The 60948-nt window shown below is 44.7% G+C and overlaps 1 protein-coding gene and 1 long non-coding RNA gene across 6 annotated transcripts; one reads left to right on the top strand and one right to left on the bottom strand.

Annotated features, from left to right (window-relative positions):
- Positions 1-2682: 2682 nt before the first annotated feature.
- Positions 2683-27855, bottom strand: 1700016C15Rik (RIKEN cDNA 1700016C15 gene). Of its 5 annotated transcripts, none has more exons than XM_006496976.4 (6): positions 27768-27855; positions 22440-22517; positions 14902-14997; positions 12566-12738; positions 2957-3076; positions 2683-2820 (listed from the first exon to the last, which is right to left on the bottom strand). In XM_006496976.4, the coding sequence occupies exons 2-5, from the start codon at positions 22493-22495 to the stop codon at positions 2964-2966; spliced, it is 438 nt and encodes a 145-aa protein (XP_006497039.1). In that variant the 5' UTR covers positions 22496-22517; positions 27768-27855; the 3' UTR covers positions 2683-2820; positions 2957-2963. The 5 variants fall into 5 exon arrangements, 4 of the variants coding, with proteins under 4 accessions (XP_006497039.1, NP_081353.1, XP_017177918.1 ...); NM_027077.2 differs by lacking the exon at positions 27768-27855 and adding an exon at positions 26031-26178 and having other exon boundaries at positions 2687-2820; XR_373615.4 differs by lacking the exons at positions 12566-12738; positions 27768-27855 and adding an exon at positions 26031-26173.
- Positions 25917-49282, top strand: Gm30115. Its single transcript, XR_373742.2, has 5 exons — positions 25917-26329; positions 38405-38532; positions 39535-39573; positions 47735-47784; positions 49112-49282. It is a non-coding gene; the product is annotated as a predicted gene, 30115 (long non-coding RNA).
- Positions 49283-60948: the final 11666 nt, after the last annotated feature.

Here is a 60948-nt window from a genome sequence, read left to right as displayed (position 1 = left end):
TGAAAATTGTGTGTGTGTGTGTGTGTGTTCTAAGAAGTGTGTGTGATTTAAGGAAAGCTGGGAGGGGGCTGGTAGTGCGGTCATGCCCAGGAGCTAAAGGCAGAGCATATAAAACTACACGCTAGACAAGAGCTCTTGTACAAGCCTGATGACTTGAGTTCAATCCTTGGAACCATGTAAAGGTGGAAGGTGAGAACTGACTCCACAAAGTTGTCCTCTGACCTTGATATATGTGCCATGCACACAACATGCATGCCCCCCGTGTGTATGTACACACAATAATAAATAGTAAAATGCAATAAAAGTAAATTAAAACTTCAAAAAGATAGCCCTCCTAAAGGAAAGGTTATGTTGTTGCATCAGGCTCCTCCCAGTAAGCCATTCCTAATGGGCCTCTTTGTATTTTATATGTAACTTATTCCTCATTTGGTCTTGTTATTCCAAGCTGCTAATTTTGCCAAACAAATTATTGAAATAAAGGAATTCTCGTCTTATAGACCAGCATACTACCAAAAACTAAGGGTTCTAAGTTGGGCTCATGACAAGAAAATGCTCTATAGGCCCAGGCTATTCTGCAAGCTGTTCCACCACTAAGGCCACGTGATTCAGTGGACTTGTTTGTGGCAAACAGGGATGCTGTTTAGAGATGTTGGCAGGCCCAGAATCACAGAACAGGTCTTTAGAACACAGAGCCAGACCCTTCTGTCTTGCAGAAAACTACTTTCCTTTTCAGATAGTTTTTGGCCTGCTGTTGGGCCTCAATAGAGACAGTGTTTGACCTTAAGCTACCAAGTTACCATGCTACTTCAGTTATCCATTATGAGCTGTTACTGACACAAAGGGATGAATCCTGATGGGAAAGCATGGCAAGCAAGCATGGTGGCTGAAGCAGCAAGCTGAGAGCTTCCATCTTGAACTATAACTACAAGTGAGAACACTGGGAGTGATATGTGGCTTTTGAAATCTCAGATCCTGTCCTTAATGACATTTCCTCTAGCAAGGCCACATCTTTTAAACCTACCCAAACAGGGCCACCAATTAGTGACTAAGTATCTAAATGCAGGAAACTCATTTGGACTGAACCAGGCCTTCAGACTTGGACCAGGACTTAACACACTAGTACTCTCCATGCAAGTTCTCAGAACTTTGGGCTAGGACTGGAACCTCACAGCCTTCAGGGGAGCTTGCAGAGGGTTGGCCTATCACAGTGCTTCTCAACCTCTGTAAGTACATGAGTCCGTCATAAATCTGCATATATAATGCCCATAATATTGATTCATATATAATATTCTATTTAATACAAGAAGTTACACTAGATTTCTTATCTTTGTATCCCCTGAATTCTATTCTAGATGGACTGGCGTTTTATTTTGGCCTTATTCTTTCCTGTGTAGATTTTCAAATCTTGGTGATGCCTAGTTGACCATGTTAAGAGACTAAGAAAGGCAGTTGAAATTATATGGAATTCCATATTCTTGGAGGAAATTTATTCACAGAAAGGCTACAATCTGGGGGGTTGAGTAAGAAGCCAACTGATTGTCAGGTGTTAGATAATGTCTCCCAGCACCCAGAATGCAGGATTCCTTAATGCAGGATTCCTTTCCTTGGGATTATTTCTTTTCTTTGGGACACTTTATCTCTTTTCCTGAAGAGAGATGCCTAGTTATCAAGGCTTCTTGAGAAAGATGATGTGCTGGGCTGGAGAGATGGCCCAGTGGTTAAGAGCACTGACTGCTCTTACTGAGGTCCTGAGTTCAATTCCCAGCAACCACATGGTGGCTCACAACCATCTATAATGGGATCAGATGCACTCTTCTGCTGTGTCTGAAGACAGCTACAGTGTACTTATATATAATAACTAAATCTTTAAAGAGAGAGAGACAAGGATGTTGTTTAGTATAATTATTAATTAATAAGTCCTGGTTGCAGGTTCTGCTACCCACTCCAAAGGTCTATAAAACCTTTATATTTGATAAGACTTAATCAGCACAATAGCTGGGCCACTGCCTAAACTCCATGCAGTTAATCCTGAGTTATTACTGATTCTGTTGTTCTATCTTGGCTTCTCTGGATCTAGTTGGGCAACCCTCTAGGCCATGCTCTCCCAGCTCCTTCTCATGATGGTGATGCCTCTCTGTCCTCCACTCTTCAGGCATGACATCTCTCCTCTCTTCCACACTCTACCAGCATGGCAGATCTCCCTCCTCCTGTCCCAAGCCCAGGAATCCTAAAATCCTGCCTCTGTCCTCTCCAGCTATTGGCTGTGGGCATCTTTATTTACCAATCAGAACCAACTGGGGGCAGGTTTCAGGAAGCTACAAGCAGGCATTCTTGTGCAAATAGTTTTCTAGGGAACGTAATTAGCATTAGAGCTACAGTTAATTCTGTAAACAGATGTCCATTAACCCCCTCTCTTTACTGGTCCTAAATCCCACTACAGATCATCTCTTAGTCTTCTTCCTTGACCAGTTCCCTCTGGCTCTCTTCCTCTCATTTCCTCCCTCTCCCTCTCTTCTGCTTTCTCTCCCTCTACCCCCTCTCTCTGTAGATATAATAATGGCATAATCATAAGTATAGGAAGTTACTGTATAATCTCTGTCCCCATGAATGTACTGAGAAGGTTAGGTGACTAGAAGCTGGGTCAGCATCATCAACAACAAGATGCTAACAGCTTATGAAAAATTATGACATTGACATTGTTTTTATTTTCCCGTTTATGTGGTGGTATTGCAGGCAAGCACTGTACTGCACAGCACAGCAATTCCCTTCAACAGATGACATGTTCTCAAGGTTGGATCTTGATTTCCCAAGCAATTTGCCCTGAAAAAAAGAATTTGCAACACAAAATTTGTTTAGGATTAGATCCATCTGTATACACACTTAAAGGTAGTGCTGTTACTATTAATTTAGTCACTAAAAAATGCCCAAAGTTGTTTTCTTGGAATGCCATGCTTACTTTAGTTTTAAAAAGTGCTTCTTGCATAGCTGCTTCTCTCACCACCACAGCAGTAGACTTCTGGTACTGAATTAACTGGTCTAGGATGCAATGAAATCGTGCCTAATTTCCGATCCCAACCTGGAATTTAAAAATTAGTGATTTGTTATAGGGCTACTCACTCTGAAATTTTAACACACAATCTTTTAAGAAACTGTGTACAATGAAAGTATTTTAAGACACTTAAAGGGATATAATTGAAATATGGGTGCCAGGGAGATGGTCAGCAGGAAAAGGCACTTCTAGCCAAGTCTAACAAATTGGGTTCAATCCTCTGGACCCAGATAGTGGAAGGAGAGAACAAACCCCATCAGTTCACTGGTGACCTCTTCATGAGCACGTGTATGAGCACACATATAACAAATAAGAATGCAATTAAAAACCTTTTTAAATGTAGAAAAGGGGGATTGAATGAAAGTTCCTTTCTTTAGTTTACAATTAATAGATATTATTAGATCATATTAAAATGTAATAAAAATCATTTGATGTTTAGTTTGATGTCCTAACCCTAGACAACTGTTCTTCTTTCCTATATCATCTGGAGGAAAGTCTGTGCCAACTTTGTGTCTGTAGTTGTTGACATCTTGAAATTCATGCCTGCTGGCACCCCCATCCCAGTCATAACTCGAGCAGGTCCTTGTACGTAAGAGGAAGGGTTCAAGGAAGGTATGGGTTGAATGCAATGGCCTTTCATAATGAGGCAAAGCATTTTAATAATGGCATTATAACAAAACTTTAATATTTGGTGTTTTAAACACACTATAGAAACAAGCATGTCATAATACGAAGAATGAAAAATATTTCATTAATCTAGGGAATATGACTAGAAATGTTGTAAGTAAGATACTAAGGAAGGAGATAAAGAGATTTAGGGAGTGGTAATTACAGAGCAAGATTTCCCCGTCGCCAGCTAAGTTTTTGTTGTTGTTGTTGTTTATGCTTACTAATGCAGGCAGATTCCTAAGTTCCAGGCCATCCTGAGACAGAGCTAATTTAGATCCAGGTGTAGTCAGAATAGTAATCTCAGGACGTGGGCTTACCCGGTTAAGTTTACAAAGGCAGGAAGATCTCTGAATTCTTTTGCAATGTTGAAAAAAGGAAAAAAAAAAAAAAAACAACAACAACAACAAAAAAAAACCAAAAAAACAGTACTTGCTACCCTTTTCCTAAGTTAAAGAATGCTAATTCATGGGATGGTCAAGAGGGAACCTGGAATAAATAACTGAATTAATATGTAACTAAAAAACCACTTTTGATCTGTGCGAGATGAGCCAGCAGAGAGCAATACAGTTCTTTTTAGAATTTTTCTCTAGCAAGAGCTGAGCTGTCTGGAGATCTCTAGAGAGAAAACACAGCTTTTCAAGAATGTTTTTCTAACAGGATTTCTGATTTCAGTTGGGAAATTCATAGAGAGTGAACACAGCTCTTTTAGAATTTTTTATATCTCTTTTAGATTTTTTTTTCTATCAGGATTTCTGACCTTAAATCCCAAGAATTACTTAGAGAGCTGACACAGTTCTTTTAGAATGTTTTTGAGGGACCCTAAGGGCTTTTTCCAGTCCCACACCCTCCTTACAGCTTCCCCCTCCCACCTAGTGTTAAGGTTAGGCCAAGTTCTATTCTCCACCCACAGGAACATTCTTGAGTAAAAAATCCTCAGAATGACCCTCTGGAAAGTCCCAGGTAGAGTTCAAGCTAGAGTTGCTTGCTAGCCAATAGATTTAAAGGTCAATATGCTTAGTCATTACATTTGACTGTAACCTTGCTGATGTCACTTGTGCCCCCCAAAAGTATAAAAACTGTAGTACCCATTCGGGTTCACCTTCTTGTCACTTGCCTCGAGGAACTGATTTGAGGGCTGACCTTGACATGCCATAAAATAAACATCTTGCTTTTGCATTGATCTGTGTCTTGGAGTCTCACGGGGGGGGGGGGGGGGGGGGGGGCGGTGTCTTACATTTGGGGGCTTGTCTGGGATTTGAAGAGATGCCCAAGAGACCCAACTAGGCTGATCGGAAGGAAAAAGACCGAGCTAAGCAATGGCCTAAGTAAGTCTTTGTCTTTCTTTCTTCTACATTTACTTTTGACACTCGAGCATGATGTTGGCTGGAAAGCCTCTGGTCTGATGCGGTCAATTGCAGTGGGCAGATGTGCCTTAACATGGTGACCATGGAAAGTCTGGAGGACGCTTCAGTCTCCCTGCCCCACTGAGTGAGTTGGGAGGAGAACTCTGCTCCTTTTGGAAATGGCAGGACACAGTATCAGCAGGAGCCGACCAAGTCTTGCTATAACCTAGGTTCTGTACCCATGACAGGGGTGAACTGTCTGTATAACCTGGTTTCTGTGCCCATGGCAGGGGAAAACTGTGTGTTGATTGTTTTTCTCTGTGTTTGTTGGTGTTGGTTATCTCATTCTGTGTTCTGGGACTTGGACTGATGACCTTTTTGGACATGGGACAGACTGAATCTACCCCATTAAACATCCTAGTTAACCACTGGAGGGAAGTGGGAAAGAGAAAACTTGTCAGTAGTAGTAAAGAAGAGCAAGTTAGTGTCTCTGCTGCTCTGAATGGCCCACCTTCAAAGTAGGGTGGCCACCTGTAGGGACCTTTCACTTGCAGGTCATCAAAGCAGTAAAGGAAAGAGTCTTTAGGCCAGGATCCCTTGGGCACTCAGACCAAGTTCACTATATAGTTATCTGGAAGGATCTAGTCGAGGACCCCCTGCCACACCCACTTCAGTGCAATCTGTGTGACAAACCCAAAAGCTTGGCTGCAGTCCTGAGGCAAAAAGTTTCGTGAAAACTGGTCTCCTGGAAGTGCTTTGGCATCCTGTAACACAGATGTGTTTCAGATTTGTCCCTGAGAGTTTTATATGCTTTCCTTCAGTATTGTTTTACAATAAGTGCCTCAAGGAATGATTTGACAAATAGCTAAGTTAGATTGACCTCCAGCAATGTTCCAATATCCTAGGAAATTGTTGAGCCGACCTTGGGCTTTGAATTTAGTAAGAATGCTACTCATTCAGAAGAAATGCCTCCAATGTAGATAGTGAAAGAAATCAGGCATTGCAATTTGCTGGATAAGAGCTAGAAATTTCAGGGCTAGTTCTACAAAGTAACTTAGAATAACAGCTGAGTCACTCCCATATGCAGAAATTTACAATGGCCTAGGAAGAAGGAAGGTTGTGGTCTAAGAAGGAACTAGAGTAAATACTTAGAATAACAGCTGAGTCACTCCCATATACAGGAATTTACTACGGCCTAGGGAGAAGGTGGATTATATAATAGACTAGAATTGGAACTATGCTTTATGCCCTTGCCCCTGGCTTCTAAGAATAAGCTGACTTTAGGTAGGGCTGATTTTTATCCCAGTTGTAAATACTGTCTGGTTCCTGTTAGCTTTTATGTATGCATTTCTATGTTTTGTGTAAAGAGTCATTTTGCATCAGGTAACCTCACTGTACCTTGCATGACCTTAATGTATCACCTAACTTCCTTGTTTTCTTCTGTAATATAAGTCGGATGCTCGCTTTGAGACATTACATTCAGATCCAACACTCTATCTGGTGTTCGTGTCTGTTTGTCATTTTTTTTGCTGACTACTTGCCCACCTGAGTACCAGAACCCTGATTCTCTCGTGGGTTGAGGGACTGACCTAGTCCAGTCCACTGCAACCCCCCACCCCCCTTGGATAAAAGCATTTTTGTCTCCAAGACTCTTGAAGGTCGTGGCCATAAAGGAGAAGAATCCCGTAGAGACCAAGGAGTCTGTGAAGAACATCCTCCAGAACCCTCCCACAGTGGATCTGCTTCTGATGGATCCCCCACTCCCTTAACCCCCCTACCATGGCCCCCTTCAGGAATCTTCCTTGAGCCCTTGTCCAGCATCCCTTTACCCTCCCCCCTTCCTCTGGCATCAGCAAGGGGGAGGGATTCTTGGAACCAGGACCAGCCATGGGGACCTACAGCAAAAGGGCCTCTTCAACCAATACAACAGTACTTACCCTCTCTGAGCCTATGGGCCTATAGATGAAGATGGCAATCAGGCCATGCAATATTGGCCCTTCTCTCTCTTTTTTTTTTTTTTGTTTTTTGTTTGTTTGTTTGTTTGTTGTTTTTGTTTTTTGTTTTTCGAGACAGAGTTTCTCTGTGTAGTCCTGGCTGTCCTAGAACTCACTTTGTACACCAGGCTGGCCTTGAACTCAGAAATTCGCCTGCCTCTGCCTTCCAAGTGCTGGGATTAAACGTGTGCGCCACCACCACCTGGCTATTGGCCCTTCTCTTTGGCCAACTTGTACACCTAGAAGGCCCAACCCCCACCCCCTGATTTTCAGATAACCCTAAAGGGCTGATTAATCTCTTTGAGATTGTTTTATTTACTCATCAGCCCACCTGGGATGATACCCAACAACTCATGAGAATAATCTTCATGACCGAAGAGTGAGAGAGGATAATGCAGGAAGCCAAAAAGAATGTCCCTTCAGACACGAGGGCATCATCGATTGACCAGGCTGTTATCTACAGCGGGTGTCTCCTGATTAGACCTGGCTGGGACTTTAACACAGCAGAAGGTAAGTGGCACCTGAAGGTCTACCGCCAGGCTCCATTGGCAGGTCTCAAGGAGGGCTGTACTACAACCCACAAATTTGACCAAGGTACGTGAAGTTAGACAAGGATCAGATGAGTCACCTGCTGCCTTTCTAGAATGACTCATGGAGGCATTCCGTCAGTATACACCCTATGATCCCAGCAGCAAGGAGCACAAAGCTACTGTGACTATGGCATTTATAGACCAGGCTAGTAGAGATATCAGGAAAATGCTTCAGAGGCTAGAGGGATGACAGGGTAAGTCACTGAGGGGTTTAGTGCAGGTTGCTGAGGAAGTCTACCATAACAGGGAGACAGGGGGAGAAGAAGCAAAAAAAAAAAAAAAAAAAGAGGAAGAGGATGAAAGGGAGATGAAAAAAAAAGAAAAGTGACAGGAAATGAATTTACAGAGAATCTTGGCTACAGAAGTTAGGGAAATCAAAGATGAGAGACTCCAACCAGAGAGAGACAGAAAACCCCTTGAAAAGGACCAGTGCACATATTGCAAGGAGAGGGGCCACTGGGCCCAAGAGTACCCTAACAAATAGAAGCCTGGGGTGGGAAATCCCAGGTCTTGGGAAAATTGCTCCTAAATATCAAAGGTGTTAGCCCTGGGTGAAGACAGTGATTAGGGGCGACAGGGTTTGGACCCCCTCCCTGAACCCAGGGTAATTCTGAGAGTGGAGGGGAAACCCACTCAATTCTTGGTAGACACAGTGGCTCAATACTCAGTCCTTCTCCAAGCCGATGGCCCTGTTTCCAAAAAAATAATCTTGGGTCCAAGAAACCACTGGCAACAAAATGTATTTATGGACTACCTGAAGAACAGTGGACCTAGCAATGGGCCAGTATCTCATTCATTTATGGTCCTCCCAGACTGTCTTTACCTTCTGTTGGGGTAAGACTTACTCTCCAAGATGGGGGCTCAGATACACTTCCTGCCCGGCAGACCACAACTAACTGGCCTAAAATTAGGAGAACCCATGGGTGGGGGAAAACCTCTCTGACTGCCCCCTGCTGGGGGCCGAGGCTACCTGGTTTACAGACAGGAGCAGTTTTCTCCATGAAGGTCAGAGACAAGTGAGTGCTGCTGTGGTGAATGGCACAAATGTCATCTGGGCTGAACCTCTACCCCACCCCCACCCCCACCCCGGACACATCTTCACAGAAATTGGAACTGATTGCCTTCACCAAAGCCTTGGAACTTAGGACTGGCAAGAAAAATAACATCTACATGGATACCAAGTGTGCCTTTGCCACAGCCCATGTCCATGGGGCTATGTACCAAGAGAGGGGACTGCTCATATCAGAGGGAAAAGAAATAAAAAACAAGCAGGAAATCTTGGATCTCTTGGATGCCCTGATGAAGCTGACAAGTGTGAGTATTATTCATTGCCCAGGACATCAGAAGGGAAGAGAGTGGCTCAGGGCAATAACCAGGCAGATCAAGTGGCTCGAGAAGTGGCTATGCAGGAGCCTATTGTGGTTATGGGCCTGCAAGAGATACCTGCTAGGGAATGGGACTGCACTAAGGGATGGCCTCACTTAAAATATATGGAAGAAGAAAGAATTCAGATTGCTAGCCACCCTACCAACTATTACCTAGAGAAGGAAGGACAATGGTGCACACAAGAAGGGAGAACTATGCTCCCCAGAAAGCAAGCAAAAGACTTACTTGGCCAAATGCACAGATGGACTCATTTAGGGGATAAAAAGCTTGTCCAAGCAGTCAAGGGATCTAAGGACCTCAGGGTTTTAGCCTGAGATACAATACAACAGTGTAAGGTATGCCAGCAAGAATAAACAGGGCAAAAGACCTAGGGGAGAACAGCCTAGAGTATATTGGTAGGTCGATTTTACAGAAGTTAAGCCAGGAAAATATGGTTACAAATACCTTCTAGTGTTTGTGGATACTTTCTCTGGATGAGTTGGGGCTTTCCCCACCAAGCAGGAAACCATGATAGCCAAGAAGATATTAGAGGAAATTTTTCTGAGGTTCGGAGTACCCAAGGTAATTGGATAAGACAATGGTCCTTCTTTTATCTCTAGGGTAAGTCAGGGATTGGCAGAGAGATCGGGGACTAATTGGAAGCTCCATTGTGCTCCAATGGTCAGGACAGGAAGAGAGAATGAACAGAACCCTAAAAGAGACCTTTAACTAAATTGTCCTTGGAGACTGGTGCTGACTGGGTGGTGCTCCTTCCCGGAACACCTCCTACCATTTTAACCTGACCCCTTTTGAGATCCTATATGGGATCCCCATTCCCTTAACCCTGGCTCTTGACCTCCCTACCCCCTAGAGTGACTTTTCAGGCCGACTAGGATCTCATGGCTTGATTGCAAGCTTTCCAGATCAGCCACCAGGAAATTGTGGCCTAGACTTAATGCCCTGTATAATGCAGGTACCCCAGAGGTTCCACTCGAGTACCAAGTTGGAGATTGGGTATATGTTAAGAGACATTGTGCTGAAAACTTGGAAGCAAAGTGGAAAGTGCCGTTCCTGGTGGTGTTGACCACCCTGACCTCCATTAAAGTGGATGGAGTAACTGCCTGGGTTCACGTAACTCCTGTCAGACCAGCACCTGCACCAACTGGATAGCAGCCAGACACTCGAGTAACCCCCTCAAGCTCAAGATCACCCCACCCTTCTGCAAGGCCTGAGAAACCATGAGATGGCTATGGTGTATCTTCCGGTGCTGAGCCTCAGCAACCCCAGCCCCCGAAACCCTACCAAAGTGACTTGGCAAGTACTCTCAGCCACGGGGGTAGAGCTTGGTCCACTACAGAGGAACACCCACCTTATATTTGGTGGCCCGACATTTCATCTCTGTAAGTTAGTGGTGGGCCTTGACTCCTGGGATATCCCCACCCTATAGACACAGGAGGAGGGACAACCTGAATATGGGGGATGAGGGACTTGTGAATCTAAACCATGTCCCAGAAGCAGCCCTAGAGGGTGGGGCTTAGGGTTCAGACACCTGAACTTGAGGAGTATCCTGCGAGAACCCCCCCCCATATATGTTTGCCCCCGAAATGGGAGAAGCCAGCAGCAGGCCCATCAGTGTTGGGGAACCAACCACTGTTTCTGTGCTACCTGGGGGTGTGAAACATCTGGAAGCACATACTGGAGACCATTCCAGGGTTAAAGAATCAATGGCCAAGGTGAGAGAAGGGCTAGCCAAGCAGAAGAAAGAAAGAGAACAGAGTCAAGGCTGGTTTGAGTCTCAGTTTAACTCCTCCCCTTGGTTAACCACCCTCCTATCCACCTTTGTTAGGACCCTAATTGTTCTCCTGCTATAGTTGACCTTTGGACCCTGCATATTGAACAAGCTTAGAGCCTTCATACAAGAGAGAATAGGAGCAGTGCAGCTGATGGTCCTGGGCCAACAATATGAGTTAGTTACCCAAGAACCTCGAGCGTAACTCCAGGGTTGGAGCTTGCACAAGAAAAAGGGGGGAAATGAGGGACCCTAAGGGCTTTTTCTAGTCCTATACCCTCCTTACAGCTTCCCCCTCCCACCTGGAATCAAGGCTAGGCCAAGTTCCATTCTCCACCCACAGGAACATTCCTGAGTAGAAAATTCTCAGAATGTACTGAGAGTCACCTGACCTTCTGGAAAGTCCCAGGTAGAGTTTAAATGCATGTCATGCTTGCTAGACAATAGTTTTAAAGGAAAATATGCTTAGCTAATCAGTTTGAACTGTAACCTTGCTGATGTCACCTGTGCCCCTAAAACGTATAAAAACTGCTTGTAATAACTATTCAGGGTCACCCTCTCGTTACTCGCCTAAAGGGACAGATTGAGGGTTGACCCCGACAAGCCAGAAAATAAACCTCTTGCTTTTGCATGGATCTGTGTCTCGGTGTCTCACTTGGGGGCATCTTGAAGTAAGTACCACTGACAGAGGGTCGGGGGTCTTACATTTTCTAGCAGTTATCAGAGAAGGCTGTCTGAAGAGGGAACAGGGCTCTTTTATAATTTTTTTTTTTCTGATTTTCAGCCTGGACATCTCTTCCCTCCTGACTCTAGCATCCCTCCAGACTGCAGCTGCCTTCTCTGGGGATAAGAGACAGGCGGGAACTCTTTCTCAACTCTACCACTCTTAAACTCATTTTGTAGCCCAGGTCAGCTTTGAACTTGCAGTCTGCAAGCTTCAGCCTCTAGAGTAGCTGGTTACACTTGTATCATCGGTTTTCTGTTTTTCAGTAAAAAGACAGGAATTTTTTAAAAGGAAAAATTAGCAGTGCAGGCTATGGCAGGTAGTAGAGCTTTGAGGTGAGCCATGCTGAAAAGCAATATGGGTGTGAATTCTGCCTCTTTCCTCCTGGTGTGTGATTTAGTTAGTTCATGAGACATCTTGGAAACTTGGCTCTCCCTGTTTAAAACAATGGCACTCAGTCCAGAGAGCTGTATAGGGACTAAATCTGTGCCTGCCAAAGTGTGAGATCACCCTATCCCTCAAATGTTGGGGACCATTCATTTAGAAGCAATTCACTCAATGAGCCAAAGTTAAGCATCAATGGCTATGGTGACATGGGAACATACTGTCTAAGTGTGTGTGTGTCACATGAACACCCAGAATCCCCTCTGCCCACCTTGGGGACCCTCACACAGGCCACAACATACAGATGTGCTACCAGGGGAGTGTAGAACTTCTAAACCATGGTGTTAATTATTGTTATGGGCGTTTAAAAGGATTCTTTCAGCAGAGCACAGGTGCACTCAAGAATCCGTTTCCAGTGCTCAGCAGGTTAGCATCTGAGGACAGTGAAGGGCCTTCACCCTTTTGGTCTCAGATGCAGGGAGCTAGAAAGAAAGGAAGAAGGCTTAGGTATTGACTTCTTTCAACTCCTAGATCTGCACATGTATTTCTGCTCCTAAACTGACTGGTCCCAGCCATGCCCTTTGAGGCTATAAGCCCCCATGACATGCTGATCTTGGCCCACTGGCAAGGTTAATCTCAGCTAGGTGATAGCACTTACCACTCTCATAAAATGGCAGGGAGTAGTCTCTTTGGTAAGATGTTTCATTATGCCACAAGTCTGTAGGCCTTGACAATCTTCTTGAACAAATGCTTCGAATGAGCGTTTGCTGGTCTAATTGAGGCTGATACGGAGTTGTGCTCTTGAGTGGAATTGTCAAGTCTATAAGGGGTCTATATTGAAACAAAAATAGCTTGCTGAGCACCTTTGGAGAACTGGCCCATGAGCTGCAATCTAGGAGTCAAAGCATTTTTCTTTTAAAGCTCATCTTGGTGTTGTGTAGAACAGTTGTAACCTTCCCATACTCCTCCCGAACTATCCTCCAAAAATGTAAGTAGACAAGAAATCTAAATGTAATGGCCAATAACTTCATCCACTCCTGGGCGTATTCATTTACAGACCTGGCATGCTTGAGGCTTGGATGTAAGTACACTGGGACACTAGGCAGCCTGCACTGAGACCTTGAAAATATACATGTATTTTGTTTTGTAATGAAGGATGTCAACAAAGACTAAGAAAGCTTTTCAAGGGACTTTTGCACTAATAGAAAGAATGGGAACACCTTCATGTTGAAAACAGTAAGGAGACATCAGAAGTGTATCCATAATGCATCTCATTGCTTCAGGATTCTTTTTCCCATCTTGGAATAAGATTGGATATAGTCAATATTGTTTTTTAAAAAATGTTCTCCAACAAGGCACTAGATAAACTGTGTAAGTATACAGGTACACCTGTCATTTCTTCTCTTGTTTGTTCTCTATTAGAGGACTCAGTTTTAAATAGCTTATTAAGTCATGTATGATGGCACACACCTATAGTTCCCAGTGACTCCAAAGGCTATGGTGGAAGGTCATCTGAGCTCAGCTTGAATTTTGAGACCAGCCAGGGTAATGTAATAGGACCTTATCCCGAAAATTTAAAAACAGAAGTTACTCTAAGCAAATAGTTGATCTAGTACCAAGAGCCCTGTACTGGGACTTGGAAGCTATGGATTGCATTTTAAGCCTCACATTTACAGAAATTGTGTGACCTTAGTTGAGACATGTCACTTGGCCCATGGAGATGACTCACTGGGCAAAGGCTAGTGACCTGAATTTGATCCCTGGGTTTTCTGAGTTCCACATGTGCTCTGTGGCATGAGCAGGCAGACACACAATAGCTAGAATTGAGAACTAATGACATACCATTCCTTTGTGCTGTGTTTCTAACAGGATCAGGATGAGTTCAAAGTTGCTTCCAGCTTCATAATCTAAATGTAGACTCTACACTGCTATAAATACAGGTGGTGTGCCAACCCCACCCCTGATGGGGGTAACTGGAGGTCGGTTAGACAGCAATCAACTAAGAGAAGGGAAATTGTAATATATAGGAGATGATGAATTCAAATGATGAGAATCATGCCAAATGCATTATCTGCCTTAGAATGTTACATTAATTCTTTTATTTGGGAGTGTGATACTCAGAGAATGTGAAAATTGCCCCAAATCAAACATTTTATAAGTTCCTCAAGTTGACACTTTTTTTTTCCTCTTATAGTTTCTAGCTTTTCTGAACCAGAAAATAAGGTCAACATGTCTTTGCTTATCATTTTTTGCTTTTCTTTTCGTGAAAACCACACATGGGTTGGGAGGAACCACATATACCAGACTTATAACTCTACTTAGAATGAAATCAAATGCTAGCAAGTTTCAAGTTGATTTGCCAATCTGGAATTCTAAACTACATGCTTCTTGAATTTCATAGATGATTTAATAAAAATCTTATATTTATTGCTGATTGTAGAAGAACTATGTTCTCCTTTGAGAAAATCTGTGAGTTAGATGAAAGAGTAAACAAACAAAAAAGGACAAAGTACTAATAATATCACTACTTGTGAAAAATACAAAGCAAGCCTGCTATTGTCAATGCTAGAGACACAGCTCCTTGGTGGAGCCCATGCTTCACCCACTTGGGCTTTGGGTTCAATCTCAACACTTGAAGTTCCACAAAACCAGAATCAAGAAATCCCAACATTTTAAATAGTTTGGTATATTGTCCCCCCTTCTATCTGTCAGAGAACACTTGTGATTCACAGTATTATTATTGTTATCATTACAACTGTGCAGCTAGGGACTGGAGAAACGGCTCAGCTCCTACTGAGAACCCGAGTTTAATTCCCAGCAGCTCACTTCTGGCCTCCATGGGTACTTGCACTCAGGTATACAGACCCACATACATACACATACATAATTTTTAAAAATGAATCTTTGAAAAAGATAATGCAGCCCACTTTCCTTTACTTATCATTTTAGCTATGATGATATTCTTAGAAATTAAGACTTAGGGCTATGTCTTACCTTGGAGCCTTCCTCCCACTGTAATCAAAATGGAGTCTTGCCAGTTGTCCAGGGTAATAGCCTTTGATGTCCCTTCCTTGGTGAGTGATATATAGCCTAGAGGAAGTAGGTGAGAAAGAAGTGATCACTACATTCTATTCTTCCCAGCTGGTGTGTGATAGATAATTTATCTGGACTTTGTGCCCTGTTCCAAGCGACTGAAGCCAGTGGAATTTTCCAGCCATGTTGGTTGTTATTCATAATAAGTGTCTTTCCACCAGCCCTGAGTTTGTGGTATTGGCTGATTTCCCTTCCCCAGTAACCTGTAAAACCTGTAACAGAATATCATTTTCTTCCAGGATTCACAAGGAAATACTTAGCATGTCATGTATTAGGTCAAAAGATTAGGGAAAAGAAAAAAGGAGGAGAGGGAAAGCAGGTGGAGCAGAGTGGGAAGAGAGAAAGAAGGGATAGAAGGAGATGGGGAGACAATCTGTAAAACCAGCACCAAGGAGAGACACCTCAGAGCAGGTTAGAGCACTGGCTGCTCTTGCAGAGAACACAAATGAGTGCCCAGAACCCACATCTGACAGCTCACAATCTCCTATAAATAACTCCAGTTCCTGGGATCTGATGCCTTTTAATGGACCCTGAGGCTACCTACACACATGCAGTACATACACACACACACACACATATATGTATGTATATATATATATACATATGTGTGTGTGTATATATATGTACACACACACACATATATATACATATACATACACACACACACACTCATGAACATACACATAAAATGAAATAAATAAATCCTTAAAGTCAGTGAAACAGATGTTGATAATTGCTGAAACATAGGAATTAAAAACATTTAAAAGATTCCATGGGGCTGGTGAGATGGCTCAGTGGTTAAGAGCACCGACTGCTCTTCTGAAGGTCCTGAGTTCAAATCCCAGCAACCACATGGTGGCTCACAACCATCTGTAATGAGATCTGATGCCCTCTTCTGGTGTGTCTGAAGACAGCTACAGTGTGACTTACATATAACAATAAATAAATCTAAAAAAAAAAAAAGGATTCCATAGTAAGTTTTTTACTTAACTGTAATAATTGGTTGTATAGGACCGCAGTGTCGAGGCATGTGGTAGTAGGTCAGGGGTGGGGGAGGGTTCTAGCCTCATCTAGGAGAGCTGTGTAGTGAGGACAGACAGGTCTGTCTCTCCATATATCCTTGGCTGGCCCTGAACTTTATTACCATCTTCCTGCCTCAGTGCTGGGATTGCCAGTAGACGCCACCACCTTGGTTCTTGTTTTGAAGCATAGCATGAACCACCTGCATGGGAAGAAGTACGTCTGGGGTGTGCGCTTGAGGTGTGTTTCTGCAACTGAAATGCAGAGGTATGTGGAGACCTCGGCCCCCACATGATGGCGTTGTAGGGAAGTGGTAGAGGCTATGGAGATGGTGCTTAGTGGAGGTAGGTCATTGGTAATACTGAGAGTGGAGAATAGGATGGACCCTTACACAAAAGCTGTAAGACTAACATACAAAAGGAACCTACTGACAGAGGTTAGAGGACAAGCTGATGGGACACTAAGGAGGGCTGGGGCTGGAGCTTGAGAGATGGCTCAGCGGTTAAGAGCACTGGCTGCTCTTCCAGAAGTCCTGAGTTCAATTCCCAGCAACCACATGGTAGCTCACAACTATCTATAATGGGATCCGATGCCCTCTTCTAGTGTGTCTGAAGTCAGCTAAAATGTACTCATATAAATAAAAGAAACTATATATATATACATATATATATATATACATATGCATATACACATACATACATACTAAGGAGGGCTGGGTGTCTAGGGCTTCCTAGGCTAAGAGTGTGGGGAAGAGCCTCGAGAGGAGGGAAGTCACACATAAACCAAGACTAAATCACAGCTGAGTTCAAGCAGAGTATGTGAGGATGTGTTAGCTTTTTGTTACTGTAACACATATCAGATAAATCTTCTTAAAAACAATAAAGGACCATGTGCATCCCCTCCCACTGATGCCAGATAAGGCAGTCCTCTCTTACATATGTAGCAGGAGACAGGAACAGGCCCATGTATGCTCTTTGGTTGGTGACTGAGTTCCTGAGAGCTCTAAGTGGTCCAGTTAGTTGATACTGTTGTTCTTCCTATGGGGTTGCAATCCCCCTTCAGCTGATGCCCCAGAGAAGGGGGATGCTGGAGGGATGAGGTGGAAGTGGGTGGATGGGTGGGTGGGTCGGTGGGGGAGCAACCTCTTAGAGGCAAAGGGGAAGGGTGATGGTGTGGAGTTTCATGGATGGGGAACTGAGAAGGGGGACAACATTTGAAATGTAAATAAATAAAACAATTAATAATAACTTGCAACTGGCAAAAAAGGAAAGGGAAGGAAAGAAGGGAAAGGGAAAAAAGGGAAAAAGGGAAAAGGGAAGGGGAAAGGGAAGGGAAAAGGAGAGGAGAGGAGAGGAGAGGAGAGGAAAGGAAAGGAAAGGAAAGGAAAGGAAAGGGGAAAGGAAAGGAAAGGGAAAAGGAAAGGAAAGGAAAGGAAAGGAAAGGAAAGGAAAGGAAAGGAAAGGAAAGGAAAGGAAAGGAAAGGAGAGGAGAAAGGAGAGGAGAAAGGAAAAGGAAAAAGGAAAAGGAAAAGGAAAAGGAAAAGGAAAGGAAAGGAAAGGAAAGGAAAGGAGAAAGATATCATTATAAATGATGCCAGCTGGAGTGAAGAGCTCTGACTGCTCTTCCAGAGGCCCTGAGTTAAGTTCCCAGCAACCACATGGTGTCTCACAACCATCTGTAATGGGATCTGATGCCTTCTTCTGGTGTGTCTGAAGACAGCTACAGTGTACTCATATATATATATATATATATATGTATATGTATATGTATGTATATATGTATATATGTATATATGTATATATGTATGTATGTATGTATGTATGTATGTATGTAAAATCTGAAAGAAAGAAAGAAAGAAAGAAAGAAAGAAAGAAAGAAAGAAAGAAAGAAAGAAAGAAAGAAAGAAAGAAAGGAAGGAAGGAAGGAAGGAAGGAAGGAAGGTTATTTTGCCTTATGGTTTCAGTCTGTGACTAATTAATTGTCCCATTGCTTCAGCCACACAGCGTCACGGCAGGAGTGCGTTCTGAAAGTTCCACCATCCCTCCCCTCCATTGCACCCCTGGCAGAGACCAGGCCTTCAACATCCCGGCCTTGGAGGACCATTCAAGATCTGAGTGATTGCAGGAGTCCGAGGGGGCATGGCTATCTAGTGTGACTCAAAGCAAGTGCTGGGCAAGACAGGTTCTGTCTGTGCAAACAGACCTCTGAGAGCTTTAATTTTCTGAATAACCACAGACTGTCTGAGCCTGCCTAATAGCTAAGATAATAGGAGAGGGAAGTTGACCCAAAATAGAGAAGAAATGACATTGCTGAGTGTGTAGGAAGTGTGTGTGTGTGTGTGTGTGTGTGTGTGTGTGTGTGTGTGTGTGGTGCCACTTAGGCAAACCTCTAGTTCTGAGCACTGGGGTAGAAGGTGTCCCCTAGAGTCAAGAGTTTTGAGGAATCACAGCCATCTGGGACACGGTCCTCAGGGCTGCAGTGCTGTCTGCAGCAGGCTGTTTGATCTTTTCTGACATCATCTGTACAACAAAGTCTGCTGAGGCTCTCAAGAAGTTCATCCGCTCTAGCCATTTCTTCGAGAATAGAGCCATCCTCTACTGGCTTCCAGTAGTATGACCCGCCGCAGTCCCTAGGAAGAGACCCCCTGGCCAGGCAGGCAGAAGTGACAAAGAGGTGGGGAGAGTGAGCAGCTTACATGGGGGTGGGCGGGGAGCAGGCTGAGTGGAGAAATGAGGAGAGATGTAGGGGAGAAAGAGATGGCTCATTTTATTTCTAACTTTCCTCTCTTCCTTTTGCATGTCCCGTTTACTTAGCCACCCCTTTCCCACCTCGTCAGAGCTGCCTGTTGAACCAGGAACTTAACGCATGCTAGGTAAGAGTTCTATCACTGAGTCTCAGCCACCCCCCTTTATTTTATTTAGGGTCTCTCTGAATTGTCCATACTGACCCCAAAACCCACAATCCTCCTGCCTCAGCCTCTTAGGTGTTCTCCACCTTGCCTGCCCATCTCCCTCTGATTCTTTAGTGTGAGTTTCTGGAACATGAGAAAGCTTCTTATTCAGCCATTAAAGTAGTGACAGAGACAAAATCAATCAATCAATCAATCAATCAATCACTTCAGGGAGAAATGTGTCTGGCTTGGCTAGGGGGCGGTTACAAAAGTACTCAGCTTCTCCCCTGGAGGCTTGGTGTGTGGGAAAGGATGAATGGATGGAAATGCCCCTTGTGTCAGGCCATGCTCACTGGCTACTGATTGCTGAATCAGTCATAGAAAGCCCTCCTAAGGTGAGCAGGTAAGCCCACTGCATCTGCTTACACTGTACGTTATTTACATGTCCCTGACAGCTTGGAAAGGTTCAACCTACATGAGACTAGCTCTGTCCCCTGGAAGGATGGTGGCAACCAGAACGGGACTTTGAGAATATTCAGTATACATGGGTGAGTTCAGGAGTGAGTTGGTCTGTCTATACAGTACCGCCGCCAGAGGGATACCATCATGTGCCCTTCTGAGCCATCTGTGCTGGTCCTCCAGCCTCAACGATAGGATCCCATTTAATTATCAGGCACCTAGCAAAGTAAACACAAGCTCCCTGCTTTTATAACAGTAAAAGGAAGCTCAGAGAGGCTAAGCAAGCATTCTGGATACTACGCAGCTAATAAATACCAGAGCCATAAAATGAACCCAGTCCCTAAATTTTGTGCCTTATTCAGAGCCATCTATGGCGTATGTAGGGTTAATATTTTCCAGAGAAGTTCAGCACTATTTCTGTTTGGACTATGTAATTTTCCTGCTTCTAGGCAGACAGCAAGCAGACATAATGTACCAAAGGGACAGAGAAAGCTGGTTTGGGTTCAATCAGAAGAACTGATAAGAAGCTCGGATGTATCTGCAGTGTTCTGGCATGGGGGTGCTCTCGAAGTTCATCTCATGGTAAGGACAGCCATATCTAGACAATGTCATAACGACAGCAGTGAATGCTGCAACATGTTCAAGGAGCTTGGGGCTAAATATCTCAGCTAAGGATATGAACAAGTATAGAAAATGAGATTAAAGGCAGGACTGGAGATAGCCAATGTGCCCTCTTACCACCCAGGATGAACTGTCCCTATGGTATTTCCTCAAGGAATGGCAGGGGAGGTTCCGTTTGCTCATCAGTAAATCGGAACAATAGCTACTATTTTCATCAGCGATGGGACAAGAGTAATGAGACATCTGTAGCTGGAGACTGAAAGGTGCCTTCTTTGTTAGCTGTCTTTCTAGGTAGAATGAGCTGACCCTGCAGTGGTGTCTGAATGTTTCAGACTGTCAAGGTTGATATTTGTCTTAGTCACCGTTCTGCTGCTGTGGAGAGACACCATGACCAAGGCAACTCTTATAAAAGAGAGTGTTTAATTGTAGACTTGCTTGCTTTTTTAGAGGGCTAATCCAGGCCATCATGGTGGGAAGCAGATAGGCACAGTGTTGGAGCGGTAACTGAGAGCTTTACATCCTAATCCATAGGCAGCAGACAGAGAGAGACTGGAACCAAGCCCAAACATCAAACATCTGAGCCTACAGAAGCATTCTTATTCAAACCATCACATTTCACTCCCTGGCACCCACAGGCTTATAGCCTCGTCATAATGTAAAATGCATTTAGTTTAGCTTCAAAAGCCCCCCATAGTCTATCACAGTCTCAACAATGTTTAAAAACCCAAAGTTCAAAGTCTCTTCTGAGACTCATACAATCTCTTATAATCCCCTATAAAATCAGCCAACGTAGACCAACCAGATCACATACTTCCAAGTACAGTGGCATGGAATATACATTACCATCCCAAATGGGAGGAAATAGCCATATTAAGGAACTGCTGGACCAAAGCAATACTACAGACCCCAGATTCTGTTATCTCTGTCTGACGTTCAAGGGCTTAGATGACTTTTCATATATCCCACTCCCTCCAGGTTTTTGTTTGTTTGTTTTTTTGATTTTGTATTTTGGTTTTGTTTTGTTTTGTTTTGTTTTTTTGTTTTTTGTTTTGTTTTGTTTTGTTTTGTTTTGTTTTGTTTTTTGAGACAGGGTTTCTCTGTATAGCCCTGACTGTCCTGGAACTCACTCTGTAGACCAGGCTGGCCTCAAACTCAGAAATCCGCCTGCCTCTGCCTCCCGAATGCTGGGATTAAAGGCGTGCGCCACCACGTGTGTGGCTCCCTCCAATTTTGTTGACTGCAATACCTCTCTCTCTCTCTCTCTCTCTCTCTCTCTCTCTCTCTCTCTCTCTCTGTCTGTCTTGCACTGGTTCTACTTCTGGCGTGGCGTTCAACTCTCCTTGACAGGAATTCCACCACACTGGCATGGCCAACAGCTTTGGATCTCCGATATAATTTAGGCTTACAGAGCTTCAAGCAATGGCCTCTCCAGGCCTCTGTGCCAGGACTCCCCTGCTACAAGCCTGTCCTAGGGTGGCCTTCCTTAACCATGGAGGAAGAGTCCACATCCCCTTTCCTGTATCCTTCTTGACTCTAAATCTAGAACTCATTTATTTTTATAATAACTTAAAAACAATAAACAATTCTAAAATTTTTAAAAAGAAGCTAGCCCCCAGGGTATGAAGCTTGCTGCCCCAAACTTCTTAGTTTCTTAGTCTCTGCAGGTTCCATAGCAGAGACAGATGGGAGAGAGGGCTTAGGCCTTATGGATGGCACCTGCTGACTCCCAGAAAGATAAACCCAGCACAGTAAAGTGTACCTATAGGGCTTATTACCCCATGTGATAAATGGCCTTGGAGAATGAATGAAAGCCCACCCTCAGTCTCACTCTATGCAGTCAGCTCTCATATTGCAGAGAAACATGGTGGTTTTATTTACCCCAAGGACAAATGGTTCTTGTTCAAAGTTTGAGCTTTGAGTTCCCCATTCTTCCTGGTGAAGCCCATTCCAGGAGAAAACCAACATCTGTCTCATACTTTGGGTATTTGGAGTTCCCTGGTTGCTTGGATTCTGCAAAGAAGGTATTCTTATCTCACAACTTTCAAAAAATTTGGAGTTGGAGATTGGTTCAGTGGTTAAGACTCCTGAATGCTCTTCCAAAGGATCCTGGTTCAGTTCTCAGCATCCATATAAGATGTCTTACAACCACCTATATCTCTAGCTCCAAGACCTAATGTCCTCTTGTGGCCTGCAGGGGCACTTGCACACACACACACACACACACACACACACACACACACACACACCACATGCATGAATATTGTTTATGTCTTTTTAAAAAACCCTACAAACCCCACAACTTTCTCTAAACTCAAGGACTCACTTGACACAACCTCCCGCCCCCAGCAGCAGTTGCTCCTCATTGCCTGCGAAGCAGGGTAGGTGAATCTCGTCCCCTGGGCACCTGCCTTCCTCAGCCTGGTGGTTTCTGTATCCAAGAGAACCTTACCTAGGTGGAATCGATGGGCGACGCTCTACAAATTCTCGTAGTCGGATGGTCGACATGACTGAGGGGCACCTGAGAAAGCTGTGGAGAGAAATTTCACATTGCCAGTTTACATACATTCTCAGGTATTAGCTATTGCTCCAGCTCAGATCTGGACTGTCTCCAAAGGCAAGCCCTTGATAGGCAGGTAAACCTGGACTGTATAAGACAGGTAGCTGAACCTCAGCCTTTTGAAGCAAGCCAATAATAATCAAACAATACATTTAAACATTCATGTGAACAAGTTCATAATGGGGAGGGAAAGTGAGTGGGTGGGAAAGAGGCCTACTGTTTCTAGAGCACCTCATAGACTGCCCATGCTCTGTGTGCATAGGTTGTTTACTCTCTTCATAAAGAGAGCTGAGTTGCTAATTTGCATGAGCATGGCAACCTCTAGGTAGCCAGAGAACCCTAGATGGAGACTCTTTCGGCCTGTGTAAGTTACTTCTCGGCTCTGTGAATTGACTACAATAATTCTTTGTAGGGTCCAGTGAGGCAGTACTGTGTGTGGGCATGGTCTGTGACTTAAAGGCACTCTTGAGAAAGGAAAAACATGAGTTTGTGAGCCTGTGACATACAACTGGCAGCACACTCTAACTAATAGCATTCTTGGGGTAAGTCTGCAAATCATTGTGACTATTTGACTCACAAGAAGTTAAGTAACTTGTGCAAGTTACAAGGGAGCCAGGGATGGAGTCCTGAGACTCAAAGACCATTCATTCTTATTACTGAGTTATACCCAAACAACCCAGGGCACCAAGAGACCTCAGCTAAAACAAAACTGGGACTATTCAATAGGAGCCAGAAGGGAAAAGAAGTAATGGGGAGGGAGAAAGGGTTGGGGGAAAAAAGGGATGTGAGGCCGAGGCTGCCCCTCCTCCTTTTATAGTCAAGTTTAACTCACCCTCAGGGTCCCTGGCTCCTCTGCTTTCCCTCTCAAAATTTGTTTCAAAATCCCATCTTTTCAAAAATCAGTTTGAAATTTCCCAATAGCAACACACTGTAATAACTAGAGTGGTTAGTGATAGATCCCAAGGAGCCTGTTTATCACATAGCATATCCTCCCCTTTATGGCTGCATGGTGTTCCTATGCCATATTTCTTCATTCACTCCCTGCTGCTGGGAACCTGGGCTGAAGGGGTGGTGTCTCAGCTACTGTGAACATGGCTGTGTCTCTTCCACATGTACTTTTGCCTTTAGTACTGCTGTGCTTTGTTTTGCCTTGGTTCTGTTTTTGGTGGAAGAATGAATAAAAGAAAATGTGGTTAAACACGATTGAGCTCTTGAGAAGTCAAACCCTGAATGTTGAGGTTTTTGCACGTGATGTGGAAGAGGAAGCCAGCATTTAGGACATTTGCTCTAGCACATTGCCCTCTTCTCTTGATGAGCCAATGCTCAGTGCCTAGAAGCTGTGGATGAGTGACATAGGAAGCAAACCTGTCATGGGTTGCCTCTCTTTGACCGGGCCACTCAATCATTTTTGAAGGGACACATTAAAATCTTTGAGTCACAGGAGGCCTGGAAAGGGAATCTTGAGATTGTGGCTACATTTCCATTTCTCTCCTTTATCTCTTTTTAAAATTTATTTTTATTTATGTGTATGTGTGTGTATGTGTATGTGTCTCATATATTTGTGTGCCTGTGGAGTCCAGAATTCGGTGGCAGATTTCGTAAAGCTGGAATTACAGGTAGGTGCCAGGGACTGAACTTAGGTCTTCTGCAGGAGCAGTAAGCCCTCTTACCCACTGAACCATTTTCCCAGGCCCAAAAGCACACAGCTCTGTGCTGTCATTCCAACACCATTTACCACCAGAGGCCCCAAGCAATGAGGCCCCAAGCAATGAGGCAACCTGTTCCAGAGTAAGGCCTTTGCAATTGTGTTTCATTTACTGTTCTATGCAGTGAGGAGATACCATGACCAAAGCAACTCTTATTTTTAAAACAAATATCATTTAATTGGGGACTTGCTTACAGTTTCAGCAGGTTAGCCCATGACCAATTATGGCAAGAAGCATGGCAGCAGGCAGGCTGGCATGGGCCTGGAGCAGTAGCTGGAAGCTCACATGTTTTTCAAGTTGCAGGCAGAGAGAGAGAGACTAGACCTGATGTGGGCTTTTGACACCTCAAAGCCTATCCCTTCTAACACACCTCCTCCAAAGAGGCCACATCTACTCCAGTAAGACTATGCCTCCTAATCCTTCCTAAATCGTTCTACCAACTGGGGACCAAGCATTCAAACACTGAGAGCCTATGGAAGCCATTCTCATTCAGACCACCACAGTGAGCCAAAATACAATTCTTATAAGTTGATTATCTCAGACTTTGTTATAGTAATGGATAGCTGACTTGGACATCATAAAACATTTTTTTTTAAACTGAAAACATAATATGCTCAGAAAAATAATGCTATAATAGAAAAGGCATCCATAATTTATATATCTAAAGCGGCATTATTTATTTTCTAGAAAATAATCTTTGGTTTTGTTTTTTTTTAATGTTGTGAGATAATTTCTACATTGCCACAGTTATTGTAATTCTTAATCTTAATATTTAATAGTTATTAATATTATAGAATATTAATATATTAATAGTTACCATATATTAATAGTTAATCTTAATGTTTAGTGTTCCCAACACCTTCTAACACCTGAAACCCTTTGGTGACTGATTACATCCAAACCATAGCAATCAGCTGTGTAGGGTTATCAGCTGTGTGTAGATAGTACCTGTTGACTTTCTAGATACATTTTGTAAAGCCCTTTCTCCTTGGAAGAGCTGTGTCTGTATTCAGGACATTCAGGGTAACATAGTCACATGACAACATAGAGACAGCATAGGGGTGTTAGACCTGCTTAGCCCCGTGGCTGCAGGGTTGCTCTGCAGCTGGGTATACCAAACTTTTATAAAATACTGAGAAAAAAAATATTCAAAACATCCCAAGTAGACCACTGTTCACATTCTAAAATAATTTTTAGGGGCAGAGACATAGCTTAACGGTTTCAAGAGCTTGCTGTTTTTTCAGAGGACGAAGTTCAGTTCCCAGTACTCAGGCAGCTAAAACTTCCTGAACCTCCAACTCCAGGGGATTTGCTAGCTTTCATGGCAGGAAGCATGGCAGCAGGTCTCATGTACACATACCCGCACGCAGATATATACACATACCTAACACCTGAGTCGAGTTGGGGGGAAGAATTCCTAGCTTTGCAAAGAATTCCAACCATAAAGTTGTAAGTTGTAAGCACCTATTCAAAATGTGCCAGGTAGTGATGGCTTGTGCCTTTAATCTCAGCACTTAGGAAGCAGATATCTGAATCCGAGGCCAGCCTTGTCTATGGAGTGAGTTCTAGGACACCCAGGATAACACAGAGGAAATCCTGTTTTGAAAATCCAAACCAAACCAAACCAATTAACCAACCTACCAATCAACCATCCAACCCACCAACCAACTAACCAACCAAGCAAACAAACAAAAAGCAAAAGCAATCCTCTCATTTAGCCATGTAGCCACGGAGTGAGAGGAGAGAGGCCCAGGCAGTAAGAGCCTTGCTGCATTACCGGCTTGGCTTGGGCAGCAGTGGGCAGGGGCCTCCTTCTTCAAAGAAGTTTTCCTCTGAGGGCAGCAAGAAATTGAGCCACCTCTGTGTGGGGCATGCTGTGAAAAGTACAAGGCAGAGCTGTGAGACCTGATCCCTTTACATCACTCAAAGGGGATTATGATGCACGGTGGAGTGGAAAGTTGTGCTAAGCAGTGCTGTTCAGGCTTAGAGAAAGCCTGTTTTGAACGTCTCTAACAGAAAGCATAGCTGCGCATAGAACGTAAGGGCAGAAATTGGTGTCAGGGAGAAACCATACAGGTAAGTGACCCAGACTATCAACCACTAAACTTGTTTTTCTACAAACATTGCTTCAAGGGGAACGTAAGGTCAGGGATCTGGTGTTGCATGTGTCCTTTGCAAGTTGGAACTGAGAAGGGCTGTCACAGGGACAAAGGAATCCAGCACTGCCTGGTCTAAAATGACACTAGTCTATGGAAGGCCGCTGCTACTAAAGCCATTGAAAGAGGTTTTTAATTGTTCAGGAATATGATTCAAACCAAGCCACCAACCATCACTGTTGCACAACTACACAGAGAAGCGAGTCTCAGCCAGGAAAGAGAATGGCTGTAGAATGGTTGTTCAGATACCATAGCAAAACTAAGCCCAAAACAAACACTGGCATTGTCTACAAGAGGCTGGCCTGGAAACAGGGCAGGGCTCGATCAAACAAAGTTTGCAAGTAGGAAGAGAAATATTCATCTGCAGCTCCTGATGGCATGGACAGGAAGCCTGGGCCAAGGCTGTTTTTTTTTTTTTTTTTTTTTTTTTTTTCCTTTCAGTCTGGGTCCCACCCTGTAGAATGATGTCACTCACAACCAGGGTGGTTTTCACACTTCCGTTAAGCCCCTCTAGAAACACCCCCTCAACATGCCCAGGGATGTGTCTCCTAGGAGATTGAAGTTGACAGTGAAGATTAGCCATCAGGACAGTTATGACTTTTCTTCTTCAGATTTTCAAGTTTGGAAGTATAATCCTTAAATAACTCTCTCCAGTGTCTGCTGGGGAGTCATGAGCTGGGGACAGCATCTCTTCATTATCTTTCCTTCCTTCTGTGATGATTAAAGAGACTTCTCTCATTTGCATAGACTCTCTAAACATTCCCTTAAGCTGACAGGATGGCTCAGTGGACAAAGACACTTGCCACCAAGCCGGAAGACCAGAGTTCAATTCCTGGGACCCACGTTAATTTTAAAAAGTGAGAACTGACTCCTGTAAGTTGTCCTCTGACTTCCACATGTGTGCTGCATGCTGCTTCCCCCCCCCCAAGTAAACAGGGGTGGGTTGTTTTAAAAATAACACCTGTTTCCAGAATTCAGGTAATATAGAAAAACAAAGAATATTTAAAGTAATATAATCTTCAACCCAGAGAGACTAGTATGCATATCTAATTAATCACTAATTAAATTATGGCTACTACTGGGGCAGTGTGTAGTGTCTTGGTGCCTAGCTGATCAGAATTCCTTCCAGTATGGAGCAATTGTGCTCAGGATCCCTCCCCTGCCATCTACAAACATCCCTTGTAGTCACCAACTTGGAAAATGCAATCCGCCAGCCGGCCATGACACTTAACACTCCTCAGGCCTCCTCACTGACATCTCTCCCTGCCTCATGGAAAGGTGACTTTAAAGATGGAGGAGTTTCTAGTCACTGGTGCAGGGGCCCTGTACAGGAGAACATAGTACATCTCAGATCCTACCATCAACACTGGACTGTCTCCACATCTACAGAGAGTGTGAGTGATCTTGATCTTGCTAACCCATAACTTCCCTGGGCCAAAGAACACTAGAGTCAAAGGTTTATGGCCCCACGTGCAGGTGGCCTACAGTCAGGACTCATCATTGTGAGGAAACCTCTGTCCTTGACTACTCTCTCCCTCCCTCCCCTCCCTCTCCCTTCTCTTGCTTACAGACAGTCCTAGGTAAAGCTATGACCACATTTACTCTCCTATGTCTCCCTCTCCTATGAACCTCCCTTCCCCACTACAAATCTCTCTCCCTGTCTGTTTTGCTTAGGAGCCACTGGGTTTTTAAAAACAATCTGCACTTAGAGATTGTTCTATAGTCAAATGCTATGTCTTCTCTCTCCTAAGCCAGTGTTGGTTTGTTTCCTATCGCTGTGATAAACACCCAAAGGCAACTTGGGGGATGAGGGTAGCGGTGAGGAAAGAGTGCCACACTGGGAGAAAGTCTTTGGGGAGACTGAAGAGATGAGGAGAAGTTCCTTCCTGGTGATTCAGCTTGCTTCTCTAATTTCTACAGTTTTGAAATCCTATCTTCAAATCCAAACTTTTCAGGCTTCGCTAACATTGTAGTCTTTGTCTCAGGTTTTAACCTTTATCAGACAAATACTACACCGTGTTTAAGGAGAACATGTTTGGTGTTGACCAAGCTATTGGCCAGTGAGGCAGGAAGAAATCCTAGGATGTGAAGTTAAACAGGCCGAGGCTTGGGATGGGGGTGGGGTGAAGGAAGGGGCTGGGGGTAGGGTAACCTCAGGGTAGGTCACGTACTGCATGCACGAAGGCCTGGGCTCATTCCCTGGAACAACCAAAAGCAACAACAAAACCACAAGCTCAGTTGTAGCCTTCCTTGTACTTCACTTACAAAACAGGACAATAAAGTCATCAAGGGCTAGGACCCTAGGACTGATTGGCACTGCCTGTGTCCACACTCGGCTCTCAAATGTTTGTTATAATCACAGAAGACAGCAGCCTCAGAATTCACACAGACTGGAGGCCCCACTCCGACTTAACAGCAGAAATCTGTCTGTTGTTGGCACAGTGTTATCTTGAACACACTTTCCACATATTTTATGTAGAGAACGTCAAACTCACAGAGAAGTTGAAAAGATAAAAAGAGTATGGTGGACACTTAATGCACCTGCTTTCTCCAGTCTTTAATATTCTGCCATGTTGCATAATTTGTCTTTTCATGCTGGAAGTCCAGTCCAGGGTCTCCCCAGCCCCACCCCACGCCAAGCATGCGCTGTAGCAGCATTCTTCAGGTTCCTCTTTCTCTGTTTTCATTGTTTAGATCAAACTTATTATCTGTCAGTTTTGTACATGTATGTGACACATTGAGATTATTTAGCTTCACCCCCCAGCCCACCCCCAGCCCCCTCCCCTCCCCCATCCCTCACTCCCCCCACTCCACCCCTTACCTCCCCCCCAGTTAGTCTCCCCTCCTACAAGTGTCCCTTCCACTTTCATTTGTTTATTTTGTTATGTGAGCCAGTGAGTTTTCTAAGACGATGAGTACTTAAGGTGAGTACTTTGTCATTGCCTGCTCTGCTATTTCTGGGTGGGTTATTGGTGACAGTACTCAGAGATCTCAGGGGAGGTCTAGTGTCCTGAAACACTCCTGCAAAAGAGGAGAATGTCATCTCGACTCCAGGACAAAGTGTTTAAGTCTTTGAAGTCTGCAAACACTTCTACTGACAGAAGAGAGGTGACCTGAGTTAGTCAATAGACGGGCAGATCCCAGCACAAACACACCAGTAACAAGAAAAACCAAGACAATAGGTCTTCTCCAAAAATCATCACTTCAATGGTAACTCCAGTGGGGCTCCCTGAAGTGAAACTTTAGACGGTCTGGTTCCCTAATTGGTTCTTGTGGGACTTCCAGGTTCCAGGAGGAAAGAGCAGGGGCTTTTCGGCTAGGCTTTGGAAGGAGAAGCTCGATACAACCCCCTTGGGGAAACTAGATCTTGGGGAAACTAGAACCAGTGGCCTCTGCCATCATCGGAGGCTGGCTGATGTAGGCTAGCTGATAAGGTTGGGGCAGGGACTCTGTGCCCAACAATTGTGCTATCTGGCAAGCTCTAAAATAATAAAGCTGTCTAGGTGTTTTTCATCCGAGGAGCAAAGGTAGGCAGAGAAAGAGAGAAGCCAGGGTGGTAGCTGGTGGCTTGGCAAAGCTAGCCAGGGAGGAACTAAAGAGAAGTCCAGAGGGAACTGGTGGAGCGCAGACAGCAGCTCCCAGTTTTCCCAGGTTGGGGGATAGTTGCAATCAATCCTGGGCTAAGCTGGATGGAGCAAAAGAAATCAGGAGAGGTCAGAGTGAGGGCTGAGCTCCCAGGAAAGGTGTTAGCATGTTTTAAAAAATTACACACAACAGTCTTCTCCAAAGATCATCACTCCAACAGTAACTCCAGCGAGATTCCCTGAAATGAAACTTTAGACAAGGAAAGAAGAAAGACAATTATAGGGACTGGAGAGATGGCTCAGCACTCACTGGGCTTATACAACACCTGGGTTCAGTTCCCATCGCCCACAAGACAGTTTGCAGCCTAACTCTAGTTCTAGAGGATCTGGTGCCCTCTTCTGGCCTCCTCCTGCACCAGGCTGGCAAGAAGTGTACATACACACATATAGGTGAAACACTCACACACATAAACAAACAAACAGCAATGGGATTGTCAAGCGCAGCCAGACACACAAACACATGTACAGAAAAGCTTGGGTCAGGTGAGCTGTACACACTCTGAGGGGGTGGCACCAACTGGGCAATAACTGGGCACTTAGGCACAGGGGTAGGGGTTGGCTAGTCTCAGGAGGTTTTGGTAGGCTACAGGAAGAAGTTAGTTTTTGGACACACTGGTTAGTCATTTGTTAACACTGGTACTTGCATACACTGCCACCATTTACACTTGGGCCAGAGCAAGGCTTTGCCAATGCAGAACCTGGCGCACATGGAGAGGCTTAGTTGATTTCCCATGAGTCCGAGGCCTTGGTCCTTGCCATGGCTGTGCCCAGGTTAACAGTATGCATTCCCTCAGGACTTCATCTGCTCCCCACGAAGCCCAGCTATGAATGTATTCAAATAAGTTAAAGACAAGAGTACAACCTTGAGTGAATTCCGAGAGAATACAAACAGCTGAATGAAATTAGAAAGTTAACTTTGGGATGTGAAAATAGAGTTCAACGGAGAGGAGCAAGGAAAATCCAACACACTGTGATGATAACAGAGGCAAAAAGCTTAAAGGAGAGCATTACCAGCAGAATGGACCATGCGCTGGCGTAATATTAGGGCTCAGAGAAAAGAAAGAGGAGTTGGATCATTTTGTTAAGATAAATGATAATTTTTTTAAAAAATGTATGAATGGAGCATGAAGACCTTTGGGAAGACATAATGGGAAAAATCTATGAATATGATTTTAAAGAAAGAAAATAATTTCATGCCACAGGCATAGAAAATACTTTAAATAAAATCATAGAAAAAAATCTTCAAGTAGGAATGAAGTACACAAAGATGGCGGTGGCTGCTGGCATCTGCTGAGGAGTCTGAGAGACCCATGGAGTCTCCGAGGGGTGACAAGGGAGTCTGCAGGGCTTATAATAGCTCCAGGACAACTAAGGAAAGAAAAAAGGCAAGTCTTATGGGAAGATGCTCTTAAAATGTGAACTCACAAGATTGGAAGGGAAGATGGTGGAACAGAGCTCTGTGGAGAATGACTGTACCCTTTGCTGCTGTAGCTGTGCAGATGTCTCAGGGAGATGTGTGGTCCCCTGAGCTCCCTCAGAAACAGGTCTTTGCTGAGTAGGTCAAGCCTTAGGCCCACCAGCTGGTCAGACACCTACACAGAGCCACTGTACCTGCAACTTGTCCTGCTGCTGGGTAGAGGGAGCTGGACGTTGGTTTGGCCCAGTTGTGCCTGGTGTACCGACCGTGGGGAGGCCAGCATCAAAGACAGGGTGGGTCACAGTGGCCTGGAGCTCCCTTGGAAACATGCCACACTGAGTAGGGATGGTCCTAGACCAGCCAGCCAGCACCCAGGATGTTGCCTCAGCACCTGCCTGCCCTGCTGGGAGATGGAGGATGCAAGACAGCAACGCTGCCTGCCTGCCGGTTACAAGCACAAAGGTGGAGCCTGGTGAGCCTTGGTGTGGCATACACCGAGGTCAGGGAGGTGTATGGCAGCCTGGAGCCTGCACAGAACCTGTCCCTGGATGCCCTGCCTAACAGCAACATCACCCTGACTCTGGGCAACAGCAGGATATCTGAGACGAGTCTCAGAGATGGTTCAGTATTTATAGTGCTTCAGAAACCAGAAACCTTGAACCAGAGCTAGCACTAGTTGCAATGAATCTTTGTATACAAAGCTGCCTGGTTCCTAATACACACACACACACACACACACACACACACACACACACATACATGTGTATATGACATATAATATACATATATGTCACATAATTATATATTTTATACACACACACACATATCATGTGACACTTAAGTTTCCAAAGCCACTATGACAGACAAATATTTGATGGAGAGGTTGGGAAGATAGAGGAATGGAGGCATGAGTGAATAGTGGAGAGGTAGAGCTACAGACTCAATGGTGGTAAGAGATGTGAGAAAAGGCTGCAGTGGATGGGGTAACTCCTCGTTGGCAAATAGGTCAGACACAGTGGTGTTCAGCAGTCCAGAGCTTATACTCTGACTCAGCCCCCAACCACATTGCCCAGTCACATGATGGTCCTGGTTCTAAGCAACAACTGGGTATCCAAAATGAAGAAGTTCACTTTCTGAATTGGACCTCCTTGAAAGGCCTCTATGGTCTTTGCTGCCCTTGGACACTATGTATGGTCAATTGCTCTAGGTGTATTGAAGCCAGAGGTTCATGTGGATGTTTCTGGTCCTTCAGCAGCTGGAAGCCATGTTGATGTCCCTGACTCAAGTTATCACCAGAGGTCCTACAGATGCCCTTGGTCTGGGTCACCACACGAGACCATGTTGATGTCTGTGGGCTGTGCTACCACCTAGGGCTATATTGATATGTCTTGTGATTCTGTTCAAGTCCATGGCGATGTCTGAGCTCATGCTGCAGCCGAGGGCCATGTCTGGGCACTGGTCCTATTGTAGCTGGGGCCTGTGTTTCCACCAAAGACCATGCAAATGTCCACGGTCTGCACTGCCTCCTAAACCTATGTTGATGCCTATGGGCTATGATGCCATCTGAGGCCTTGTTGATGTTCTTGGCATGGGCTTCTGCTAAAGGCTACGATGTTATCTGCAGTGTAGTGGCAGAGGACTGTATTGATGTCTGTGGGCTGTTACTGATGACCATGCTGAAGTTCATGGCATGTGCTGATGCCTGAGACCATGTGGATGGATGTCCACAGTTTGTGCTGTCACCAGAAACCATGTGTATGTTCATGGTCCATGATCCTGCTGAAACTCATAAAAATTGTGAAAGGATGTGAAATGTAGCTCTCCACAATTGGTGGGTTCTTATAGTGGGTGGGGTAGGGAAGGGCTCTGTTTTTTTAAGGGGCTGGCCACTGGGAGTTTGACCATCCTCCAGTGAGCAAGGGGGCAACGCTGGACTTAAGAATAAGAATTATTAAAAGAATAAGCTGGACTTATTTCTTCGTCTGTTTCTTCTTCCTCCTCCCCTCCCCCTCCCCCTCCCCCTCCCCCTCCCCCTCCTCCTCCTCCTCCTCCTCTTCTTCTTCTTCTTCTTCTTCTTCTTCTTCTTCTTCTTCTTCTTCTTCTCCTTCTCCTTCTCCTTCTCCTTCTCCTTCTCCTTCTCCTTCTCCTTCTCCTTCTTCTTCTTCTTCTTCTTCTTCTTCTTCTCCTTCTTCTCTTCCTCCTTCTCATTTTCCTCTTCTTTCTCCTCTTCTTCTTCTCTTTGGTGGGGCAAGGGGTCCCAGGGGTGGGAAGCCAGACCTGGGAGAACTGGGAAGTATGTGTGCTTGAGGTTCATGATGTGAAATTCCCAAATAATCAATAAAAACACCAAATAGACAGGACCAGAAAAGAAATTTCACCTAGTTAGGATATTGTGCTGCATGCTTTTGATCTCAGTACTGGGGAGGCAGAGGCAGAGGCAGAGGCAGAGGCAGAGGCAGAGGCAGAGGCAGAGGCAGAGGCAGAGGCAGAGGCAGAGGCAGAGGCAGAGGCAGAGGCAGAGGCAGAGGCAGAGGCAGAGGCAGGTGGATCTCGGTGAGTTCGAGGTCAGCCTGTTCTACACAGCGAATTTCAGGACAGCCAGCCCTACATAGTGAGACCCTGTCTGAAACAAATAAAGAACCCCCCCAATAAAGAAAACAGCAAAGAAGAAACTTCATATGTCATATAATGGTTAAAACAGTGGATATTACAGATCAAAAAAAGCAATATTGAAAACTGCAAGAAAAAAAATCAGTTTCGTATAAAGTCAAGCCCTCAGAATAATAGCTGAGTTTTTAATAGAAATCTTAAAACTAGAAGGGCTTAGAGAGATGTTGCCAGTTTTCAACAAGATCATAACTGTCAACCAAGTCTGTTAAATCCAAGTGCAGCTATGATCACAAGCAAGATCTGCATGTCGTCTTCTGTGCCATCTGCCAGAGGCTTCAGACCTTGTATGGGGAAGACAGGTAAAATGTGAGGTTCAGGTGGTGCTGGGAAGGTGTACTGACAGCCACACCCCTACATAATGGTAAAACAGTACATTTAAGGACAGCTGTCTCCCTGGTGATGGCTTTCCTCTGTACTGTAGTAGACAGATGGGTGAAGCTTCCTTTTTTGTTGTTTGTTAGTTTTGTTTTGTGTTTCGAGATAGGGTTTCTCTGTATACCTTTGGTTGTCCTGGAGCTTGCTCTCTGGACCAGGCTGGGCGGGTACTCACAGAGATCCACCTGCCTCTGCCTTCCATGTGCTGGGATTAAAGGTGAGCACCACCACCTGGTCTTTCTTTGCTATTTACTTAGGAAAGGGCAGGTGCTCTGAGGAAAACATGGTCATTGTCACTACCACCTTTTCTAGTCTGTCAGCCTGTGTACCCTTTGAGGAGCAGGAGCAACTAATAACACAGCTGTCACAACACAACCAGAGTGATGGTCTTATCACTATTAACATTGTTTCTACGCCTACCCCCACCCCTGACTCACAGGGAGCCAGTGAACACTTCTCCAGGCTCCCAGACTTAGATCTAGTGTTTCTGATGACTGCTTCTACCCGGAGTTCTTTATATGCTGTCACTGGAAAGTGGTAAATCTCTGTCCAGAATGTAAATCATGATTCCCATAGAATTAGGTCTATGAAAAATAAAGAATTGTGAATAATAAAGGAGTAGAAACAGGTTTACATAAAATGTGGAACAATATTGCTTGCTGTATAACCTCTATTTATTGAACAGTTACTACAAACACAGCACAATTACTTTTTTCAATTTACATCCTAAAAATCCACTTTGGGGGCTGGTAAGATGGCTCAGGGGTTAAGACACTTGCCATCAAGCCTAGTGGCCTGAGTCTGATCCTTGGAAGCCACATAGAGAGGGAGAAAACCACTTTGTACATGCACGTGCTCAAACACACACACACACAGACACAAACACACAGGTAAATAAAATGCAGTTTGAATTCTTTTTTTCTTTTCTTTTCTTTTTTTTATTACGTATTTTCCTCAATTACATTTCCAATGCTATCCCAAAAGTGTAGTTTGAATTCTTAAAATACTATTTTGTAAAAGTAATATTTATTTGCCAGATGTAATTGTCATCTCAGTGACTTACTGCTGAATAAGCTCACCCTTTCTAGTTCTTTCTAAAATCTGGCTGGCTGGTTTAAACCAACTATTCTGGCCCAAATGCCTCTTCAAGCTGACTGATTCAAGAAGGCTTCTCTTGGCTTTTGACTGAATGACTCTGCTCGGCCTCATACTAACTTTGGCAATATGTTCTAATCTTCTGGCTCCTTTTCATTATCTGGCCCATTCTGTCTTCACCTGCAACCTACACCCACACCACACACCAACACTTGAGTCTCATCTTTCTCTCTCCCTGTGCCACTCTTAAGTCTCCTCGCTTTCCTGTCTATTCTCACGAGAGTTGGACGTATCCTATTGCTGACTTGTCCTTCCAACTCTTTCTCTGATTCTCCATTTTTCTGTCCCTCAATTAGACATCACTTTCAAACATGACTGCTTCCTTCTACAAATGAGTTTTACCTTCATTGTTTGGGATTAAAGGTGCGTGGTAAGGTCATGGCTGTATTCCAGCCAGAGAGATTAAAGGTGTGTCATTCCAACCAGATCACACAGACCTAGATTGTATGTGATCCCTTGCCATAGCAGCCATGTTGTTACATTAATATTCCTTTATACTATTTGTCATGAAAGCGACTGGGTTCTGGATACATATAGTATCTGACCAATCAAGGTAAAGTGTTGAGAGCTTGATGCTCTGGGAAGTGGTGGATCACCAAGAGGTGGATCAGGTAGAGGGTCCTGGGTCATTGGCAATGTGGATGTGAGGGAGACAGTGGGACTCTTGATTCCTTCTTCTGTTTCACATTTTGGCCAAGGTGAAAGTTTCCATTCCTACCCACTCTTGTCATGACATGCTGATCATTACAGGCCCCACAGCAACAAGCCAACTGACCAGGATTGAAACCTCCAGACTAAGACAAGACATACCTTTCTCCATCATAAGTTCATCATGTCAGGTCTTTTATCATAGTAACCAAACAGTAACTGGTACAGCTCTGAACACATCTTGTGTGACCCCTAATGTCTCTCTGCCTCTGTAGAACGCTCTTTGAGACCAGTGGGAAGACTATGAGTAAGACATTCTGAGCTGAGTTTCCGGCTTTGCTCCTGATTTTGGGTGTGTTTTCTGGTTTCCTGCAGTGAAGGAGATGGTTGCTGTGTAGTGGAGGCTTCCTGCGTCTGTGCATTCCACTGAGTAGGCACAAGTTTGGAATGTGGAGACACCCTGTGGGGTGGGGCAGTGGAAGAAGCTGTGCTGGGTAGGCTCTAGCAGAGAGACAAGTCTGGAGGTGAAACAGCATGCCAACCTTCCCATTCTTTTAGGTTGGACTGCACCCCTTTGTCCCAGAGCTGGGGGACTCTGCACTGGCAGAGGAGAGTTGACTGAGGCTGAAGTTGCCAGAGGAAACCAAACAATTCTTATTTACCAAACTGTCAAAATCCTATCATTGCAATTAAGGAGACGGGCAATTAACTGTGTCTTAATTACAGCAGCTGCCACTTCTTCTGAATGCTGTAATTTACGGAGAGAATGGGAGGAGACTCTAAATTAATGTGTGTCTTTAAACAACGAAAAACATTGATGAGGCCTGAAGGAAATTGTCAGCGGTGGTCTTGGGGCCCCTCCTGAGAGGAGGCATTGTTGGGAGATGCCTCCAAGTGCAGTCATGATTTCCAGAGCCTTTGTTGCCTAACGGCTGTGATTTTGATAAATGCCCAGTGACATCGTTACATCCTATTTTGTGTATAATGCAAATCTCCACAGCCGCAGCATCTGTGGCAGCCGCCGTTAGCCCATTTCAGTTTAGTTGTTTTAAACTTAGCTTTGAAACAAAGGCATTTAAACAATGACTCCAGACTCCCAGGCAGAGAGAGCTTTTCCATGGAAGCTACTAAGGGGTAGATCCACAACACTGAATAGGAGAGCAATGAGGACCAGGCCGCAGCACAAGCTATCCATTGGCCACGTTGCCTTTAAGCTTGTGTGACCCCCAGACTTTGCTTCTCTCCAGAGGCTGACTTGCATCATGATGTGTAAGTAAGGGACCCCACCAGGGGAGATGGCAGAGCTGTGACCCTGAGGTTGGTGAGCAGCTCTGGGAAGTTCCTCAGTAGCCCTGGGCCTCTGTAGCCTAGTACACTCAGCATGTTGAAGGCCCTGTGTTCAGTCCCCAGCATCAAAGAAAGAATACGGCTGGGGTTATAGCTTGGTTGGTAGAGTGCTTGCTTGCTTGTTTGCTTGCTTTTCTTGCTTACCATCCACAACATCCTTGGGCTCCATCTCCCGTAGCTCCTCAGCTGGGTGTGGTACACGTCTGAAATTCCAACTCTTGGGAAGTGGAGGCAAGAAGATCAGGAGTTCAAAACCATCCTTGGCTACCTTATTAATTTGAAGTTTTAGGTACAGGAGACCCTATAGAAAATGGGAAGAAAGGAGGAAAGAGGAAGGTGGCTGGAGAGGAGAGAGGGAAGGGGGGAGAAAGGAAGGGAGGGAGGGTTTCAGAGCAACAGGAAAGGCAACTGGAAGTTAGGGCCCACACTCAGCTGTGGTCTGGAGCAACGCTAGAGTCCCTGGGAAGCCTGGGGACTCGGTGGTGACAAAGCCCTCAGACTGGACTGAGCAGGCTTCAAACCTGTCCTCTTCCTGCTTCTCAGTTAGGTGACCTTGAGAAAGGCCCTTGTTTAGGAACCAAAAAACATGTGACCTTTTACTTGAGTACTGGGAGGTTGTATCAGTCTTTCACAACTGCTGGAGAGATAAAGGGACAACGCAGTCCAGGGCCTGGACCAGCGACTGGCATGGGAGAGGCCTAGGGTGTATGCTAACACATCTCCTCTTCTTTTCTGGAAGGTAACTGAGGCCCTCAGATACTCAGGAATAGGGGGTGCTGGTGACTCCCAGAAGAGAGAAGAATGCAGCTGCTTTTGATAAGAACTAAGTACATGTTGGGAGAGGAAGACTCAGTCTTAAGGATGAGGGTAGGTATTCGTTATCACCACCAAGGACCAGACCAATGAGGGACGACTGAGACCACAGACTTGGTGCTGAGTCCTGGAGAAACAGGCTTTGAGGCTGTCCAAAATAAAGTCCAGGAGCTGTGTGAGAGACTAAATAGCTCAGAGGCTGGCTCCACTCCAGGATGCTGTAGAGAGGACGTTCTCTCTCCTTTACTGCTCCAGAAGCCTGAAGCAGAACAGTGTGAAAGCACAGCTCCTCCCTCCCCCTCCCAGCAGGGTTTCTCTCCTGGCTGGCTTGGAACTCATTTTGTAGACTAGGTGGTTCCTAGAACTCAGAGATCCACCTGTCTCTCTCTCCCGAGTGTTTCAAGTAAAGATGTGTGTGCCACCATGCCCAGCCTACAAAACCATAGCGCTTACCTTAAAGAGAATAGGAGAAGAATTGATTCTGGAGCTAAATATGAGTGCCCATGCCCTGGCCACACAGATATGAGCTATTCCAAATGCCACATTTCAATATGGCAATAACAGTTCCATGAGGATTTTATAATTAGAGAATGAAAGAAAGTCATAAATCAAGGTAGTTTTCAAATAACTCTTATGGGAACACCACATAGACAGGTTCTGAAATGCGGGGAGAGCTCTGCAAGTTCCAAGGCTCTGTAATCATCACTGTTCTAGACAGCCTTGTAGAATTTTTAGCTCAGGCGAGGCTTTGGAACTTCATTTCACAGGGGAGAAGGAAACAGCATTGGGAGCACTCAGTAAGGGGTACAGCTCTGCCCTGCCACACACTCCTCAGGCTGCTAGATATTAGATAATGTAGTTGAGAACTGTTTTCTCGGAAGTTGCACCAGATGTGCCCAATCCCATGTAGGCAGGAGATATGCAGGCAGGAACTATATCAGAATATAAGCTTAGCCCGATTGGATGAAGGTGGGACATACCATAGCCTTGTGTGTGTGTGTGGGGGGGTCACCTTTATGAGCACTTGACTGGCCTAAATTTGGGTCCATTTTTCAGGAATTGGGAATGTGGACCTGGCTAGTGGTCATCTTTCTGGTGAGTACTAAATAAAGCTGGCTTTAATTGGATAATTGTGGGACTGGTCTTTCTCCTCGAGATTCTCGGGTTTAACATGTGTTTGTTCTATGCTGCTGTAACCAGATGCGCAAGTCTGGGTAATTTACGAAAAGTTCATTTGTTGGGAACTTTGATATCAAGACTGGAGAGGGAGCTGTCTGCTTCCAAGATGGTGACATCTTCTGGAGGTCAGGCTTAGGGAAAGGGCTCCTGAAAAGCCATGACCAATGGTTGATTATGAGTAAGTTCTTCCTAGATCTTAGGGAGATTTTAAATTTTCTATATAGTTCTTCATAAGAATATTTTAAAACTTATTTTGACCCAAATGAAAGTTATAGTTTCATAAGAAATAAAATTGTAGAGATGTAAACACAATAATTAAACATGGCAAAGAGGAAATATGAAGTAGAAGAGTCTCATGGGACTGAATTGCTCACCCTTCAGGATCTGATGCTAACTCTGGTAGTATTAGAACTGAACTAGTGAAAAGGCAGAGATTATGAAATAGAAGAAAACCACATTGTCTTTTCTTATTTTATTCTCAGATACAGATCACTTCTTTTTTTAAAAAAATTATTTATTTTATGTGTATAACTACACTGTTGTTGTCTTCAGACCACACCAAAAGAGGGCATCAGATCCTATTACAGATGATTGTGAGCCACCATGTGGTTGCTGGGAATTGAACTTAGGACCTCTGAAAGAGCAGTCAGTGCTCTTAACCGCTGAGCCATCTTTCCAGCCTCATTGCTGTAGTCACCAAAATGTTTGTGGATTTTTTTTTCCTACCAGCAATCAGGTTTTGAGGAAAATTCTTCCGAGAATACCAGCTCAATACTTTGTGATTCAGTTCAGTTCTAATACTGCCAGAGTTAGTATCAGATCCTGAAGGGTGAGCAATTCAGTCTCATGAGACTCTTTTACTTCAGACAGCATTTATACTTTGTAGGTTCGCACTGTGAAAATAAAAGAAAATTTACAATGGGAATAACATTGAAAGCTTTTCCAGTGGGGCCTGGAAGCTATTAGGCCCCATTTTATGCAAGATTCCAGTTGTTGCTTAGGAATGAGAACGTGTATTACCTCTAGCTTTTGATTGCAGGCGACTGGGATCTGCATGGTTGACATGTCTAGGTTAGGATGCACGTAACAGTATCCTGAGATCCCTCTTTTATGGACACATCCATCTGGTGTAGATATTATTTTTTCCTCTTCTGATATTCACATGGCCTGGTCCTTCTCAACATTCAACAGACACTATAAGCTCCCACTCTTCCTGCCTACTTTGGGGAAATGGCTCTTTGGAGCATTCCATGATCCTGAGTCTCATAAGTTGCAGTTTCTAAGACCCACCATCACTAGTAAAGTCTTTTTACTTCGGCAGTTTCTGACTTTGGGTTGATTGATATCACCTACATTTCTGATCAGCTAGCTGCAAATTGGGGTTTACCAATCCCTCTTTGAGTTTCATTAATTTGCTAGCTCAGCTCACAGTACTTGGGAAACCACGTGTACCTGCATTAACTTATTACAAAGGATTTTATAAAATGTACAGATAAATATACAGAGGGCATGTGGGAAGCCATGCAGAACTTCCATCTCCTTCCAACGGCCCACCCTCTGAGTACCTATGTATCCAGCTATGTAGACCCTCTCCATACCTGATACTTTTCAGTATGTATGGAAGTTTTACTACAAAGGCACAGGTGATTATATCATTGACTTTTGGTGATTCTAGCCTGAACCTTTCTCCTTACCTGACAAGTTATATAATGGGAAAATGTGAGTCTGAAACCAGGGCTGCAATCACAGTTGATCCCCCTGACAACCAGCTCCCATCTATTCCTAAGAGTTCCTGGCTATCAGTTAACTCGCTAGCACACAGAGACACCGATTAGAGATTTCAAGGGTTTTAGGCATCGTGGACTGCATTACTTTTCTTGTTATGATGAAATACCTGACACACCCAGAAATAAGGAAGAAAAGTTTTGTTCTGATCACAGTTTGGGGCTACAGTTTATCTTGGTGGGGAAGGGGTGGTGGCCGGTATGAGAGACACCTAGTCACATTGCATCCAGGGTCAAGAACTGAGAGAAAGGAATGTCCCACACCCAGTTCATGTGACAGTACCTCCTACACTGAGGGTGGAGTCCCAGACCTGCACAGAGTTTCGTTCTATGATGATTCCAAATCTTGTCAAGTTAATAATGAAGATTAAGTATCACAAGAGCCAAGAAACAAAGACAAAGTATCTGTTTCACAACTCTGAACTCTTTACAGACTTCCCTAAAATATAAATACACAAAGAGAAGTGCAAGAGCCTATAAACATATATAGCACACCAACAGTTAGCATAAGGAGGTTAAAATAGCCATATAAATATCAGATAAAATAGGTTAAAAAACTGTATGTGTTATCAATAATAATGATAAGAGGGTTAATAAATCGGGAAAGATGTATTTGTGTGTGCTTTGAGTAAGAGCATTTCAAAGAGGAAGCAAAAATTATCTATTTGAAATAGACACTGAAGTAATGTTGAAATTGTTGCTGGAGGTTTCAATATCCATCTCTTGGCAGTTGATAAACAGTTAGTCATAACCATCAGCAAGGACTCAGAAGCTCAAAACAAATTACTATAAACAGACAGAACACCATGCTTAACAAAGATAGGATAAATCCAGGAGCAAATGATGCATCTAGCAAGATAGTTGAGGTTCTAGGTGTGTTAAGAGCAAACAATACAACTAGCAAGACAATCCAGGTTCTGGGTGTGTTAGGCAGCTTTTAGTTGCTTCGGTAAATAAAGTAGAGAGTTCAGTGTGTGGTTCAACAGCTTCCCTGCTGTGGGCTCAGGAATTGACCAGGAAGGGGAGAGAGATCTCTCTTGAGCATCACTTGAGCCCAGGAGGTGGAGGTATGCCTGGGCAGCATAGCCAGGTTCTTTCTCAAAAGTGAAATTACAAAAATAAAATTGAAAAGTTTGAAGAGGAAAGAAGAAAAAAAAAAAGAACGGGCTTTCTTCTCCTATGAATGTGTATGTTTTCAAACAACCATAAGGCGGTTGTAGACCACACGCCTGTAGTGCTAGGAAACTGATCTGTCTTACACATACCAAGCATGCCTCTGCTACCAAGCTATATCCCCAGCCCTGACATTTATCTAAAATCAAGAATACTTTTACTGAACATTACTGAATGTCCTAGCCAATGCAATCAGATAAGAAAAAGAAATGAAAGATGAACACATTGAACAAAGAGAAATAAACAGCTACAGTCACAGAAGACTTTGTCTGCCACATAGCCAAGCATCATTCAGGGCGTCTGCCTGTGCTGATGGGGCTCCTTGAAGGCTTACAGGAAGCTTAGATTTTCATTTGAAGTCCTGAGAGTAATCAAAAAGACAACACAGAGTAGTGCGTCATGGAGCTTGTTTACAAAACCAAATGCAATAGTGTTTTTTTTTCTTTTTTTTTGATGAGCACAAAGTACACAACCAAATCAAAGAGTAGATGGAGAAAGATTATTCCCTGTACAGTGTTTCCCTAGGCAAAGGGAATCGAGGAGCTTTTACTAGAGAAACTCCCACAGACTCATGTAAGAAAGGCTTGTCATCACACTTACCATCACACGTAGAAGCAGACACATTCCCAAGCATGCTCAGTTGGAAATCATGCATTGCGTTTTCATAAAACATGGCAGAATGGAAACTGGATGGAGAAGTTTACACTATAATGAGCAAAACTGGCGGTAGATGCCCTAAGGAAGTTGGTAGGTACCTGAGTGTTTGAACTGGAAACAACTTTGTGCAAAAAAAGGGAAGCCTGTGTTGGGGCTAGAGACAGCTCAGTGATTAACCATGTTTATCACCAAGTGCTTGATGCTCTTCCAGGGGACCATAGCTCAGTTCCCAGCACCCATGCCAAGTGGCTCAAAACCTCCTGTAGCTCCACTTTTAGGGGAATATTATGCCTGTTTCTAGCTTTGGGCACCTATATTTCTGGCATCCATTGACTTCAAAAATTGGGTTGTGATTTATAATCTATATAATATAAATTTATTTTAAGTATAAGAAATACAATATACTCTAGTGAGTAGACAGGACTAATCGTAGCTGAAAATTGTGTTAAGAGCTGTCTATCAAGGGCAAATATAGGAAGGAATGAGGATGGGGAGGTTGGATTTTTCACTTTGTTTCACTGAGGTGATCTGGAACTCATTACACCCTGAACTCATGGTGATTCACCTGCCTCTGCTTCCCAAGTGCCACATTACCACATGTTTTCTTCCTCCCTCCTTCTTTCTTCCTTTCTTTCCATTTCCTTCCTTCCTTCCTTCCTTCCTTCCTTCCTTCCTTCCTTCCCCCCCCCCTCTCTCTCTTTCTGTCTGTCTTTCTCTCTTTCTCTGTTGAACCAGAGCCACACAGTGCCTTTCCAGCACTGAGTAACTTTGTTCTGACTTCAGATAATCCAAGCAGTTAAATAGGCATTTGAAATATAGAACTGTCAGAACACAGAGATGGAAAAGGTCAAGCCATGTGCCAGCAGATTAATTTCCTAACTTAATGTACCAAAGTACCTTATCTGAGGACTTACCTAAGGGAAAGTTGTCATTTCACAGTTCTGGAAGTTACAGTTGGAAATACAACTGGTCCTGATAAAGGCAAGACTGATACTGATAAAGGCTTCGGGGGGAGTCTGCCTGACTTTCCTTGGGGGAAGCATTTATCTACTTATGCCCTCTCCCATACAGGGTGCCAATACACCAGAGACAGGACTCCCTCCAAGTCCATCTGGGTGTGCATAAGTTCTCTGCGGTTAATAACAGAAGTGTGGGTGACTCACAGATGACTGTGCTAACAGGGAGCTCCCTGAGTAACAGCTACACTTCCAGTGAGTCCACCCCAGTTAGCTATTAACCCCTTCTATAGCTCTGATAGCTTTTCTAAGGATTGCATGGAGGCTCATGAGCACCAGGAACTTTGTGAGTTCGGTAAACCTTGTGAGCCTCCTCCCTCTCTCCTTGAGTGCTGAGGTCCAGCCTCATCCTGAGAGAGGGTCCAGAGGAAGGGGATGAATTGGAGCAGTGGAAGAGTGACTGAGAGTCAGTGATGGATGCAAGCTGACAGCTCTGTAATCTGCTTGAGAGAGCTGTGTCTTACAGTCCAAAGCCCAGCCTTTTATTTACTATGATTGCATAAACTACTTCCTTAGAAATTGCATAACATTTTAATCACGTACCCAGGTTCCCCTTTGATCATTCTACAAATCAGCCGTTTATGACCTTAGCCCCTTGACCCTTAGAAACAGAAATAGAAATACAGGGCACATTCAAAGCAAATGAACCAGAGAGCAAGTGCTTTTTTTTTTTTTAAAAACATAGCAAGTCCTATGTGGTTCTCTGGGCACAGCACTTGTGGTTGCCAAATCTAGACATAGAGGCTATTTTTATGTGAGAAAGTTAGCTTTAAGTATAGCACCTTTTATAATTTTCCCCACAATTTAGTGAGTCTTGTTTATGCCAATGCAAGCAACATTAAAGCTCATTTTTTATAGTTCTTAGCTACTTCAATATACTCTTTTTAAATTTTAATTTTTTTCTTTTCAGTCTCAGCAACTCCAAGTCTTATTATTGGAAAGTATTAAGCAATCCCAGAAAGTAGCAATATCATTAAACCTTCATCTTTTTTCTTGATATCAGACTTTTGTCCATCTCCAAACTCTCTATTTGGATCACACATACAACTACCTCCTTTAGGGAGTAGAATACCTGGATCAAATTTAGTTGTTGATGGCTTCAATGGAGGAGACCACCATTTTGTCACTAATACTATCTAACCATCTACCTGAGCCTTGTTTGTTTTTTTTTTTTTTTAACTATTCCTTTCTCTTTTGTGATCCAGGTTTTTCCTCTACTGATCAAATTATATCTCCTTTAATATCTTTCTGATTAAACTTCTTCTCATTAGTGCAGCTGCATCTGTTCTTTCAGGTCCATGAAGCCTTTCATACAATTCATATTGTATCCTTATATTTTGCATAGTTGAGAAATCCTGTAAATAACAGTTCTTACACTGATTTATGTACTCTTGAACCTCTGATGAACTCATGTTTTCAGAGTTCTTTCCCACAGCCTTAATGGCTGTTCCGAAGGTCACAGCATCACCTTATTGCTGAGGGTCACTATACACATTCTTACTTTCTAAAATCCTGCTGTCTCTGATTATCGTGGAATCATTAACCTTGACAGGGAGAACATTCCCTGAAGGATGGATGAGAAGCAAAATATGTACATTACTATGCAAACAAGTGTTATGCCTACAGCAGGAGACCCACATCCTGCTGGCTCTGCTCCAGGGGTGGGACCTGGCACATGAGGTAGTTAATAAGGTTCTTCCTGGATGAGTGGCCACAGCAGTACTGATTCAAGATGGCCATAGTCATGCACAACCCAGTGGAAACAGCTACACAACACTTAATAGACATGTCACTTTGATTTCTGCCTTCCTCTTCAAAAATGTCTAGTCAGAACCTGTGTGTGTGTGTGTGTTTGTGTTTGTCTGTCTATCTATTCTCTTCTTCTCCTTCTCCCCCTCCCAATGCTTTTGTGTTCAGATTTCTCCTTTTAACGACACTAACCATCTTAGATTAGGGGACCACCCTACTGACTTTATCTTTATATCTTCAACAACCCATTTCTAAATGAAGTCACATTTTGAAGTATTTGGGGTTAAGACTTCAACATAAATTTTTAAGAGACATAATTTACCTCTTGTTACTATATGTGTGTGTGTGGCTGATATGTGAGAAATGTAGGGTGTAAAAGAGAAGGAAGTTAGGTCAAAAAGCAAGATCTTGGTAGGCCTTTTAATGTGATGATTGTGGTGGTGATGGTAATGGTTGCTATTGTTGATTGAGCAGCTGTTTTATAGCAGATATTACCCTCTGTATCTTGTATGGTTTAGGATGAATATTATAATTTCTTTGTTGGAAATAGAACATTGTTACATTGCCCAAGAAATTGTGATTCTCGTGCTTCAGTCTCCAGAGTGTTGGGATTGTAGGCATACACCATCACACAAGGCTGAATTAGTATATCTAATTCTTATCTTCCCCAGCTCTGGTGCTGATGTTGGAATCCAGAGCTAAGTACATGCTCTACCACTGAGCTACATCCGAAGCCCTAATCTTCAGCATTTTTTTTAGATGGAGAATTTGAGGTGCAATGATCTCTTAGCTCAACTTTGTAACTACCAAGACATTTCCCTCAAAGAGATTGCCTTTTCTGAAAAGTAGAGAGAGGAAAGGAAATAATGTCTGCTTACATTTTCTGTGGTGCAGGAACGCTGACTCAATGGGACTCCTAACTAGCCTTCTTGAAAGTTGACTGGTCAGTGTGAGGATTGAGTCACTGCTGTGGAATGTTTCCTGGCAGGAAACACTGTTTTTTAAGCCTCCAAGGGAAGGTTTAAAGAAGCCAAAGCCCTCCAGTAATCTCTGACTCATGGCTCCTTTACAGACTCACTTGTGAACGTTTCCCACAGTTTCCTGATGTTCCTTACGCTTAAGCTGTCTTGTCCTATCCCTTTTCAGTATGTGCCTTTATATCCCCACCCCCACCCACCAGCCCTGCCTACCCAGCCCTGCCTTTACAGCCCTTCCTTCCCAGCCCTGCCTTCCCAGCCCCACCTCCTCAGCCCCGCCTCCCCACACCTGCCTCCCAAGGCTCAAGAAGCACATGGAAGAGGATGTGGAAGGCTGATCAGAGCCAACAGCTGGAGAGGATGAGAACGAAACAGTGCCTTCTAGACCTGACAGAACTGACACACAACTGTACTTTCCTGCACAAGATCATGAAAGTAGGGAGTCAGTGAGCCTCTATCCAACTGAGGAGCTATGGACAGTTGATGGCTTCTAGGGAGAGTCAGTTTTCTATGAGGTCATGGCTCCTAGTGTCAACCATGTCCCTGCGATGGTCCTACATCCAGGAATATACAGATAGCACAGATTTGAGTTGATGGCTTACTAACAAAAAAATGACCAAAAAGAGGGGATAGGGAAGTAAGAGGAGTCAGGGTGACTATGATCAAAATAAATTGTATGAGATGCTCAAAGAGTTGATAAATATATTTTAAAATTTTGCAGTAACTCCAGTGGCAGTTAAACTGCTTCAACGGGTCTTCAAGATGCAAAAGGTGAGTTGTGTCAAGTCTGAGATTATTATGATTATTAATGCAGGAGCTTTGCATTAATACTGACTCAGGTCTGAGTTACTCCTAAAATGTGAAAGACCTACTATGCTTGAGGACAGAGAAAATTTGCAGGAGGGAGGGACAGAATTCCAGGTCTTCCGAGGATTTTAAGATTTTGTTCTGTTTTCTGAGACATGGGAACATAACGTTGAGATATTAATGATAATAATGAATCTATCTACCTATCATCCATATAATAATTCACTTTTTCTGCTGGGGAGGGAACCCAGGGTTTTGCATATGGTAGGTAGGTGGGCACTCTACCACTAACTGGCACTCCCACAACTTCACTTGAAATGAAGGCCTTGGGCAGCCTCCTCAGTGTAGAACTGTCTGTTTAATGACCCAACCTCAATGAGTCAGAGAAGCACAAGTTAGCAGCAGCATGGAGGTCAGTTGGTCTTTCCAACCTCCCTATGTGATAGGGGGAAGGGCAAGGAAGCAACAGTGACTTCCCCAGGCCACATGGTTCCACCTGAGTCAGAGCCTACATTTCCTTTGCTTGTTCTAAAATTTTATCTATTTTTATTTTGTGTATGAATGTTTTGTCTGCACACGTTCATGAATACCACATGCATGCACGGTACTTTGCGAAGCCAGAAGATAGCATCAGATCCCCTAGAACTGGAGTTACAGATGGTTGTGAGCCATCTGCTGGGAACAGAACCCTAGTCCTCTGCAAGAACAGCCAGTGCTCTTAGCCACTGAACCATTTCTCCAGGCCCTCAGATCCTATATTCTTGTCTGCATTTAAGTAACATAACACAACACAGTGGAATGAGATTTGCAAACACTGAAGTCTTAGGTCTATGAAATCTTTAAGCAACTTCATGTATTCTTGTTTTCCTTGGGAAATAGATACCATCTAGAGAGAGGGAATACCACAGAGGTATTTGGGAGTCAGACTGCCCCTTGATATGTTTGAATATACTTTAATATTTATTGATTGATTGATTGATTGATTGAGAGGAATTTTAGGTTGAATGCAGTTGTTTTCATTCTTTAAAAAAAAATGAAAACATAAAGGAAGAAGGAAGTTGGGTCTTGTACTGCCAAGACGAGATGAGACCTGAACCCCTGCACTCATGGATCCTCCTGTCTCACACTCCTTAGTAGCTGGATCCTGCAATCAGTTTTAGTTTTGCACTGTGGTGCTAGGGATGGGGCCCCGAGCCTTGGGCACCCAGGGTGAGGTCTCTGCCATTGGTCTACACCCCAGCCTCTAACCTTGCAGCCACCATTTTACCTACTGTGGTTTGATATTACCCAGGTGGGCATAGTGAAACATGCTGTGCTGCCCTAAGAGACCTGCTAGCACTTGTGTTTGGGACCTGCACTGGGATGGCTTTCTCTGCTTTGACCAAGACCAACTGTTTGTTCCGGACACAGCCAGCTGAGACAAGAACCTAGCATAACTGTCCTCTGAGAGGCTCTACCCAGCAGCCAGTGGAAAGAGATGCAGAGACCCACAGCCAAACATTAGATGGATTTTGAACAGTCATATGGAAGAGCTGAGAGAAGGATAGAGGAACCTGAAGAGGACAGGGACTCCACAGGAAGACCAACAGAGTCAACTAACCTGGACCCTTGGGGGCTCCCAGAGACTCAATCACCAATCAAAGATCGAGCATGGGCTGGACCAAAGTGTCCCCTCCAACCCCGCCTCCACATATGTAGCAGAAGAGTAGCTTGGTCCCAACAACAGGAGTGAAGGGCTTTCTGAATCGATTGCCTGCCTACCTGCCTGTGGATCCTGTTCCCCTAAATGGATTGCTTTGTTTGGTCTCAGTGGGAGAGGATGTGTTTAGTCCTGCAGTGACCTGATGTGTGTTCTTGCCTCTGTGTGTGTGTGTGTGTGTGTGTGTGTGTGTGTGTGTGTGTAGCATGGTGTTATCTAGAGGGGGCTCCCTTCTCAAAGGAGAAGAGGAGGGAGGAACTGGGAGGGGATGTTCTATGAGAGGAGGTGTTGGGAGGAGAGGGGGAACTGATATTGAGATACCCTGCCCTTTCTCTACAGGTGTTGACCTCAAGAATTCTGTAACTAGCTTACTTTCTGTCACTCTTCATCTCGGTCTGTTTCCCAGACAACCCGTCTGTAACTGTTGACACCAGGAGTAGCCCAAGAATGGGAACGATGTTGAGATGAAGTTCTGCGATCGGCGGCCTGCTCTTGGGCTGATAATGAGGATGCTGTACCTGCTTCTAGATGAACACAGCTTAGGCCTGGTCAAAGAGCAGTACAGTTGGCAAATCTTAGCCAGTAGTGAGTGTAGACTGTGCTTCAGTGGGAGGAAATGCAGTAGCAGAGAGAGGAAGTGCATTAGGCCCTAGGGAAACGTGGCCTGGACTGGGAATTAAGGTGATGGGATTTGGTGACTGTTGGACCAGACAATTGATGCCGTTGCACAAATTCCAAGCTCGGTGTGAAAGCCAGGGCTGGATAAAAGGAATTCCCATTTGTAGTAGCTAGAAAGCAGACAAAGTTTGGGGTAAAGCTCATTTTACCTAAAATGAGAATTCTTAAAGGAGTTGAGCTCTCAACCTGGGTAGGTGAGCCATTCCCTGGTCTAGGCTCTGGCTATGTAAGGATGGAATCTGGAGATGAGCACATGGGACTTCAAAATCCCAATTCCCTGCAACTTCCTAAGACAGAAAAATCAACTCTCTACGTTAGCAGTTAGCATCTACCTGCTGGTTAAGAAGATACTGCAGTAGCCATGTTTCTGAAGACAACAGGCACCTTAGTCAGGAACTGCCCTCTTCTGCCCCCTTGAGCATTAGGCAGATAATTACATACTATAGCTCAAGGGGGAAGAGCTGGACCTTCAGAGAAAGAGAAGGGGCTACATAGCCTCTAAGGAGTTGTGAGATCAAGCCAACGTCATCTTTCAAGAGCCAGCACAGTGCAGGTAGGCCTGGGGTGAGGGAATAAATCATAGAGTGGGGTAGGTCAGTGGTGGGGGCTGTGCTGATTATATATTTTTTTCTTAATTTTAAGGGGTTTAGTGGCTTTAATTCTCTGTCTTTCTCTCGGTCTCTGTCTCTTGTGGTTTTGGTCCTAATGAGCTATTTCATGTCTTGCATTTTTCTGTGTGTATGTACATTTTGTATGCGCACGTGTGTAGTATGTGTGTGTGTGTCCACATACACGTGAGCATATGGAGACTAGAGGTACAATAGCAAGTGTCTTACTCTCTCTCTCTCTCTCTCTCTCTCTCTCTCTCTCTCTCTCTCTCACTGTAGAATCACTTACTGAACTTAGAGCTCACTGAACCTAGAGTTCACTGATTTGCCTACCACGCTCCAGGGCTCCTCCTGCCTCCCACTGCTCTCTGAGCTGGGATTACAGGTTTGCACTGCTACACCCGATTTATAACATGGGGGATGGGGATTGGCTTTTACTTGGATGCTGGGTATCTGAACTCAGGTCTCTAAGTTTGTGTTGCAGGGACTTTACTGACTAAGCCATCTCCTCAGTCCCCTCCCCCCTGTATTCTCCATGATCTGTCCTTTGAAGCTTTAACCTGCAGAGAGTACAGAGGAAGCTAATGTTTAGAGACAGTGAAGCTCCCTGGTAGCACAGCCTTGATGCCTAAATCAGCCAATCCAGAGCCCTGAACCATCTCCTTTATCACACCTTAACACATCAGGTCAGTGTGCCCTAAACCATCCCAGGCCACAGGAATTGGACAGCTAGGAATCACCCATACAACCCAGAGCCTGCTGATGCCATTGCCACTATTCAGTCCTAAGCTGTCCCTGCCCTCTCCTGTTCCTGCCAGAGAACAGACCCAGTCAAACACCTCTCCCTTTACCCCACTGCTTCCTGTTTCTTGAATCTGTCACAAGAAATTTCTTAGTGATAATTGTTTCCAAGCTTGCTCTCTCACCGACTCATAGGAATCCTGGTGTTTTGTTTTGTTTTGTTTTTTTCTATCTGAACACTCCCCTGGGTTATGATTGGGTACTCTGGGTGAGAACCCCAGGAGAAAGAGAGGGTGCATTGCTACTGAGGCTCTGAGAGGCAGAGAAAGCAGCATCCTATGGAGACAGGATGTGCAGGACCCAGAGGAAAAGATCAGAAATGTATACAGTCCAGAAGGCTGGAAAATGTGCAGCTGCCCTGCAAGTCTGCAGGGATCAAACCCCAGTCTGAAGGAAGGGCCTGGTTTAAAAAGACCCACCTATGTGTCAAAGTAGGGTTTTACACCTGTCTCCTGGAGATCTTCTATCTGCATGCTGTACTGTGCTTTTACTGGGTATTATCCAAGAAGGCTTGGAAATCTATAGCATGAATACAGTGTGTTTTTCATTTGGAATCTTATAGATGTATTACACATATTGCTCCTTAGCCCTGTAGAGTGTGCCAGCGGTCATATTCTTCCACCTTTAAGGGGGTTCTGGGGACTGAACTTAGTCAGGCTTGTGCCACAAGCACCTTCACCTGCTGAGTCATCTATCCATCTTTGAAAACTTTCTTAAGAAAGTGTTAGTCATTAGGAAGGAAGCAGAACTAATGGTAAACTTTCCATGACTCAGTGACTCAGGGAAAACTGCTCAGCGTACTCCATTTTTGGAAGGAGAGAGAAACAAATTATGTAATATTACAACAATGAATACTTAAATCCTGTTCTCTAGCGGCTGCTGGCAGAAGTGACTGGGGACTCAGAGGAAGGCCAAAGCCATCCTCATAGAGGTTTCTATTTTCCCTATTCATTTGCTCCTTGGAGTATTGTGAATCCCAGGGCCATTAGGGGAAAACCTGTGCAGACCAGCAGGGCAGGCTCTGACAATCCCAAGACAATCTCTCTCTCTCTCTCTCTCTCTCTCTCTCTCTCTCTCTCTCTCTCTCTCTCTCTCTCTCTCTCCTCTCTCTCGTCCCTGTGTCAAATGCATCCCTTTGTCTCCGAGTCATCTTTCCTTACAGAGCTACTGACTCTCAAGTCTGTTGTAGACTGTTGTAGCCACAGATTCGATGGCTGGATGAGAGACAGGGATGCCTCCTGCTCGTCCTGGAAATTTCATTACTGACTTGTCTGGCTCCCAAGGGAGGGCTTTCAAGCAAGCTTGGGCTGGTCCAGAGTTTCTGAATTTGAGGCTGGTTGCCTCTAGGTGGCAGCAATGTCCCATTTTCTGCCGCCACTGCTGCTCGGATTCGTTTCTCTCCCACCCTGTTAATTTGAGAAACTAGTGCTCAAGGGACTCTTCCAAGAGATCTTTCTTCTGTGCCCAGGCAGACTCGAGGCTTCTTGTGGTTTGCTGCCCGAGTGGAGACCCACATTTTTCGGAGTCAGCAAAGGGTGGGAAGACAGGCTAGTTGGAAAGAGAAGAGATGGAGCGACTTAGGGAAGAACGGAAGCAAGTGAGGTGGTGGCGAGGAAGGAGCCCCTGCAGGCATCAGTCGCTGACATGGCCTTTGTAGAGGGGCCACTGCGGGTGGGAGCTGCAACGCCTCGCAGAAGCTCCTGGGCTCCCCTTGGTTCATTGCCCAGGGTATAAAACCACAGAGGGAAGCAAGGAGAACTTTACTCTCAATCATGACCTGACGCCAGGCTGCCACACAGGGGCTACTGTGGCTCATTGCAGTTCTTAGATGGCTTCAGGGACAGAGCATAGAACTCTGTGTGACCCTGTGAAAGCCCCCTTCTCACAGGATCCCTTGGAACTTGGAGAGGATTTAGTAAAGTCTTATCCTCCATGCAAGATGTCAGACTAAGGGGGGAACAGGGTCGGTTGGGCTGTCGTCTGCCCCTGCATGCTGAAGATGTGGTAGCCATCTTCCTTAGCATTTTGGGAAGTTTCACTATCAAACGAACTCAAGACCTTAGTAAAACTGGGCTTGCCTAACACTTGTCACTTTAAGATTAGGAAATAGCTTTCTTATTACTTGCAACAATTACTTATTCACCCTGCCCCTTTTTCCTATTTCTAAGAGTAATGTCTCAATGTGTAGGCTAAGATGAGCAGCCGGTCCCCTGTCTCCATCCCTAAGCTGGGGTATTCAGTCCTGTCTCATGTCACACCCCTGTATACTGTATATCATATGCCCTCATGATTCCGATGCTGCCCACATAAGGATGTCCCCTCCAAAGCTCATGTCTAAATTTGGGTCCCTGTGTGACAGGCCTGAGGTGGTGATGTCATCAGTGGTTAGGGAACAGGAGGCATGTATATGTCTATGTTGTTGCTTGCAGCAGCCATGGTGTTCTTTTTCACACAGAGCCTCACTGTAGAGCCTTGACTGACTTGAAGCTTTCTGTGTATACCAGGCGGGCCTTGAATTTACAGTCATCTCCTGCTTCTGCCTCCTGAGGGCTGGGATTTGAGGAGTGAGCCACCACGTCCTGCCGCCAGGCCTCCGGAGTTCTTTTCAGAGCTCTGCACACAGGTGAGGCAGTACTATTGATTTCGCTGTAAAAAAGATTTCATGCAGAGCAGATATGTCTCCGAGCTGGGGTTTATAAGAGGAGGAAAGTATATGGCCCACTGGAATGTGAGTGTCTCAAGAGGGCGCTCGGGGGTGGGGGGGATAAAAGCTGGAGTGTAAATAGATAGATAGATAGATAGATAGATAGATAGATAGATAGATAGATAGATAAATGGAGCTCAGTTTTACTTTACAACGGCCATATCCAGAGTTTTGGTGGGTAGTGAGTTCCTGGAGGACATGAACAAGATTACAGCTGACAGGGTGACACCCTGAGTCCCAGGCTTGCATGGAAAATGAAGATGCTCTCACTGTTAGCAAAAGTTACTGGTTTGTGAGATTCTCAGGAAACCTCTGGGAAAGGAGAAACGTCATACTAAGGTCATAGGTTCTCAGCCTTAAGCATGGTTTATTGCTACCTTAACATCCTTATTTGAGTAACTGTATAGAAAACAGCTTTATTGTCTATATCTATATAAAAGAAGTAGCAGGAGCTGTAGAGGTGGCTCAGCAGTTAAGGTTTCCTGCTGCTCTTAGAGTTTGGTTCCTAGCACCTCTGTTGTGTGAGTCTCGACGACCTCCTGAGCACTAGGGTTACAGGTGGACTCTGGGACCCAAACTCCAGTGTTTTGTCCTCCAGTCCCCATGCTAAAAGTCTCCATTCTCAGGGACTGGAGGCTTCAACAGACCCCAGAGTCCTGAGACATGTTCTTTCCCCATGCTCTCGTCTACCCTGGGGTTCCCTTCTGAGGTGATAGGTCAAGAGGGATCAATGGACCTCTCATGGCACTAGATCAGTCACCACCGGCAGATACTCAGGCAGCAAACTGTGCCTGTGTTTGTCCCTTTGGTGAGTGCCCATTTGCTCCTCTGCATTTCTGTCACAGCAGTATGGCGTAGCACGTGGCCAAGGCCTGTGCAGCTGCCTGATTGTGCTCTTACAGCTGCTGGAACCAAACAAAGAACTCACAGAGGAAACAGAACCATGAAAGGAGCTCGAGGAGTGTGGGGGAAACCAGGCGAGTGTTTGTCTTGTCTCTGTTTTCTAGAGGGTTCATAGACTCCTCATGTCTCCATCCGCCCGAGTGGGAAGGCTTCCTTCCGGTGGCTCTCTGAAGCTTTGCTCAGTGGCCTGAGAATGCACACTAAGTCTGGCTTGTAAGGAGGAGCCCAGTAAACACCTGCCAAATGTGACTCTATAGTAAGAATCTATACATATAATCCAGAATCTATCCATATGCACTTCCAGCCTCAGCTACTCCTGACTCTATCAGGGACTCACCACTGTGGGTCTTATTCAAAAACATAATTTTTGACCTTTGAACAGGTACAGGGCCCTGCTGAAGGGGAGGCGGAGAGATCAGAGATGAATAAGGATAACAATCTTTAGTAGTCTACAGGGTCGGGCTGTGCTGGTGCAAACCCTTCATCCCAGCACTCAGGGAGGCAGAGGCGGGAGGAATTCTGACTTTGAAGCCAGCATGGTCTATGGAGTGAGTTCCTGGGTAGCCAGGGCTACCTTGTCTTGAAAAACAAAACCAGATAAAAGTCTAAAAGGAAAGGAAGGCTATATACATGAGTAACTGAAGCCCTCTCCCGTGCTTTCCCAGATGAGGAAACCCTGCAGATAGCTTAGTGCTTTGGAAACAAACCAGCATGGTGCTTACTGACGTAGCCCTCATTTGGAAACTCTTAATTTTGCTTTTTAATGTTTTTTCTTTCTGAGCTACCTAATGCAGCCCAGTTTGTAACTTATTTCTAATTTCCTGACAGGAGTCCCTCCTAATATAAGAGGCACCTGCTTCTTATATTCCTGTCCTGGAATATGAACTAGTAGTCAAGATTCTTCTGAGGATGATCTCACAAGGCCCCGAATTTAATTCCCAACAACTGTCCCACCCCCACTCCCCTACAGCTTAAACAGACACCTAACTCAAAATGGGAATTATGAACAGCCAATTACCCTGGCTTCCCCGGGGGGGTAGTCACCTCCCGTGAATGGCCTCTCCTAGCTCACTGTGAAGACGGAATAGATAGAAACTTTGAGCGGAAGACAGTGCTCATTTTGTGCCTTCAATGTAAATGTGACGCTCATACATGAAGACCCGTAATGGATAGGAAATTGGCTGGAAGTAAACAGACAGAGCAACAAGCCAACCTGCAGGATAGGTGGGAGAAACGAGGCGTGAAGAACAGCTAGGGAGGGGACTCAAAATCAGCCCGGTGCTCGACAGGAATCACAGAAGAGACGTCTTGACAGTGAAGCCATTGGGACATTCATGGGAGTCAGGAAGGCCTGAGGACATCCAGCCTGGGGTACCAGGCAGATGACTGAGGCATCTGGGATTTACTCAGTGACCAGGCTCTGGGGAGGCTAGAAAACACAAATCTGCCAATGACATCGAAGGTCACTGCAGCTTCCTGGACCCCAGTGTCTTCTACTGCCTCACAGAAGGTTAGGCTGGGCAGTGGCTCTCAGTTACTGCTGCAGACTAGCATGGCCTGGGGGAAACACAAACACAAACACAAACACAAACACAAACACAAACACAAACCAAAGACACTTGCAGAGATGCTCCAGCCCCTGAATTCACCAATTTAATTGGGGCGGGGCCCAGACTGGATACATTTTAACAGCTTTCTTGAGTTTTAGTTTACATGTCATAACTTACTCCTTGGAAGTATAGAACTTGACACCTCTAGGCTGCTCAGAAAAACCATCACCTCTAATTTGAGAATATTTTCACTGCCTTATAAAGAACTGAGTGGGAACTGGGGAGATGTCTCAGTGGTTAAGAGCACTGACTGCTTTTCCAAAGGTCCTGAGTTCAATTCCCAGCCACCACATGGTGGCTCACAACCATCTGTAATGGGATCCGATGCCCTTTTCTGGTGTGTCTGAAGACAGCAACAGTGTACTCACATATATAAAATAAATAAGAACTGAGTGTACCTATCCACAGTGGGATATAATAAAAAGTGGCACCATCCCGTGCTATACCCAGCTACTCTCTGTCCGAGGTCTCTTCACCTCTAGGCTAGCCCCATGTGGTGGTCTTCCAGCTCCAGCTTACCTGCCTCAGAGTCGCTTGTACCTTCTCAGCCATCTACCCCCTTGGGCTAGTTGTCACAAATCTCCTTGACTCAGTAAATAAAAACTCTAGAAGCTTATAATTCATCAGTCAGATTTATATATCAATAAATTCTCAATTCACAAGATGCCCACACAATAATTCCAGCCCCAATTGATAGTGATATAAACTGCCCACCTAGATAAGACAAATCATCCTGTAATTATCCATCTCTTATGTGATACTCATAGCTACCTGTGGCTATTTAAAGCCACGTGGAATCTGGATCGTCTTTCTGTTCCTCCATTTTCTTCCTTCTTCCTTCTGTCCGCTCTCTCCTGTCTCCAAAAATCTCCGCCTGCCTACCTTTTCCACTGCCCAATCACAGGCTCTTACCTTATCTTGTGCCTGCCCTCACCTCCATATAGACATCAGTCCACACAGTCCTCACTCCCTATCGCCCCCTCCACCAAACTCTAGGTGATCTATTTCCTGGCTATAGATTTGCCTACTTTTAGTATAAATGGTCAGATAACACACACATTTTTTCTTTTTCTCTTTCTCTTTCTTTCTTTCTTTCTTTCTTTCTTTCTTTCTTTCTTTCTTTCTTTCTTTCTTTCTTTCCTTCCTTCCTTCCTTCCTTCCTTCTTCCCTTCCCCTTCCCCTTCCCCTTCCCTCCCTCCCTCTCTCTCTCTCTCTTTCTCTCTCTCTCTCTCTTTCTTTCTTTCTTTTTTGTAATTTTTTTTTAAGTTTCAGATATCCATGTTATTCCTAGTTAGCATCCTCCCCCAACTCCTGCCCCCCCCCCCCCCATCTCCAACTTGTGGATCAGGATGTAAGCTCATAGCTGCTGACCCAACACTGTGACTGCATGATGATTGTGGACTCAAATCAGCTGTGAGCCTTTAAATGCCTTGGTCTTGGTGTCTCTTCACAGAGATAGAAAAGTAATGAAGACACAGTCTTCCATTCCTTTGTATGGCCAGCTAATATTCTCTGCAATGGAATAATTTGACTGGCTTTGGAACCTGGTAGGAGACACACTTATGGGTGTGTCTGTAAGGATGTATCCAGATAGGTTTAACTGAGGGGGAGGACCCACCCTGGGTGTGATGGAATCGTCCCTTGGGCTGGGGTCCTGGACTGAATACAAAGGGGAAAAAGGAGAGAGTGAGCTAAAGGCCAGCATTCATTTCTGTCTGCTTCCCAACTATAAGCTCCTGACGTCATGCTTTCTCTGCTATAATGCATTGTACCCTCAGACTGTTAGCCAAAAGGGACCATTCTTCCCTTAAGCTGCTTTGTCATGTTTTATGTCACAGCAATAGAAAAAGCAACTAATATATAGTTTTATAGAATCCCAGGGCTGGAAATGCAACTCAGTGTTAGAACACTTGCCTAGCATGGGTAGGGCTCTGGGTTTGATTCTGAGCAGTTGGGAAAAGCATTCCAGATAGTTCTAATGTGACGCTGTGGTTATGAATCATAGGTGTGGGGGAAGGGCTGGAAGGCTGGCTTAGCGGTTAAGAGCACTGACTGCTTTTCCAGAAGTCCTGAGTTCAATTCCCAGCAACCATGCCGTGGCTCACAACCATCTGTTATGGAATCAGATGCTCTCTTCTGTTGTGTCTGAAGACAGCTACAGTGTATTCATATACATAAAATAAATAAATCTTAAAAAAATAAAAAGAACCATAGGTAGTTTTTATTAAGACCCCACCGAGCCTCTTAATATACATGGGCAGGACAGGCTGGAGTTGAGCAATTGGCGAAAGCCAGCTTCTAGCAGTACTGTGTGGCACTCTAGTCAGCTCGGCTTTCAGCAGTACTGTGTGGCACTCTAGTCTGCAGTTCCTGTGTGGTGAGGATTGGTTATTTCTTTCTGAGGACTTGGTGGTATGTGAGGCTGCAATGATACACCAGAGAAAGATGAGAGAGACTGAGGTCCCAGGGGTCAGAGCCCCAGGGCGAATAGCATCTGGGCCCAAGAGGGAGGGGGTCATAAGGTTGCAGAAGTCGGGGAAGTCTTTTCTGGTCTCCCACCCCCTCTCTGTAGCCTTCCCACCTGTATTGAGCAGAAGGACCCAGCTGGGTCCCAACCAATCAGACAGGTTGGCATTAACCCTCTGAAATGCCATTTGCTGGGTAAGGAAAGATGGGCCCACCTGTTCTTCATCCTGTTCAGAATCTTTATTGCACCCTGGGGCTGCTCGGCAGCTGTTTAGGCCACTGACAGGAAGCAGACGGACACTTCTGTCTGTTTTATTTGTTTTTCTCTTAAACTTGTGAAGACACTGATTTCAACAGTAACACAGGACTGGACTTCAGAGATGAAGACAAAATCGCCAGCAGTATCTGCGCTGAGCTCCCTGGTTCTGCCAGAACTTATACTTGCTGTCGATTGTTTCCCTAACCTTCACAGTCATGTCTGCCTCAGTTTCCCCACCGCCTCTCTCTCTCTCTCTCTCTCTCTCTCTCTCTCTCTCTCTCTCTGATACACCTCTTTCTCCTGTACTTCATCTCACTTCGGGGCAGCCTCACTCCTCACGTGGCCTGGAATCCCCTCATCCACCCTAGCGCTGCTTGCAATTCCAGGTCTCTCCATTCCCTGTGTTTTTAACTCCCCTCTCGCCACTAGCTGGGAAGTTCTGTGCTGGAGATTCTCGCCACTGTTTCCTCCCACAGAGCACCTGGCTGGGATGTCCTCAGAAGGCCTGTTGGGCACTGTGAGTGTGGCTCAGGGGTAGAGTACCTGCCTGGTACATGTAAGAGCTCATGGGCTCCATCCTTACGGCTTCAAATCCATGTGTGCATCCATGCACGCAGGCTGAAGGAGTGATCAGACACATGGATAACTGGAGGGGTTCCTGTAGCCATTCTTGTGTCTTACCAGCCACTCCCAGATGTTGCCCATCTGTAGCTACCTCCACGGCCTCCCTGACATGCCCGAGTCATGTCGGGCAACACACAGACAGTCTGAGGGTCAGCTGACCCTGGCACTTTTGCCACTGGGGACACAGGTAGCAGGTATGCAGACGGAGACTGGGCTTAGGCTCTGGGCCTCCAGGGAACACAGAAAAAAATGAAGCTTCCAGCTCATGGGCACATGGCCAGTAAGTAGCAGAGCCAGGACCCAAGCTCATGTTTCTTAACCTGGGCACCTCTGCTCCTTTTCCATGGCCCTTGGTCACCAGAGCATGACACAATGGAAAATAGTGGTGAGGGAGCCCAGGGACACCTGGGTGGCCAGGTAAGACACAGGCCTGTCTTCATCAGGAAAATAAGGTACAGAAGTTGAAAGCTGTCAGTAGAGTCCCCTCTCTTTTTGTGGCGACTGGTTCAGAGAAGTATAAGGATCATTCAGATCACAGAATCTTTTCTCATAGACCTTCGTAATTCTACCCCTACCCCATTTAGCTCTAGGCACAGCATCTGATTAAGCACAATCACTAATGCATGGTGTGTCCCTACAAGGCTTTATTTATTTATTCATTCATTCATTCATTTATTTTTGGGGTGCTGAGGATCGAACCCAGGGCCTTGTGTGTACAAAGCAAGCACTCTACCCTGCCCCCCATGTTACATCCATAGCATCTAAAATAATTATTC

This window comes from Mus musculus, chromosome 1, assembly GCF_000001635.26.
Source record: "Mus musculus strain C57BL/6J chromosome 1, GRCm38.p6 C57BL/6J".
NCBI lineage: Eukaryota > Metazoa > Chordata > Mammalia > Rodentia > Muridae > Mus > Mus musculus.
Note: the sequence above shows the minus strand (reverse complement) of the source record. Positions and strands in the feature narration are given on the sequence as shown.

Bases quoted from the DNA above. Each gene is read 5' to 3' on its own strand.
- 1700016C15Rik (XM_006496976.4), bottom strand. From the start codon at position 22,495: ATGTCGACCATCCGACTACGAGAATTTGTAGAGCGTCGCCCATCGATT. The intron at 14,998-22,439 runs GTAAGGTTCTCT...TACTTCCTCTAG, and splicing joins CGCCCATCGATTCCACCTAG to GCTATATATCACTCACCAAG. The intron at 3,077-12,565 runs GTAAGTGCTATC...TTTAAATTCCAG, and splicing joins CCTGCCATTTTATGAGAGTG to GTTGGGATCGGAAATTAGGC.